At 34.9% G+C, this 72,089-nt stretch overlaps 3 protein-coding genes across 13 annotated transcripts; 1 reads left to right on the top strand and 2 right to left on the bottom strand.

Annotated features, from left to right (window-relative positions):
* Positions 1-36,298: 36,298 nt before the first annotated feature.
* LOC113708469 (subtilisin-like protease SBT5.6) lies at positions 36,299-43,824 on the bottom strand. The gene is made up of 9 exons (XM_027230925.2): positions 43,697-43,824; positions 43,410-43,602; positions 41,116-41,298; positions 40,653-40,764; positions 38,796-39,348; positions 38,353-38,450; positions 37,901-38,246; positions 37,034-37,247; positions 36,299-36,909 (listed from the first exon to the last, which is right to left on the bottom strand). Exons 1-9 carry the CDS (start codon positions 43,769-43,771, stop codon positions 36,383-36,385), a joined length of 2,301 nt encoding a protein of 766 aa, XP_027086726.2. The 5' UTR covers positions 43,772-43,824; the 3' UTR covers positions 36,299-36,382.
* Positions 43,825-48,256: 4,432 nt separating this feature from the next.
* On the bottom strand, positions 48,257-56,268 carry LOC113708500 (uncharacterized). 7 transcript variants are annotated; one of them, XM_072064924.1, is made up of 8 exons: positions 56,130-56,268; positions 55,550-55,657; positions 55,174-55,446; positions 51,109-51,288; positions 50,920-51,007; positions 50,609-50,716; positions 48,843-49,004; positions 48,257-48,738 (listed from the first exon to the last, which is right to left on the bottom strand). In XM_072064924.1, the coding sequence occupies exons 1-8, from the start codon at positions 56,133-56,135 to the stop codon at positions 48,533-48,535; spliced, it is 1,131 nt and encodes a 376-aa protein (XP_071921025.1). In that variant the 5' UTR covers positions 56,136-56,268; the 3' UTR covers positions 48,257-48,532. The 7 variants fall into 7 exon arrangements, with proteins under 7 accessions (XP_071921025.1, XP_027086756.2, XP_071921022.1 ...); XM_027230955.2 differs by having other exon boundaries at positions 50,920-51,001; XM_072064921.1 differs by lacking the exon at positions 56,130-56,268 and adding an exon at positions 55,830-55,967.
* A 15-nt stretch (positions 56,269-56,283) lies between these two features.
* Positions 56,284-62,947, top strand: LOC113708468 (uncharacterized). 5 transcript variants are annotated; one of them, XM_072064916.1, is made up of 9 exons: positions 56,284-56,413; positions 56,508-56,612; positions 56,759-57,007; positions 57,340-57,516; positions 58,188-58,227; positions 58,329-58,436; positions 59,857-60,012; positions 60,190-60,519; positions 62,697-62,947. In XM_072064916.1, the coding sequence occupies exons 1-8, from the start codon at positions 56,351-56,353 to the stop codon at positions 60,483-60,485; spliced, it is 1,194 nt and encodes a 397-aa protein (XP_071921017.1). In that variant the 5' UTR covers positions 56,284-56,350; the 3' UTR covers positions 60,486-60,519; positions 62,697-62,947. The 5 variants fall into 5 exon arrangements, with proteins under 5 accessions (XP_071921017.1, XP_071921016.1, XP_071921021.1 ...); XM_072064915.1 differs by having other exon boundaries at positions 58,146-58,227; XM_072064918.1 differs by lacking the exon at positions 56,508-56,612 and having other exon boundaries at positions 56,296-56,413; positions 58,146-58,227.
* Positions 62,948-72,089: the final 9,142 nt, after the last annotated feature.

Genomic DNA, 72,089 nt, shown 5'->3' with positions numbered 1-72,089 from the left:
GGCATCTGGATTGTGCAAGACACAATTGACAGTTGATGTTACCATACTTACGATGACGTTGGTAATTAAATTATTTGATGAGAAGGAGTAGTGTCATTGGATGTGTGTTTGCTCTTCAATGTTGTCAAGATAATTCATCTCGAGATTATTCAATTATGGAAAGGATGGGGTCAGAAATAGAATCCTTCCACACGTAGCATACGCTCGACACAACTTGTAAGGCATACTAGTGTTTAGGATAGATTTCTTGACACCAATGTAGATTACATTATTAATTCTTGCACTAATGCCAGTTGGGGGTACGATTTTATTTATTAGATCAGATGATGGTAAGTTTTGCGCTCGTGGAACTTATATTTCTATCTTTCTTCCCTTTTGTCACATAAGAAGGCGGAGCAGTATTATTCATTGCCTAAAAAATTAGAGCACTACTACCGGATTATAGGACAATGGATTGTGGGTATTTTGATAATTCTGAGCACATCATCAATCTGTGCAATTGGATATGTGGTTGTGAGGTTATTAGAAACGGTATTTAATGGACGACGAAGAGTATGTGCTACTTTTGCGGTTAGAATTGTATTTGGTAAAATATATTCTTTCATTTATGATTTGTTGGATGCAAAAGTTATTAAAAATTGTAGTACATATCTAGTCATGGTGATGATCACTATCTCTCTTTTCATTGCACCTGTGACATCGGAACTGTGCGAGACAAATTGGCAGTTGATGTTACCGCACCCACGGTGGCATTGGTAATTAAATTGCTTGATGGAAAGAAATAGTGCCATTGGATGTGTGTTTGCTCTCCAGTGCTGTCAAGGTAATTAATCTCGAGATTATTCAGTTATGGAGAGGATGGGTTTAGGAATAGGATCCCCCCACACGTAGCATACGCTCAGTGCAACCTATAAGGCATACTAGTGTCTAGAATAGATTTCTTGACACCTGTGTGGATTACTCTATTGATTTTTACACTAATGCCAGTTGGGGATACGATTTTATTTATTAGGACAGATGATGGTAAGTTTTACACTCGTGAAACTTATATTTCTATCTTTCTTCCTCCTTTGTTGCATAAGAAGGCGAAGTAGTATTACGATTCATTGTCTAAAAAATTAGAGCACCACTACCGGATTATAAGACAATGAATTATGGGTATTTTGACAATTCTGAGCACATCATCTATTTATGCAATTGGATATGGGGTTGGGAGGTTATTAGAAACGGTATTTAATGGACCACGAAGGTATGTGCTACTTTTACAGTTATAATTGTATTTTGTGTAATATATTTTTTCATTTCTGGTTTGTTGGGTGCAAAAGTTATTAAAAATTGTAGTACATATCTAGTCATGGTGATGATCACTATCTCTTTTTTTGTCGCACCCATGACATCTGGATTGTCCGAGACACAATTGGCAATTGATGTTACCGTACTTACGGCGGCGTTGGTAATTAAATTATTTGATGGGAAGAAGTAGTGCCATTGGATGTGTGTTTGTTCTCCAGTGCTGTCAAGGTAATTCATCTCGAGGTTATTCAGTTATGGAGATGATGGATTCAGGAATAGGATTCTCCTCCATGTAGCATACGCTAGGCATAGCTTGTAAGGCATACTAGTGTTTAGGATAGATTTCTTGACACAAGTGTGGATTATTCTATTGATTTTTGTACTAATGCTAGTTGGGGGTACGATTTTATTTATTAGTACAGATGATGGTAAGTCTAGCACTCATGGAGCTTATATTTCTATTTTTCTTCCCTATTTGTTGCATAAGAAAACGGAATAGTATTACGATTAATTATCTAAAAAACTAGAACACCACTACTGGATTATAGGACAATAGATTGTGGGTATTTTGACAATTTTGAGCACATCATCTTTCTGTGCAATTAGATATGAGGTTGAGAGGTTATTAGAAATGGTATTTAATGGACCACGAAGAATATGTGCTACTTTTACGGTTAGAATTGTATTTGGTGCAATATATTCTTTCATTTTTTGTTTGTTGGGTGAAAAATTTATTAAAAATTATAGTACATATCTAGTCATGGTGATGATCACTATCTCTATTTTTGTCGCACCCGTGGCATCTGGATTATCCGAGACACAATTGGCAGTTGATGTTACCACACTCACAGTGGCATTGGTAATTAAATTGCTTGATGGGAAAGAGTAGTGCCGTTGGATGTGTGTTTGCTCTCCAATGTTGTCAAGGTAATTCTTCTTGAAGCTATTTAGTTATGGAGAGGATGGAATCAAGAATAGGATTTAGTTCGGCACAGCCTGTAAGGCATATTAGTGTCTAGGATAGATTTCTTGACACAATTGTAGATTATTCTATTGATTTTTGCACTAATGCTAGTTGGGGGTACGATTTTATTTATTAGTACAGATGATGGTAAGTCTTGCACTCGTGGAGCTTATATTTCTATCTTTCTTCCCCTTTTGTTGCATAAGAAGGCGGGGCAGTATTACGATTCATTGCATAAAAAACTAGAGCACTACTACCGGATTATAGGACAATGGATTGTGGGTATTTTTATAATTCTGAGCACATCATCCATGGTAGCTGATGGATGACGAGGGACATGTGCTATTTTTATTGCTAGAATTGCGTTTGGTGAATTATATTCTACAATTTCTGATTTGTTGGGTTCAAAAGTTATTGAAAATTCTAGTTCATATCTAGTCATGGTGATGATCACTATCTCACTTTTTATCGCACTCGTGACGTTGAGACTATGCGAGACACTATTGACAGTTGATGTTATCGCACTCATGGTGGTGTTGGTAATTAAATTATTTTTTGGAAAGGAGTAGTGCAATTGGATGTGTGTTTGCTCTCTAGTACTGTCAAGGTAATTTATTTCGAATTATTCAGTTATGGAGAGAATGGATTCAGGAGTAGAATCCTCCCACACATGGCATACGTTCGGCACAGCCTGTAAGGCATACTAGTCTCTAAAATACATTTCTTGACATCGGTGTGTATTGCACTATTGATTTTTACACTAATACGAGTTGGGTTATGATTTTATTTATTAGGACAGTTGATGGTAAATCATGCGCTCGTGAAACTTATATTTTTTTCATCATTTGTTGTATAAGAAGACGGAACAGTATTACGATTCGTTGTTTAAAAAATTACAGCACCACTATCGGATTGTAGAACAATGAATTGTGCGTATTTTGATAATTCTAACCACATCATCTAATTATGCAATTGGGTATGGGGTTGAAAGACTATTAGAAACGGTAGCTGATGGTCGATGAAGGATATGTGGTACTTTTGCGGTTAGAGTTGTATTTGGTGCATTATATTTTATCATTTCTAGTTTGTTGGGTGCAAAAGTTATTGAAAATTCTAATTCATATCTAGTCATAGTAATGATTACTATCTCTCTATTTATCGCATCCCTGGCGTTGGGACTTGGCGAGGCACTATTGACTGTTGATGTTGTTACTGAATTCACAGTGGCGTTGATAATTAAATACTTGATAGAAAGGAATAGTGTCATTGGTTGTGTGTTTGCTTCCTAGTGCTCTCAAGGCCGTTCATCTCGAGATTATTCAGTTATGGAGAAGATGGGTTCAGAAGTAGGATCCTCCCACAAATGACATGCGCGTCGACACAGCCTGTAAGGCAGACTATTCTCTAGGATACATTTCTTTACAACAGTGTGGATTACACTATTGATTTTTGAACTAATGCCAGTTGGGATTATGATTTTATTTATTAGAATAGATGATGGTAAGTCTTGCGTTCGTGGAACTTATATTTCTTTCTTTTTTTGCCCTTTGTTGCTTAAAAAACTAACGCACCACTACCGATTTATAGGACAATGAATTATGGGTATTTTGACAATTCGAACCACATCATCTGTCTATGCAATTGTGTATGGGGTTGATAATCTATTAGAAACGGTAGCTGATGAATGCCGAAGGATATGTGCTACTTTTATGAATAGAATTGTATTTGATGCATTGTATACTGCTATTTCTGGTTTGTTAGGTACAAAAATTATATAAAATTCTAGTTCATATCTAGTAATGATGATGATTACTATATCTATTTTTATCGCACTCGTGGCGTCAGAATAGGATGAGATACTATTGACTGTTGATGTTGTTACTGCACTCATGATGGCGCTAGTAATTATGTTGTTTGATGAGAAGTGTAGTGCCATTGGTTGTGTGTTTGCTTTTCAGTACTGTTAAGGCAATATATCTCTAGGTTATTTAATTATGGAGAAAATGGATTCAGGAGTAGGATCTTCCCACATATTGCATACGCTTGGAACAGCTTATAAGGCAGATTAGTGTCTAAAATATATTTCTTGACATCAGTGTGGATTGCACTATTGATTTTTGTACTAATGCCAGTTGGAGTTGCGATTTTATTTGCTATGACAGATGATAGTAAGTCTTGCACTCGTGGAACTTATATTTTTTCTTTTTTCGCCTTTTGTTGCACAAGATGGTGGAACAGTATTACATTTCATTGTCTAAAAAATTACAACATTACTACAGGATTATAGGATAATGAATTATAGGTATTTTAATAATTCTGACCACATCGTCTATCTGTGCAATTGGATATGAGATTGAGAGACCTTTAGAAACGGTAGCTAATGGACGATGAAAGATATGTGCTACTTTTGCGGTTAAAATTGTATTTGGTGCATTATATCCTGCTATTTCTGGTTTGTTGGGTGCAAATATTATTAAATATTTTAGTTCATATCTAGTCATGGTGGTGATTACTATCTCTCTTTTTATCGCATCCATGGCATCGGGACTGGGCGAGACACTATTGGCAGTTGATATTGTTACTGCACTTACGGTGGCGTTGGTAATTAAATTTTTTGATAGGAAGGAGTAGTGTTTTTGGTTGTGTTTGCTTTCCAGTACTGTCACGGCAAATCATTTCGAGGTTAGTCAGTTTTGAAGAAGATGGATTTAGGAGTAGGATCCTCCTATACGTGGCATACGCTTGGTACAACCTATAAGGGAGACTAGTTTTTAAAATATATTTCTTGACACCAGTATGAATTGCACTAATGCCAGTTGGGGTTACGATTTTTTTTATTATGGCAGATGATGGTAAGTCTTGCGCTCATGGAGGTTATATTTCTTTCGTTCTTCCCCATTTGTTGCATAAGAATGCGGAGTAGTTTTACGATTCATTATTTAAAAAACTACCAGACCTCTAACAGATTATGGAACAATGGATTGTGAGTATTTTGATAATTCTGACCACATCATCTATTTATGCAATTAGATATGGGATTTAGAATCTATTAGAAACGGTAGCTGATGGATGATGAAAGATATGTGCTATTTTACGATTAAAGTTGTATTTGACGCATTATATCTTATCATTTCTGATTTGTTGGGTGCAAAAGTTATTGAAAATTCTAATTCATATCTAATATTGGTGATGATCAATATCTATTTTTAAATCACATCTCTAGCGTCGGGATTGGACGATACACTATTGACAGTTGATGTTATTATTGCACTTGCAGTGCGATTGGTAATTAAATTGCTTGATGGGAAGAAATAGTGCCATTGATTGTGTGTTTACTCTCCAGTGCTATCAAGGAAATGCATCTCTAAGTTGTTCAATTATGGAGATAATGGGCTTAGAATTAGGATCTTCCCACGCATGACATACGTTCGGCATAGCCTGTAAAGAAAATTAGTCTCTATGATATATTTCTTGACACCAGCGTGGATTGCAGTATTTATTTTTGCACTAATACCTGTTGGACTGCAATTTTATTTATTAGGATAGATGATAATAAGTCTTGTGTTCGTGGAGCTTATATTTCTATTTTTTTTCGCTCTTTGTTGCACAAGAAAGTGGAACAATATTACGATTCATTCTCTAAAAAATCTAAAGCCCCACCACCGGATTATAGGACAATGAATTGTAGATATTTTGATAATTCTGACAACTAATGCCAGTTGGGGGTATGATGGTTATTTTCACTAATTTTAGTTGGGGCTACGATTTTATTTGTTAGGACAAATGATGATAAGTTATGCGCTTGTAGAGCTTTCTTTCTTTCTTTCTTTGTTTTTTGTTGCATAAGAAGACGAAATAGTATTACGATTCATTATCTAAAAAATTACAACAACAATTCGGAATTATTGGACAATGAATTGTGAGTATTTTGATAATTCTTATCACATCATCTATCAATTCAATTGCATATGGGGTTGATATACCATTAGAAACATTAGCTGATGTACGACGAAGAATATGTGCTAGTTTTGCGGTTAAAGTTGTATTTGGTACATTATATCCCACTATTTCTGGTTTGTTGGGTGCAAAATTTATTGTAAATTCTAGTTCATATCTAGTCATGGTAATGATTACTATATTTTTTTATTGCGCCCTTTGCGTTGGGACTACCGAGACACCATTGACAGTTAATGTTGTTACTGCACTCACGGTGGCGTTGGTAATTAAATTACTTGATGGGGAAGCAGTAGTGCCATTAGTTGCGTGTTTGCTCTCCAGTAGTAACAAGACAATTTATCTCGAGATTATTTAGTTGTGAAGAGGATGGGGTCAGAAGTAGGATTCTCTCACATGTGGCATGCGCTCGGCGTAGCTGGCAAGGCAGACTAGTCTGTAAGATACATCTCATGACACCAGTGTGGATTTCACTATTAATTTTTGCACTAATGCCAGTTGGGGGTATGATTTTTTTTTTAGGACAGATGATGGTAAGTCATGCGCTAGTGGAACTTATATTTCTATCTTTCTTCCTCCTTCGTAGCATAAAAAGCGGAGCAGTATTATGATTCAATGTCTAAAAAACTACAACACTATCATCGAATTATAGGACAATGAATTTTGGATATTTTGATAATTCTTACCATATCATCTATTCATGTAATTGGGTATGGGGTTGAGAGGTTATTAGAAATAGTAGCTGATGGACGACGAAAGATATTTACTAATTTTGCAGTTAGACTTATACTCGGTGCATTATTTCTTACAATTTCTGGTTTGTCAGGTGCAAAAGTTATTAAAAATTATAGTTCATATCTAGTCATGGTGATGATCACTATCTCTCTTTTTATCGCACTCGTGGTACTATTGTCAGTTGATGTTATCACACTCATAATGGCGTTGATAATTAAATTGTTTGATGGGAAGTAATGGTGCCATTGGATGTGTGTTTGTTCTTTAATGCCGTCAAGACAATTCATTTCGAAGTTATTCGGTTATGGAGAGGATGGGTTCAGGAATAGAATCCTCCCACATATAGCATACGTTCGGTACAGCCTGTAAGGCATAGTAGTCTCTAGGATATATTTCTCGACATCAGTGTGGATTGCACTATTGATTTTTACACTAATGCCAGTTGGATTGCGATTTTATTTGTTAGGACGGTTGATGGTCAGTGATGCGCTTGTGAAAATTATATTTCTTTTTTTCTTTGCCCTTTGTTGCACAATAAAATGAAATAGTGTTATGATTCATTGTCTATAAAACTATCGCACCACTATCGAATTATAGGACAATGGATTGTGTATATTTTGCTAATTCTGACCACATCATCTATCTATGCAATTGGGTATGTGGTTAAGAGGCTATTAGAAACGGTAATTGATGGATGACGAAGGATATATACTACTTTTGCCGTTAGAGTTGTATTTGGTGCATTATACCCTACCATTTCTGGTTTGTTGGCTGCAAAAGTTATTGAAAATTATAGTTCACATCTAGTCATGGTGATGATTATTACCTCTTTTTTTATTGTGCCCGTGGCATCGGAACTGTGCGAGACACCATAGGCAGTTGATGTTACTGCACTCACGGTGGCATTGATAATTAAATTGCTTGATGGGAAGGAGTAGTGCCGTTGGATGTGTGTTTGTTCTACAGTGTTGTCAAAACAATTCATCCCAATGTTATTCAGTTGTAGAGAGGATTGGCTCAGGAATAGAATCCTCTCACACATGACATACGCTCGGCACAATTTGTAAGGCATACTAGTCATTATGATACATTTCTTTACATTAGTGTGAATTACACTATTGATTTTTGCACTAATGCCAGTTGGGGGTACGATTTTATTTATTAAAACAGATGATGGTAAGTCTTGCGCTCATGGACCTTATTTTTCTATCTTTCTTTCCCCTTTGTTGCGAAAGAAGGCGAAATAGTATTACGATTCAGAATCTAAAAAACTAGAGTACCACTACCGGATTATAGGACAATGGATTGTGAGTATTTTGATAATTCTGAGCATATCATCTATCTATACAATTGGATATGATGTTGAGAGGTTATTTGAAACGGTAGTTAATGGACGACGAATGATATGTGCTACTTTTGCGGTTAGAATGTATTTGATGCATTATATCTTACCATTTTTTAGTGTGTTGGGTGCTAAAGTTATTGAAAATCTTAGTTCATATCTAGTAATGGCAATGATTACTATATTTCTATTTATCGCGCCCGTGGAGTCGGGACTAGCGAGACACCATTGGCAGTTAATGTTGTTACCGTACTTACGGTGGTGTTGATAATTAAATTGCTTGATAAGGAAGCGGTAGGGCCATTAGTTGTGTGTTTGCTTCCTAATAGTGTCAAGACAATTCATTACGAGGTTATTCAGTTGTGGAGAGGATGGGCTCAGAAGTAGGATCCTCCCACATGTGACATGTGCTCAGCACAGCTTGAAAGGCAGACTAGTTTCCAAAATACATTTCTTGACACTAGTGTGAATTGCACTATTGATTTTTGCACTAATGCCAGTTGGGTTATGATTTTATTTGTTAGAATAGTAGATGGTAAGACATACGCTCGTGGAAGTTATATTTCTTTCTTCCTTCGCCCTTTCATTGCACAATAAAACAGAGTAGTATTACAATTCATTATCTATAAAACTACTGCTCCACTACCGGATTATGGGACAATGAATTATGAGTATTTTGATAATTCTGACCACATCATCTATCTATACAATTGGATATGGGGTTGAGAGATTATTAGAAATGATAGTTGATGGACGACGAAAAATATGTGCTACTTTTGCGATTAGAGTTGTATTTGATAAATTATATCGTACCATTTCTAATTTGTTGGGTGTTAAAGTGATTAAAAATTATAATTCATATCTAGTCATGGTGATTATCACTATTTCTTTTTTTATCGTGCACGTGGTGTCGGGACTGGACGAGACACCATTGAGGAATGCACTAGTGATTTTTCCACTAATGGTACTTTAGGTTACAATTTTATTTGTCAGGACAGATGATGATAAGTTTTGACCTCATGGAACTTTATTTCTTTTTTTTCTTCTCCTTTTGTTGCATAAAAAGACGGAGTAGTATTACGATTCATTACTTAAAAAATTACGACACAACTTCGAAATTATGGGATAATGAATTGTGAGTATTTTGATAATTCTGACCATGTCATCTCTCTATGCAATTGCAAATGGGGTTGAAAGACTATTAGAACGGTTGCTGATGGACGATGAAGGATATGTGTTTCTTTTATGGCTATAGTTATATTTAGTACATTATATCCTACTTTTTCTAGTTTGTTGAGTGCAAAATTTTTTAAAAATTCTAGTTCATATTTAGTCATGATAATAATTACTATCTTTCTTTTTATTGCGCCTGTGGCGTCGGGACTGGCGAGACACCATTGGCAGTTGATGTTTTTATTGCACTCACGGTGGCGTTGGTAATTAAGTTGCATTATAGGGAAGCAGTAGTGCCATTAGTTATGTGTTTGCTCCCCAGTAGTGTCAAGATAATTCATCCCAAAATTATTTAATTGCAGAGAGGATAGTCTGAGAAGTCGAATTCTTCCACATATGACATGCGCTCGGCACAGCTTGTAAGATAGACTAGCATCTAGGATGTATTTCTTGACATCAATGTAGATTACACTAATGATTTTTTCACTAATGCTAGATGGGGGTACAATTTTTTTTATTAGGACAGATGATGGTAAGTCTTGCGCTCGTGGAGTTTATATTTCTATCGTTCTTTTCTCTTTGTAGCATAAGAAGGCGCAGCAGTATTACGATTCATTATCTAAAAAACTACAGCACCACTACCAAATATAGGATAATGGATTGTAGGTATTTTGATAATTTTGACTATATTATCTATCTGTGAAATTGGATATGGGGTTGAAAAATAATTAGAAACGGTAGCTGATGGACGACAAAGGGTATGTACTACTTTTAAGAATAGAATTGTATTTGGCGTATTATATCCTACTATTTCTGGGGTTGAGAGGCTATTAGAAAAGGTCGCTGATGGAAGACGAAAAATATGTACAACTTTTGCGGTTAGAATTGTATTTAGAGCATTATATCCTACCATTTCTGGTTTGTTTGGTTCAAAAGTAATTGAAAATTGTAGTTTTTGTCATGGTGATAATCGTTATGTCTCTATGCGAAACGCCATTGGCAGTTGATGTTATTGCACTCACGATGGCGTTGATAATTAAATTGCTTGATTGGAAGGAATAGTGCCATTGGATGTGTTTACTCTCCAGTGCTGTCAAGGCAATTCATCTCGAGGTTATTCAGTTATGAAGAGGATAGACTCAGAAATAGGATCCTACCACACGTGGCATACGCTCGGCACATCTTGTAAGGCATATTAGTTTCTAAGATACATTTCTTGATACCAGGGTGGATTACGCTATTGATTTTTGCACTAATACCAGATGATGGTAAGTCTTGTGCTCGTAAAACTTATATTTCTATCTTTCTTCCCTTTTGTTGCGTAAGAAGGCGGAGTAGTTTTACGATTCACTACCTAAAAAACTAGAGCAACGCTATCGGATTATTGGACAATGGATTATGGGTAATTTGAGAATTCTGAGTACATCATCTATCTATGCAATTGGATATGAGGTGGAAAGGTTATTTGAAACGGTAGCTGATGGACGATGAAAGATATGTGCTACTTTTGTGGTTAGAGTTATATTCGGTGCATTATATCCTAACATTTCTGATTTGTTGGGTGTAAAAGTTATTTAAAATTGTAGTTCATATTTAGTCATAGTGATTATCATTATCTTTCTTTTTATCGCACTCGTGGTGTCGGGATTGTGCGAGACACTATTTCCAATTGATGTTATCGCATTCACGGTGGTGTTGGTAATTAAATTGTTTAATGGGAATGAGTAGTGTCATCGATTGTGTGTTTGCTCCCCAATGCTGTCAAGACAATTTATTTCGAGTTTATTTTGTTATGGAGAAAAGGGATTCAGGAGTAAGATCTTCTCATACATGGCATACGCTTGACACAACTTGTAAGGTAAATTAGTCTCTAGGATACATTTATTGATACTAGTGTGAAATGCAGTAGTGATTTTTTCATTAATGGCACTTCGGGTTACGATTTTATTTGTTAGAACAGATGATGATAAGTTGTGCACTCGTTGAGATTTATTTCTTTCTTTCTTCGCCTTTTTGTTGCACAAAAGGGCGGAGCAGTATTACAATTCATTGTCTAAAAAACTACAACACCACTTCGGGATTATCGACAATAAATTGTGAGTATTTTGCTAATTTTGACCACATCATCTCTCTATGCAATTGCATATGGGGTTGAGAGACTGTTAGAAACAGTAGCTGATGGACAACGAAGGATATGTGTTACTTTTCCGGTTAGAGTTGTATTTGGTGCATTTTATCCTAATATTGCTGGTTTGTTGGGTGTAAAATTTGTTAAAAATTCTAGTTCATATCTTGTCATGGTAATGATTACTATCTTTCTTTTTATCGCGCCTGTGGCGTCGAGACTGTGCGAGATACTATTGGCAGTTGATGTTATCGCATTCACGGTAGCGTTGATAATTAAATTGTTTGATGGGAAGGAGTAGTGCCATTGAATATGTGTTTGCTTTCTAGTGCTATCAAGGCAATTCATCTCGAGTTTATTCAGTTATAGAGAGGATGAATTCAGCAATAGGATGTTCCCACACATGACATGCTCTCGGCACAGCCTGTAAGGCATATTAGTCTCCAAGATATATTTCTTGATACCAGTGTAGATTGCACTGTTAATTTTTGTACTAATAACAGTTGGGTTGCGATTCTATTTGTTAGGACAGATGATAGCAAGTCTTGCGCTCGTGAAACTTATATTTCTTTCTTTTTTCGTCCTTTGTTGCATAAAAAGGCGGACTAGTATTACATTTCATTGCCTAAAAAATTACAGCACCACTATCGAATTATATGACAATGGATTATAGGTATTTTGATAATTTCGACTACATTATCTATCTGTGCACTTAGATATGGGGTTGAGAAACAATTTGAAACGGTAGCTGATGGACGACGAATGGTATGTGCTACTTTTGTGGTTAGAGTTGTATTTGGCGCATTATATCCTACTATTTCTGGTTTGTTGGGTGTAAAATTTATTAAAAATTGTAGTTCATATCTAGTCATGGTGATATCCACTATCTCTTTTTTATCACACCCGTGGCGTCGGGACTGTGCGAGACAATATTGGCAGTTGATGTTATCGCACTCAAGGTGGCGTTGGTAATTAAATTGCTTGATAGGAAGGAGTAGTGCCATTGGATGTGTGTTTGCTTTCCAGTGCTGTCAAGACAATTCATTTTGAGGTTATTCATTTATGGAGAGAATGGATTCAAGAATGGGATCCTTCCACACGTGGTATACACTCAGCACAGCCTGTAAGGCATACTAGTCTCTAGGATACATTTCTTGACACCAGTGTGGATTACATTGTTGATTTTTGCACTAATACCAGTTGGGGATACGATTTTATTTATTAGGACAGATGATGGTAAGTCTTGCGCTCATGGATCTTATATTTTTATTTTTCTTCCCCATTTGTTGCATAAGAAGGTGGAGTAGTATCACAATTCATTGCCTAAAAAACTAGAGCAGCAATACCAGATTATAGGACAATGGATTATGGGTATTTTGATAATTCTAAACACATAATCTATCTATGCAATTGGATATGGGGTTGAGAGACTATTAGAAACAATAATTAATGGATGACGAAGAATATGTGCTTTTTTAGCGGTTAGAATTGTATTTGGTGCATTATATCCTATCATTTTTGGCTTGTTGGGTGCAAAAATTATGAGAAATTCTAGTTTATATCTTGTCATGGTGATGATTACTATATCTCTTTTTATTGTACCCATGGCGTCGGCATTGGGAGAGACATTATTAACAGTTGATATTGTTACTGCACTCAAGGTGACGTTGGTAATTAAATTACTTGATGGGAAGGAGTAGTGTCATTGGTTGTGTGTTTGCTCGCCAACCTGTCAAGACAATTCATCTCGAGATTATTTAGTTATGGAGATGATGAGTTCAGAAGTAGGATTCTCCCACACGTGGCATAGCTCGGCATAGCCTGTCAGGCGGATTAGTTTCTAGGATACATTTCTTGACATCAGTGTGCAATGTACTATTGGTTTTTGCACTAATACTAGTTGAGATTATGATTTTATTTGTTAGGACAGATGATGATAAGTCTTGCGCTCGTGGAGCTTATATTTTTTTCTCTTCGCCCTTTGTTGCACAAGAAGACGAAGAAGTATTACGATTTATTGTCTAAAAAACTACAACACTACTTTCGGATTATAACACAATGGATTGTGAGTACTTTGATAATTCTAACCATATTATCTATCTAAACAATTGGATATGGGTTGAGAGGCTATTAAAAATGGTAGCTGATGAACGACGAAAGATGTGTGCTACTTTTACAGTTAGAGTTATATTTAGTGCATTATATCCTACAATTTCTGACTTATTGGGTGTAAAAGTTATTAAAAATTCTAATTTATATCCAGTTATAGTGATGATCACTATCTCTCTTTTTACCGCACCCGTGGCGTCGGGATTGGACGGGACACTATTGACAGTTGATGTTGTTACTGTACCCACGGTGGCATTGGTAATTAAATTGCTTGTTGGAAAGGAGTTGTGCCATTGGTTGTGTGTTTGCTCCCCAGTGCTGTTAAGACATTACATCTCGAGATTATTCAGTTATGGAGAGAATGACCTCAGAAATAGGATCTTTCCACATGTGACATACGTTCGGCACAGCCTGTAAGGGAGACTAGTCTCTAGAATACATTTCTTGACACCAGTGTGAATTGTACTATTGGCTTTTGCACTAATGTCAATTGGGATTACGATTTTATTTGTTATGACAGATGATGATAAGTCTTGTGCTTGTGGAGCTTATATTTCTTTCTTTTTTCGCCTTTTGTTGCACAAGAAGGTGAAGCAGTATTACGATTCATTATCTAAAAAACTACAATACCACTACCGGATTATAGGACAATGGATTGTGAGTATTTTGATGATACTGACTACATCATCTATCTATGCAATTGGACATGGGGTTGAGAGGCTGTTAGAAATGGTAACTGATGAATGACAAAGGATATATGCTACTTTTGTGGTTAGAGTTGTATTTGGTGCATTATATCCTACCATTTCTGGCTTGTTGGGTGTAAAATTTATTAAACATTGTAATTTATATCTTGTCATGGTGATGATTATTATCTCTCTTTTTATCGCACCCGTAGCGTCAGGACTTGGTGAGACATTATTGGCAGTTGATGTTACTGCACTCATGGTGACGTTGGTAATTAAATTGCTTGATGGAGAATGAGTAGTGCTATTGGTTGTGTGTTTGCTCCCTAGTGTTGTCAAGACAATTTATCTCGAGTGATATGTATTTATGGAGAGAATGGATTTAGGAGTAGAATCCTCCCACACATGACATATGTTCGGCACAGCCTGTAAGGGAGGGATCTCAGCCACTGCCATCGCATCTGTCATAGCTCCCGGGTGAGGGACCACCTGCACCGCCTCCACCATAGCCTCGGGTGAGGGGCCTCTGCAATCGCTATCTCGTCTGTCTCAACCTCCGCCATCGCCGCCTTCTCTACCTCTGCCACTACCACCGCCTCCACCGCCTACTCTCCACCATCACTTTCATTTGTGTCTCTCGGAGCTTCTAGGGTAAGATTATCATTAGTATTTGCGCATGTGTGGATAGTAGTATTTGAGGAACAGCTCCAAACTTTGGTTTCAGAGCTTTAACATGCAAGAGGTCAGAATGTACTACTGATGATGTGGATTGGAGGATTGGAGACATAGCTCGGAGACGCCATTCTAGATCTGGTTTCGAAACTAGCATGTGTGAGAGGCCTGATTATAGTGTTGGTACGTTTGGTGTCGGAGCTAGCATACACAAGAACAAGAATTTGGCATTGGAGGAGAGGATTGGAGCAGTGGAAGCGCAGCTCCATCCCACCAATAGAGAGATTGGAGATTTAATGGATGAAAATGAAGAATTGAAGTTGGACTTGGAAAATGCATGATCCAAAAACATTTGGATGCAGAATATAGAATTGAAATATGAGGTGGAAGAAAAGAAGAAGCAGCTGAAAACTGCGAATGAACGAATCGTTACAATGGAGTCGAAACTAAAAGAAGAGCAGGGGCATGATGTATTATTGTAGATTTTGCGATCCACCAAAAATGAGTTGGAAACTACTCGAGAGGAGTTGGAAACCCAGCGGCACAGGAATTGGAAATTGTCTGAAGAGCTCAAGCAACATCTAGTTGGGGATAGGCAGTCCAGGAGCCGCATCGTCAAAGAAAAAGTTTTTAAGTATGTTCTCTCACTTTTACAACTCTATTTTCAATTATTTTGCTCCTTGTAAAGCTAAGTGATTTCCCTAGATGTTCAAGTATGCATCATGGAAGATTAAGTTATTCTTTCATATTATTTTGAATCTAAAAAACTTCACTTGTTGGACTAGTTTATGCCTCTCCATATAGGTTTCTTTTCTACATTTGCTTTAGTTAGACAAGACGTATTTTAAGATTGAGCTGGTTTTATTTCCTAGATTGTTTTATTTGGATGCTTTATGTCTTTCTAATATTTTCTTGAAAAGTTGGACATTTTGAATAATAGAATTATGGTTTTAGATCAAATATTTAACTATTGGCTTTCTTCCCCTTTTTTTAGTAAGAAGTAGAGATTTAGAGAAGGGTGCTTTGGTGGTAATCAATTGCTAATTGTTGCTCTATCATTTATTATTTTGATTCATTTAAATTATTATTTTAGCTTCATTTTCAGTTACCAAATTCAAACTTTGCTTCATTTTAGCTCATGCTCTCTTCTTTTGGTATCAATTTGTTCTTATATCTCTCTGTAAGTTTGTATGTTGTTTTACACTACCTATATCTTTTTTTTCTTTTTCCCCTCACTTTTGAGTAAACAATAGGATTGGTTGAAATTAATGTTTTCTTGACATCTCATTACTTCCTGGCTCCTCATTTCATTTTATCCAGTTACCTCTAATAAATGAACATTATTAACTATCAATTATGTGTTTCTCATAAAAATGTGACAAATACTTTTTTTGCATTTATTTCAACTCATTCGATGGAAAAAGCAGAGAGAGCACCTTTGTGACCGTATAGGAATTTTTGTCGATAGAAGTTTTCAGTGCTTAGGGAGCCCTGATGAGGTAGTACTTATGTTGTTTGCCCCCCACATTTAAAACTTTGCAAAGTGGTTACCATAGTAGTATCTGCATAGAAAAGTTGTGTTTTGAGATATTGTAGATATTGTTATGATGTAGTATTTTAACAGAATTATCATGTATATAGCAACTAAATTACTAATGGACACTAGAAGAATTGGAAGAGGTGTGCTTGAATTTATGCATATAGCAACTGAAAAGTTGGACTTTTTGAATAATAGAATTCTGGTTTTAGATCAAATATTTAACTATTGGCTTTCCTCCCTTTTTTTACTAAGAAGTAGAGATTTCGAGAAGGGTGCTTTGTTGGTAATCAATTGCCGATTGTCGTTCTACCATTTATTATTTTGATTCATTTAAATTATTATTTTAACTTCATTTTTTTATTACAAAATTCAAACTTTGCTTCATTTTAGCTCATGCTCCCTTTTCATTCTTGGTATGGGTAATTAGTCGAATGGTGAACAATACTGAAATATAGCATGTTCTTGAGGTTATAAAAAGATAGCTGATTACATAAAGGAGGTATAAAATGGGTCCTCTGGTTGATGTTTCAACGTAATAATTACTCTTCCCGTAAAATGAAAGTTTAATATGCTACTGGCTTATCTTTCCCACCCTTTGACCTAAAGGTTTGGGTGGAAAATGGAAAGATTTTGTGTATTTTGTTCTCATTTAACCTCATGAATAAATATGTTCATGTGCCCTCTGTAATGGCGTAAACTTAGCAACTTGTTGGTTAATATAATTTCATTTGTGGCTTGATCATTTACTTCTTTTGTTTTCTTTCTTTTTTCTTTTGATTTAGGATTTTACAAGGGCTATAAGTTAGTTAATAAAAAATGTACCTTAATGATGGACTTCTAGGATATATGTGTGACCATGAAAAGAGGTACACATGAGGGATTCATTGTGATTCCAACCAGGGTTTAATCAAGTATGTCAAATTTGATCGTGTAATATGTTAAAAGTTGGAAGGTCCTCCTTGCTAGAAGTTATCCCATTTCTTTTTTTCTTTGGTTCAAATAGCAATATTGTATAAAACTCGTAATAGAGTAGCATATTACATTGGTTTGGCAACTACCTTCGTATCATCTTTGGCTGCATTTAGCAACCATAAAGGGGAAGTCAATTTCCCACATAGTTTCTTTACATAGCTTTATGGCGAACTTTGCAAAGGTATGGCTCACGTAATTTCCTATTCTCTTAATGTACACAAACAAGACTTCCTGGAAACACTGTTTAAGAGTGTGGATGTCCTCAAGCATTTTGCTCTGCAAGCTATCCAGATAGGCTCCTATGTTAATTTTATCCACTATCACTTTGCAATTAGCATGGACTTGGATCCTTCTCCATCCTTTATCTTTTGCCTTGTTCAGTGCTTTCCTGATCGCTAGAGCTTCCTTCAAGACTGGCTTCCTACTTTTGTTATTGGGGATAGGCCAAGTAACCATAATTTTTCCTGAATGATCTCTGGCAATTTTTCCACGACCAGTCATGTTTTGTCTGTGATCCAAGTTGCAGCAGTTTTCAATCTGACTACACCTGGTTTTAGAGGTTCCCAGATTGTGTTGTTAGGGTGGTAGTTTATATTAACTTTTGGTGAAAATCATCATCTATTAAATTCAAAATCTTTATGGCGATTATTAAGAAATAAACTAACAGCAAAATTGTGGAAGCGTATCTGGATTCATGTTGACAGATTTGTATTTGAATCCTTAAAGATTTTGGAATTGTTTTTTAGGTCAACACATATTTGCCAATTCTTGAGAGAGTTCTTTAATTTCTCTCTGGTATCTTTCCTGACGATGAGATATCAGGAAAGAACTATTTTTTGTGATAGTAGGAAATACGATAATAAGAATACATATGATTTGGGAACCATAACCCTATTTATAGATAACATTCATGTTACATTTTGGATTCCTATTTCAGTCTATCATAAAAATAGAAATTACTCTTAAATCTCTACATGTTAAAGACCCACATCCTATTAGATACATTAAAACTCAAATTATAATTGATTACTTTAATTGAATTTAACCTTATTTGATGGTTTGCAGCACATAATTATTCACATATAAGTCCAACGTTGGATTAAAGATCCAACAATCTCCCATTTGGACAATAGTGTAATTTTATAATTATGTTTTGCAATAATTGTATGAGTTCAACTTTACTGTCATTACCAAAATGTATCTGTAATCAATTCGATCCATCAATCACACCAACATAGGATCAAAGTGGCCTTTGTTACAATTTCATAATTCGACCTATCAATGGTCACATATGTTGATACAATTGAATGACATGAATCATAATGTGAATGTGTAGTATGAAAATTTCATGCAATGTAATCATAACATGCTTATTTCCAATTGGTTCACCTTAAATTTTGTGAGATCATACCACACGAAAAACAAAGTGTAAATAAATCCAACCTTTATTTATGCATAAAATATCTTTAAAACTTTAATAACCGAAAAATATTGCAAGAGCATTTAAAATAATAAACTCCCATTAAAACTGTACATCACTTAACAACATGACACCCATAGAGTAGTATGCTCATAAAATATTTTGGATGGTAATCTCTTAGTAAGTGGATCCGCTACCATAGAGTTTATTCCGATATGCTCTATAGACAACTGTCTAATTTGTACTTTCTCTTTAACAGCCAAGAACTTGATATCTATATGTTCAAATTTTGTCGAACTCTTATTGTTATTGGAATATAGAACTGCTGATTTATTATAACAAAATTTAAGTGATCTTTCAATACTACCTACTACACGTAATTCTGTGACAAAATTTTGCAATCAATTCCACGATTGGATGTCTCATAATTAGTTGTAAATTCTGCAGCCATAGTAGAAGATGCTATAAGAGACTGTTTAACCCTCTTTCAGAATATGGCACCTCAACTAGCAAGTAGATATAGTTTGAGGTTGATTTCATACTATCTAGGCATCTGGCATAATTGGAATTAGTATACCCAATGATCTCGAGCTTATTTGACCTCTAATACGTGAGCATGTAGTTTTTTATTTTTTGTAAATACCACAAGACTCGTTTGATTGCCTTTCAATGATCTAGTCCAAGATTACTTAAATGTCTATATAACATTCCAATAATGTACACAATATCCGAACGCGTAGATACTTGAGTATACATTAGACTCTCTACTACCGATGCATAAAAAATCTTTTACATTTTCTTTTCCTTAAAAGCATTCTTAGCATACTAGTCGAGACGAAATTTGTCTCCTTTAGCCACAAGGGTGTCATCTAATTTAGAATTTTACATGCCATTTTTTTAAAATTCTTTCGATATAATTCTTTTGTGATAGTTCAAAAATATCCTGAGAACGATCTTGGTGTATATGTATGCCTAACACAAAAGATGCATCACCAAGATCTTTCATTTCAAAGTTTTTAGTTAGAAATCTTTTGATTCATGCAACAACCCTATATTATTGTTGGCAAGAAAAATGTTATTAATATATAATATCAGGAAAATATACTTACTCTCACAGAACTTATGATATATACAATCATCTACTAAATTTATGTCAAAATCAAATGAGATGATTACTTCATAAAATTTGAAATACTATTATCGAGACGCTTGTTTGAACCTATAGATGAATTTTTAAATTTGTAAATCATATTATTTGGATCTCCGGATACAAAATTTTCTGATTACACCATATAGATCATCTCATCAGTATTACGATTGAGAAACGTTGTCTTTACATCTGTCTGGTGTAACTCAATATTAAAATGCGCTACTAATGCCATGATAATTCTAAAAGACTCATTCAAAGAGACTGGAGAGAGGTTTATTTATAGTCGATACTTTCTTTTTGTGTAAAACTCTTAGCGACAAGACGAGTTTTGTATCTTTCCATATTGCTTTTCGAATTTCTTTTGGTTTTAAATATCCATTTACAATCAATGAATTTCGTTCCTTCTGGCAATGGGACAAGATCGTAGACATTATTGTCTTTCATGGATTTAATTTCTTCATTCTTGGTATCGATCCACTTTTGATAATTTGAATTTTTTATGACTTGATGGAAGTTGATTGGGTCATCTTCCATCAATCCAGTGTCATTCTCATGTTCTTAGAAAAAAATAATGTAATCATTTGACACTGCACTTCTCCTTTTTCTAGTGAATTTTCTTAATGGCACTGGTTTCGGAGGAGGAAAATCGATTTAGTTGTAGGATCATAAAATTTGTAACCTCTAAATCTTTCAAAGTATCTACTAAAATAACAACTAACCGTCCTTGAATCCAGTTTCTTTTCATTTGGCCTCCCTAAGTATATAAATGCTTCAAACTAAGCCTTTTTCCTGTCCAAAACTCATATGAAATTTTGTTAGTTACTTTAGTTGGAATTTTGTTAAGAATATATGCTGTAGTCTTAAGTGCTTCTCTCCATGGTAATTCTAGTAAGGTAGAACGACATATCATACTCTTTACCACGTTCTTTAGCATGCTATTTCATTTTTCAGTTACACCATTCATAGGTGAACCCAGTATAGTGTATTGTGGAATGATACCGCATTCCTTTAGACATTTAGTAATTGGTTCTGGACGTTGTTCATCTGAACCGTTATATATACCATAATACTTACCACCATGGTTAGATCTGACGTTTTTAATTCTTTTGTTGAGGTAGTTTTCAACTTCAATCATAAAATTTTTGAACACGCCAGTGATTGTGATTTTTCAGAAATGAGATATATATAACAATATTTTGAAAAATCGTTTATGAACGTTATAAAATATTGTTGATCATTTCAAGTAAATGCAGGAAATGACCCACAAATATTTGTATGTATAAATTCTAAAACGTCGAAGGACCTATTGGTTTCAAATATCTTTTTATTAGTTTGTTTCCCCTTTATACAGTTAACACAATTATCAAAATCTATAAAATTTAAGAGGTTGAGAATTTCATTTGACACAAATCTTTCCATTCTCCGTTTGAAAATATGTCCCAATCTCTTGTGTCATAATGTAGCCAAATTATCACTGGTTAATTTTCTCTTTACTCCTATAGTACTCAAATGCAGAGATTCATTAAATAAGGCAATTATATCAATCAAATATAAATTATCGTAGTACATTAAAGAACTAGAATCAACCAATTTTGAATCATGATATGAAACAATTTAAACTTTTCATTTCCAAATGAACAAAAATAATCAAATTTGTCCAAAATAGAAATAGAAATCAAATTCCGTCGAAAAGACAACACAACAAATGTTTTATTAAGATCCAAATAAAATTTGATTTTTAACAATAATCTAAAAATTCCTATAGTTTCAATTTGAATTGATTTGCAATCGTCCACGTAGATATACCTTTCATTATCATTAGACTTTTGACAATTCAGGCAACTCTGCATAGATACACTGATATGAGTTATTGCACTAGAATCTAATCACCATATATGTCTAGGTACCGAAATTAAATTAATTTAAAAACAAACCAAATTAATAAGTATGCCTTTCTTAGCACACCAAACATGATAGTTTGTGCAATATTTCTTTTTATGTCCTTCAATTCTATATAAGAAACAACTACTTTTTTTTTTCTAATCAACTGATTTCTTTTGTTGTTTCTTTTGAGATGCCAAACCTGCAGCTTCTTTATCATTCTTTCTTTTAAATCCTTTATTTTTTTTATTATTAATGGTTGAGACCAGATGAACGCTCTCTGTCTGATTTTATTTTAACATTTCTTCTTCCTCTATACAGTATGAGATGAGTTCAATTAGAAACCAAGTTTTTTTGTGACGGTTGTAACTTACCTTAAACTGGCTAAACTGTGTAGGAAGGGATATTAAAATCAAATGCACTAGTAACTCTTCAGAGGGTACCAATTTAAGTGTATTTAATTTTGAAATAAAATGAGACATCTCCATGATGTATTTTTGATATTACCTTTATCACTATATTTTACTAAAATTAGGCGTGTCAAGAGCGTACTAATTTCAACTTTTTCGTTCTTGACAAATTTTTTTTCAATGCCCTGAAGGAACTTTTTAGCAGTAATTATCGTTTCTGACATTGTTCTTTTGAATGCTTCTAGAACGGCCTTTTTAATGATCATCAGACACAAGCAATTTAATCTCTCCTACTTTTCTTTATCTCTCTTTTCATTAGAGGTACTTTGATCTGTAAGAGGAGGGGGGAATCATCCTTTAACGCAAGGTCGAGATCCATTACTTCAAGTACTATCAAGAGATTTTCTTTTCAAGACTTGAAGTTTGTGCTATTCAGTATAAATATATTATTGATGTTGGTAGTAATATTCATAAGATCATTCGCAACTGAACAAAAAATATAAAATAATTAAAACAAATTCACAAAGACCAAAATAATAATAAATTCAAATAAAGGTAATCCTATCTCAAGATACCGATGTTCCATTAATATTTTGTCTTTGGACAAAATATTAACTTTTAAATAATATCTTGACGCAGTAATAAACACTGACAATAATAGCATGTCAAAAAATAAATTTTTCTTTGGGCCAATTTATAATTCACATGTAAAAATCCAAATAATTATCACGTATTTATTACCATAAGTGCATATGCAATTTTGTTAAACATTGACCTTCCTTTGGGTTGATCAATATTCGCAAAATTACAAGCACCAAATTAGTTATATTCTAAAATAAATTAATTTTCACAATAGATGTCACTTTGATGACATATTGTTTCAATTAATTTATTCCAATATATATATAATCATACCAATATTCAAATTTAAAATTACACAAATTACACAAAATTTTGATCAGAGTTAACCTTGGTTAACTCTGATCAAAACGTGGTCAAACCTGGTCAAACTAGTCAAATCTGGTCAAACCAGTCAATTGGACCAAAAGTCCATATCCATAACTTGACCCAAATTTATTATTTAAATCCAAAATTTTCTTGAAATCCATTATGCCTTATAAGATTATACATTTAATAGGCCAATCTTATGGCCTTTTTAAGGTTTAAATATCTTATTTAACTTTATTAGGGTTCACTTAAATTAGAGAAATCATAATTTTCTTAACATAATAATAAATTACATATCATGCAGGCCCTACCAAATATTATGTTAATCAAAACTCTTGATTGCATAAACTAACAAAACAAACTAGGGAAAAGGCAAACAACTTTTCGAAACCAGAAATCAAGTTAATTTATATCATGGAAAGTATATAGATCCCACATTGTGACAGCCCCACTTTCCCCTAAGGCGAACCAAAGAGGTTAGCGGACTGCCTGCCCAGCTCTCGCCAGGACTAACGGTGCAGTATAGAGCGATCTATCACGTTCCGGAACTTATAACACGCGCAAATAAGGCAAAAGGGCAAAATAACCCAAAATAAAAGAAACAAAATCCGGAGTCGGCCATGAATAGTAACCGACTCGTCCGAACCCAACCAAACATCGAATTACATATACCACATAACATTTAGCCTTTACAAACCAAAATGACATTTAAAAGTGATACAAAAGTCACTACATATATGGTTTGCCAAAACAAAAGTGAAAACGGCCCTAATGATACATTTAGGGTCCCATTTTATATACAATATAAAAGAGTCATTCATCTAGTTCATTCGGCAACCATTTATCAAAATTCATTCCAAAAGAGTCATATTCCTGTAAGGAAAACAAAAGGAACGGGGTGAGCTAATTGCCCAGTGAGAATACAACTCAAGCAACCAAGTTCATGGATACATCAAGCTTAACAGTCCAATTTACCAAAATAAATAAAGCCACACATTAATAATGAGGATAAAAGGATACGGGTGGCTCTCAAGAGCCCTTTTCCTCGTTTGAATTCTTGATCAGGTCTCATTGACTCTCCGTCAATGTCTGAAAGGTAACCAACCGTAGACTCCTCTTAACTTCCATTCCCTTCCTCCTAACATTCCTCAACCGGGCCCGAAATCCAAACACTTGCATTGTGGTATTACTCGAGTAAATCGGAATCAAGAGTCTCTCATACTACAAGATTCCATATAACGTTGCCCCAAGGTACATTAATTAACACGACCAAGCCCTCGCCGGCTCGATTCAATCAATAACCAATGGGGATTGAGCTCATGGATAATATTTGAAGTCGTGGAGACTCGTCCAAACGATATCAAGTCATGTATTTCATTTCATGTAACATTTCATATAACATTTCATAAAACATTTCATATGACATTCCAATAACTTTCCAATAACATGAGAAACAACAAGTGAGAGTGATAAAGTACACTTTCACTTCAAGTAATTAACATTCAAAGCACCAAGTTCAAGTAGCAAAGCCATATAATAGCACACAAGTGAGTAGTACACTCACCAAGCTAGCACAATGTAGTTTCAAGCACTTTAGTCAAAAGAACGTTGTGCACCACCGTCACGCCCTAAAAACATGCAAACAAATACAATGAGACTCGATAACGAGTCATAAACCAAGGCCAAACATGACCCCAATAAGGTTCCATAAACATTTACAAACAATAGAGGAAACCAGAAATTTCGGAAATGTAACTAGCATTGGCCCGGAAAAATACAGTTTTGACGTCATTTTGCGGTAATAGCACAAATTCCACTACGAGTATCGGATGAGGGTACAAGACCCACCATCTCGAAGCTAAAAGACAGGGCTACAACATCACCGAAGGTCACTCAACCCAGATTTGAGTGCAAACAGGTCAAAAATACAAGATACTTCATCAACAACGTAAAACAGATTCACCAAAACGCGTTCTAGCGGAAATATCATAACTCAGGCTCTACATGTCCAAATTCAGAAATTCCAAAACCAAATGAAAGCTAAGAAATAGGGCTAAATTTCATCAGAAGGCCTCAACACTCAATTCGGAAGCAATTCCAGTCAAAACAGCCCATTACAGTCGCAAATCCCAATTTCGGGTAAAACAGAACAGCAATAGTATTTTCGACTTATCTCACTCCACACAACTCCGATTGACCTGAAATTTTGTAGGAACCTTTAAAATGTCATTCCCTACAACTTTCATGTTTTGAGCTAAGACCAATTCGGCCTCTATCTAGTACCTAAAAATTCAGACAGAATGTACCCTTAAGAACCCTAGATTTTCCAATTTTCTTCCAAAACAGAAATTGGTTGCAATTAATCACTTTTCCCACCTCCTTAAGTCATTATAGATCATTTCCATACATCATAGATAGCCACACCCTCATGCTTGAATTAAAACAGAAAATTCCCCCAAAAATAATAAAAAGTCATCATTCAACCACAAATCAAGAATTAATCCATAAACTTGCATCTTCTACTTCCACTAAGCATGATTTGAGCATCAATTAAAGAAGGAGGGTGGTTCTTCACAACTTACCTTTAAAACAAGAGAGAGAGAGCTATGGACCACCTTAACTTTCCAAATAAGTTCACCAATCACCTCAAAATCACTAAATGGAGGAGTTTTATGGAACAATTGGAAGATTAATCGGTTGATTTGAGAGATTGAGCAAGATTGGAGACCAAAATTGTGAAGAGTTTTCTTTCCTTTGAGCTTCAAGAAAGTCGGCCACCCTTGGAGGAATTTTGATGATTTTTGGGTCATTTTTGGTTATTTAAGTCAATGGTAAGAAAGTCTTAAGGTAGCCCATTCAAATGGTGACACTTGTCACCTTTAATTAAATGCTCACCTACCTTGTCTCCCTTATATCAATCCACTTAGCACTCTCTACTTATCTCTTAACACCCGATAAATTAATTCCAGTATTCAAAACTTAATCTAGTTGGTCGAATTTTTTCGGACTTTTCGCACTAGTGGGTCCCACGTCCGGTATCTGCTCTTAATTTCTCAAAATCTATTCGATAATAGAAAAATCATCTAAAAATTATATCTGCTCCTTAAATTTATCTAGAAAAATTTTCTAATCACGAAAATGCAGAAAACAAGTCATGAAAAATAATAAAACTTAGAAAATGAAAATTACAGGTTCTCACACACATATCATGACTTGTGCCAACATATCAAGAGTTTCACAAAATTCAACAATCAAGCAAGACAAACACACGTGATCTTGGAGCCATGTGTGCTTGAATCATGTGCTAACCAATAATAACAAACAAAGCAAATATGTGTACTTGATTGTGCATCATATTTATTGATTTCGGCAAACTCATGGATTCATATGTAACCAAAACCAATGAATTGGATAGTGCAAATTTACCGAAAACATAAGCAAACAAATTATATTAAAATTACAATTCAAGATTGTCAACCACTGCCCATTCAAAATAAAAATAATTCTAGTTAAAAAAATTGAAAACTATGAATTATTTAAAACTAAATTATTTCCTAATAATCAACCATATCCTGCTCTGATACCATTTGTTAGGGTGGTAGTTTATATTAACTTTTGGTGAAAATCATCACCTATTAAATCCAAAATCTTTATAGTGATTATTAAGAAATAAATTAACAGCAAAATTGTGGAAGCGTATTTGGATTCATATTGACAATCTGGTATTTGAAACCCTAGAGATTTTGGGGTGGCCTTCCAGGTCAATACGTATTTGCCAATCATTGAAAAAGTCGTTTAATTTCTCTCTGGTTTCTTTCCTGAAGATGGGATATCAGGAAAGAACTATTTTTGTGTTACTAGAAAATATGAAAATAAGAATACGTGTGATTTGGGGACCATAACCCTATTTATAGATAGCATTCCTGTTACCTTTTGGATTTCTATTTCAACCCATTATAGAAATAAAAATTACCCTTAAGTCTCTACACATTAAAGGCCCACATCCTATTAGATACATTAAATCCTAAATCATAATTGATCACTTTAATTAGATTTAATCTTATTTGACAGTTTGCAACACATAATTATTCGCATATAAGTCTAATGTTGGATTAAGGATCCAACATGTGCTCCTTTGTTCTCTTCCCCAGCCGTATCTTTCCCCGATTCCTGACTTTCTCTTTCTTCCTTGAATCCATACCATTCTGTTGTGGCTTTTTTTTTTTCCTTCAGAACTAAGGAGTTGCTTATTCTTTCTCCATTTTATCTAGCCTCATTTCTGACTTTCCAAATATTCCAAAGGACGTTTACAGTAAGTTGTATATGCTCCCCTTCCTCCTGGTTTGTTTGCTACTTCTTTGACATTTTCTACCATTTCCAGAAGTCATGTTGGAAATCCCTCAAGCCGTTCCACTGCATTGGAGCTAACCTCCAGATCATATATGCACTTTTGCATCTGAACAGCATATGTTCAATCGTCTTAACTTCTTCACCACAGCATTTGCATATCTTTACCTTTCCTTGTTCTTCTCTCCACCACGTCTTTTACAAGTAATATTTGATGCAAGCATTTCCAAACAAAGTGTTTCAGCTTATGTTTGACATTAAGGCTTCACAGGAATTTCCAGTTGTCTATTCTACTGATCTCCTTACTGCTCTGTCCTAGATCTTATTGCTGCAATCTCTTGCTTGTTTCTTTTTTACCTTCTTTCTTAATTTTTGCTTCAACATATCCTGCTTTCACAGTATAGGTTCCTGATCCATCTTCTTTTCAGTACAGCTTATCTTTTCCCTTGAATTGACTTATGAATCCTTGTTGTGCCACAAACGTCTTCTGGTATAAACCATCTCTGTAAAAGTGTGAGATTCCAGTTGCCATCACTGATCAGTTATGAATATTTATCAAACAGTATAAATAGATTCAGCATTAAGATTCAGACATTCATATATCTCTTTTCAGTGCTTAAAATTCAGTAAATTAATTATTTCAGTATTCAGAATTCAGAATTCAGAATTCAGAATTTAGATTCAATGTTATCAAACGGGGCCTTAGTGCCTGTTTGATAACATAAAAAAGTGCTGAAACTGAATTCATTCGGACATTCAGATGTTGTGGGTGTTTGATAAATAAAAATTCACCTGCTGAACTTATTAAGTGGTGCTGAATTTGTATGTATTTTTTTCAGCACAAGAATCGTAGCTGAATGATTAATTTGATAAGAATCAAGAGATTTACTTCAACTACTTTATCTTATCTACCAAATATATCCATGTTTATTAATTACATTCAAAATCCTTATCTAATTAAACAATCTAATATTCCCTATTCAAAATCCTTATCTAATTAAACAAAACAACCTGATATTCTCTATTCAAAATTTTTTTTTAAACAATAGCATTTTTTTGCAGTAATTTTCATCCACAAACATTTATATTTTGATTTTTTTTTGTGCAGATAAATATTATTTATGTGATGCAGCTTATCCACACACACGTGGTTTTATGACACCATATCGAAATATTAGATATTGGTTGTCTGATTTTCGAAATACTTCTTGTCCAAAATCAAAAGAAGAACGTTTTAACCAAGCACATGCAAGATTGAGAAATGTAATTGAACGTGCTTTTGCAGTATTAAAAACTCGTTTTCCCATTCTCAAAATGATGAAATCATACCCTTTTCTCACACAAAGAAACATTGTCATTGAATGCATTGCTCTTCACAATCATTGTCATTTTCATACCTAATAATTTTAAGTTAATTAAATTATAGGTTCTATTTCCTTTTTGAATTAAAAGATAGAAGGGCAAAATTGTACAATTTAGCTTATTAAGCATTAAGTTATGAATATTTATCAAACAGTATAAATAGATTCAGCATTAAGATTCAGACATTCATATATCTCTTTTCAGTGTTTAAAATTCAGCAAATTAATTATTTCAGTATTCAGAATTCAGATTCAGTGTTATCAAACGGAGCCTTAACCTATGAATAATTAAGGCATGCGAGATGCAAAGATTCTAGATTAGACTAGTAAACATGAGGCAGAGCTTAGGCTTGGCTCATAATCACGAGCTGCGACCTTTTGTCAACAGACTCCAAACTTGGATCATGTAGTAATGAAGAAAATAGGAAGACTACAGAGACTCCAATTTTTCAGAATTCTGGACTCTTACTAATACTAACCAATAATTTCTTCAACTTATTGCTGGCATATCACTTTATTCCTAACTTTTTAAGTATTTCTACCCCTTGAATTTTAGACACTCATGCAAATATTTAAAATCTTAGGTAAATATGGGGAGTTTTAGACATGTCTGTAACTCTCAATGATACTATTTTATAGTCCTAATAATAATTTACCGAATTGCTTTTGTACCAAAATTAGCCATACAAACACAAAATAAATAAAAGAAATAAAATACTGCTCTACCTGACCCAAGGTTGCTTTTGATTTAGGATATATACATAACAATCTATTTTCTTTTACACGATCAACTGAAGTTGTTCGCATGGAATTCCTCCTTTGAATCACCAAACGTACGTGGAAGGTAATATCTGAGAGCGAAGAAATGCAACTGACTTTACAACTAAAAGGATGAATTCTTTTTGTATGAATTTCGTGCTTATGGGTAGTTCAAAAATTCGGACCATTCCTCAGTTTGTTCTATTCAAAAGCTTGGGTGGATGAATGACATAGCTTGAAGGCTTTCACCATTCTGCTATATGAAAAGCATCCTAAAATGTTTTCACCGTGTAAAATGTTCTGATCAATTTAAAATAGGTCTTTGTAACAAGTATGGATAAGTGACTGATTAACAACAGGAAACTTATATAGAATAGCGGATCATTTTAATGTCATCATTATAAAAGTATGGTTAATTACAGTTTGTCCCCCTAAACTTAACCCTTTGTGACACTTTACCCCATAAACTTCAAATATATACACTTTGATCCCTTCATTGACTAATCAAACGCTAAAGATGAATTATCCATCCAAAATTTTGGCACAATGACATTAATACCCAGACATAATGGTTATAAAATAATGCTATACTTTTAATCGGAATATGGAACATGTAATTAAAAAACATAGAGTCACATGACATAAATTTTGTTTTTTTTTAAAAAGATGCCTAAATACCAAAATGTTAAATAATTGAAAAAGTATGTTGTGAAGTAAAAAGGAATTTAAAATTTTCAAAACTTCCACATTAGTTTTTCACCTCTTCTTTTTCTGCCTTAAAATTATAAATGGATTTGTCCTAATAATTTTCACTTACCTTATGTCTTTCACAAGATTTTCATGAGTCAATAGGGTGCCAATTGGTATTTTTATACTGCAATCATATCTTGCTTTATATTTTGTTTGGATATTACATCATTTTGGAAAAAGTTCAAGATTCTCTAAACACATTTACGTGTTTATTTTTTCAATCACAATTTTATATTGTATAAAACAATTTTTAAAAATGCTACAGTAAATAACATTATCAAATAATCTTCATTCACACTAAAAGATTGAATGTATCGTGTAAATGTGTTTAAATGGCTTTAGCAACTATTAAAAAAATAGATATTTGTTATGTTACAATTATTATATGTGTTCAATAATAAGCTAGGGATATTTTGGTCATAGAAAATAAAATTCCTTCTTAACTCCATCAACAAATTAACCACAAGGCGTAAAGTGTACATATTTGGAGTTCAAGGGTGTAAAGTGTTACTAAAGGTCAAGTTCCCCCAGGGGGGGCAAGTGTTACTAATGATCAAGTTCAAGGGGCAAAGTATAATTAACACTATAAAGTAATACCAAAAAATAAAAAAGTACCGACCGGGCCTGGTAGAGCCGCAACTGGCTTAAACACGCAACGGTCACAAAATGAATCAATTCTCTTGCGTAGCATTACAACTATGTTTTTCTCTAGCATTTCTAGTTCATCTAGATAGAGAGTTCAGGAGAAAATTTTTCTAATAAAAGAAGATGAAGAAAATATTGCACGGAGAGAAAGAATAATTAAGACGGTTATGGTGAACCTATCTAGTCAGAAACGGGACAATGGAAAGAATGGTTTCCGGGTGGAAGATCAAAATTTGATGAGGTTATTTGTCCATATAATCACTAATAAGTCATTTATTTCCCATTCTACCCAAGCATGTTGCAAAATTTTTAGAACCTGTAAAAAGTGAACTATTCGGTTTATATTAATGTCAACATTACAAAGTAATCACTTGGGATCCTCGGTTATATCTTCCGTGTGCCAACCCAATGTCACTTCTAGAATTGCGCCAAGTGTCATGTTATTATTTGTATTTTAATTTTTTAATAATTCAACTTGATTTGATTTAACACAAGTTTTCTCTACTCTCTGAAACTTTGAACCAAAATTAACCGATCGGTCTAAAATTTTGGTTGTTATAGGGATTCTTCATTAAAGATCAAGATTACAATTGCCGCGCCCTTAAACTTGACTTGTAGAGATGGAACAACAATCTCAACAATTTAATCAAGAACAGCTCTTGGCGCAAGCATTCCAAACTCTCCACCGAGTGTAAATCCGTTATCGAACATCTTACCTCACCCAATCAAAGCCCTGCCACTCCTACTCCCTCCGCAGCCCAATCCAATGGCGGCGGTGATGCCACGGCACCTACTTCCTCAGCTGGAGTCCTCCTAGACCTCTCTTTGTCCGATTCCCGGCTCATTCTGAGTCCTCTCATCAATGCCGCCATCTCCGACCACCTTAAGATCGCCGAGCCCGCCGTTGATGCTGTTCAGAAGCTCGTCGCGCATGGCTACCTCCACGGCGAGTCCGACCCACTGGAGGACCCGATGCCAAGTTGTTATCGAGATTGATTGAATCCGTATGCAAATGCCATAATTTGGACCCGACCCCACTGGAGAACGACGTCGTTAAAGCGTGGACCTCATCGGAAATAGCCAACAATATAGCTGAAAGAATTTCCAGTGGTGCGAATCACCATTTGATCAAACAGCCAGCAATATGACGCAACTTTCAAGGCCTTTCTTCAACTTTTAGCTTATTAGGCAATGGTGCACGCTACTTCAGGGACACTTCTCTTTTTGGCTTTTTCAAAGCAATCAACGGTGAAAGAGTTTGAAGGCAATTTTGTTTGAAAGCAATCAATGATGAAAGTATTGGTATATGAATTAGACGAGTCGGTTAATTTTGGTTCAAAGTTTTAGAGGATAGAGAAAATTTGTGTTAAATCAAATCAAGTTGAATTATTAGAAAATTAAAGGGCAAATAATAACAGGATACTTTGCGCAATTCTAGAGGTGGTATTGGGTTGACACAGGAAAGATGTAACCGAGAATCCCAAGTGCAAAGTAATGCCAAAAAAAAATTTTAAAATTAAAAAAAGTAATGCCAAAACTGAATTTGATTACAAATTCATGTTTATCTCCGATAAACTAGTAATTAACATTTATTGTCCTTAAATTTACACATAGACAGGCATTCACTCTTTGACATATATAAGGTGATTAACTAGACATATATTAATTAATATATCTCTATACTTCAACTTTACTTGTCTTTTTGCACACAATTACATCAACCTACTTATGTATTGTGACATATTTAACTCTTGAATGCAATCCTTTATATTTGTCAAGTTTTGATTTCTTTCTATTGATAAATGAAAATTTGATGTACATTTTGTATAGTTTGGCATGAACTTTTGGTATGTTTTGAGAGCATTAAAGCCATATTGGAACTTTTTTTGGTACAAATTGCTTAAGTGTTGTTTGAATAATGGAAACTTACAAATGAATGGATTAATGCATAAACTTGTGAGATTTTGAAGGTTATCGATGCATGAACCTCACGCATATGACTAAGAAGAGGAAAGTATTAGTGATGAAAAAAATGAGCAAAGGAATGAGGTACAAAGATGGAGAAAAAAGAGAAGATGGAAGACATTTAAAGAGGATCCGAGCTCCGATCCATGCACACCCATGAGGATCCGAGCCCTCGTCTGTACTTCTGGAGCTGTGGATCCAAGATCAATCGATCCGAGCTCGGATCCATTTGAGAAAGTCCTCGGATCAGCCATGATCCGAGTTCGGATCCAACTGTATCCCTCGAATCCAAGGCCTCGGATTTGCCTCTCTCCTCTGCAAGTGGCTCAGCCATTTTTCTTTCATTTCACACTACTTTCCAGCTATATTTGGTCGGTGGCACATGCTTCTGATGCAAAAAGGAGGATAATATGATTTATTGACAAGTCAAAAACCATTGCTTTTGACTTTCTTAACAAGATTGAGAATTGAGAATCATGAGAAGGGGGAAAAGGAACCTTTCCACCAGCTTTTAGGAGAGCAACAAAGGAGAGGTGGGTGACAGACGGAAGCTAGCATTTTCTTGTAGACAATTCTCTCTAGCTAAAAAATCTTGTAAAAACACTTGGAGACTTCATAGTGTAATCATCTAGTACAAGTCATAGCAGATTTTGGGGGCTTCACCATTGACTTGGCTAAGCTTTCTTTCTCCTTCTTGTACTTGTAACTTGTGATGTTTTCCATTAATAAAATTATGAGTTTGATTGTTATATCATTTATGAGTGGCTAAATTTATATATCTAGGGAGTAGATGAAACTTATGGCCAAGTGATGTGAATTGAATATGATGATTTCCACTTGTTGCATCTTGTATTAACTTGTCTTCTTGTGTATGTTGATTACTTGTTGTTGTTTGATCACCAATAGTAGGTTTATAATTGTTATTACTCAATGAGAATTAGAAATAATAATGGAATAACATGAGTAGAGCTTGAGTTGTAGTTTTATGAAAATAGAAATACACTCAAGTGAATTAAAATTACATTTTATGAATGAAGTAAGAGCAGAGTTAGTTATTCACCAAGAGATTAGGGAGAATTAGGCTGTTCTAGACCATTTTTATCATGAGAATGAAATTTTGGCATTAATGGAAATGAATCCCTAGTTAAACAAGAGTAGTAACAAGTGTTAAATTCATTCATTTGGATCTTTTGAGCCATAAGTGAAATCTACATCCCTAGATTCAAGTCTTTAGTGAATTTTCTCCATTTGTAACTTGCATTGATCTAATCAGATTGTAGGAAGTAGCATTTATAATATTTCTACTCCAATTTATTTTTAATCTAAATAATTGAGTAAATAAAGACCTAGTAATTGTTTAACTTGCTCCTTGTGGGATCGACCCGATACATGCCCTATACTACTTGATTGACCTGTATACTTGCAGACAAACGAGTATAAAATCGGAATTAAACTTGCACTTATATCAAAAAACCCGTCATCTATAAATTAAATCTCTAAAATGCATAACGTACTTGACCAAAATTTCTAAAATAACACTCCTTGTATTTACAGCTTTGAAAATAATCCATCCTCATCTTAATCCATAGAACTTTTGGTTAAATTTCAAATGATATCAATTAGAACTTTTCTCCATTAATATACTTAAATTATCATATGAATATACACAATCACAACTATTGCAACTCTATTTAATTGGACAATTTTCCAAATTGACTACACTTTTTTTAAAAAACTAACATGTAAGACGACGTCTTTTAGCAATTGTTCATTGGTCATACGTTAGCCAAAACCGTATCAATTATAAAAGTGGAATGAAAAGTCATATTATTACTTAAACAAGTGGAAATTTCTATAACTAAGCCATAATTTGTATGTGCAATATCTTCAACATAATACTTTAATGTATATATGACGTCACGGGTCAAATTACAGACTAGCTACTTGCGGTTGACCCAATAATTGAACCAATGATCCTTGTCTTAATCATTTTTTGAGTTAATGAATGGGTTCAGTTATAGAAGAAGGACATCACGAATTTTATACTGCATACATTGGGAATGAAAGAAAGAAAAGAAAAGGAATGGCATCAGTTTTTTTGTCTTAGCTATTCACAGTTACTGATATTCATTATCATTCAATTAATTATTTCTCTTTTTAAAATTGAACCAATTGTAGCCAGTTAGCCGATTCGACGGAACAAGAGAACTGTCAAGTAGGCTTCATAGCTCAATCAAACATGACTAGAAAAACGGTCAAATATGTATAGTAAAAGCCTCAGTATCCAGTCAACTCGGACTAGACCAGTTCGAGCAGTTTTTGGTTTCTTTATACATGGCCGATTTGTCAATGTAATATAATGGCTTGAAGATGGATGAGATGCAAATGGCTTGTCTATAAGCTAACTGATACATAGGGTCGATAACTATGACGGCAAGTAGCATTAGATTTCAATTCAATATGATGGATGCTGAGATAGGTAAACATCTATAGTCGATAATACTAGGGCAAATTTCACTTTACCATCTGTGATTTAGCGTTGTTTCACATAACTCCTCTTTGGTTTCAAAAGTTATACATAACCCCCTTATGGTTTGAATTAAAGTGTCAATGTGACGGGAATGATCAATCATAACGGTGTCACCTAAAATGTCAAAAATACCCTTATGTAAAGTTGAAATTTATGTATTAACCAAGGGGGGTTATGTGTATATTTTGAAAATCATAAGGGGGTTATATGGTAAAGTATTAAACCATAAGGGAGTTATATGGTAAAATATAAAAATCATACGGGGTTAATGCATTATGTATTTATAAGGGTAATTTTGACATTTTTAGAAGTTCCGTTACAAGTGACAATTTCCGTTACTTTGACACTTTAATCCAAACCATGAGGGGGTTATGTATAGCTTTTGAAATCATAGGAGGGTTATGTAAAAAAAAAAAAGGGTAAACCACAGGGGGTAAAATATAATTTACCCATAATACTATATATGTTGCAAATGAGATGCAAGCAACATTTCTCAAAAGGGATGACCATTTCAAACTATAATTCCCTTCTCATTTTATTATGCAAGAAGAAATTACAATACCTGAATACTCAGAACAAGAGAAACATTAACGACATCTTATATTGGTCAAGTAACACAAGTACTGAAGAAAGTTATGCTTTTCAAGAAAGTTATGCTGCTGATACTACAATAGGACTGCTAACAACATGACCAACTCCATCACTCCATGCATACCATCCAAATTCAAACTTTGTCTCCTTTATACTTGCAGCAACTTTTACTGTAATACTGAAGCTTTGTTTTTCCCCTATTTTACTAAAGTAGAGTTTTGTTGGAAGGATTTCAACGGTATAGCCCGGGGGTGGTACAATGCTTACTGTGTAAGTACTATTACCTGTACCAACATTTGTGACAGTTCTACTCACAGTCATGTTGCCATTGAGTTTTGCAATTGCAAGTGAAGGGTAATTAAGATCACTGGGAGGAGGTACATGCTTTGGACATTTGAATGATGGATCGAGAAAAGCTGTGCCACTACTACAGAGGAAGAGAAGGTAATCAGCGTAACTTGCATCATAAACAAGTCCAGGATCTGCAGCTTTTGATGGTTGAAAATGCCCAGCCCCGTAGTGAAAAGGAGTTGCTATATTTCCAACTGCATCTGTTATTGGTATCTGTACATTGTTGACCCTTCTTGCTGTGTAAAGAAAGTAAAAAAAAAAAAATTGTACAGATGAGGCGAAGAAGAAAATAACATACTAACCTATATGTCAATTAGAGATTATATTGAACAGGTGTAAAAAGTAATAAAAATGTACAACCTGTGGTCATTAGAGAAGATCTTATTGCAGCACTACTCCAATCAGGATGTATAGCTTTTAGCAATGCAGCTACGGCAGAAGCATGTGGGCAAGACATAGAAGTTCCTGATGCAATGTTATACTTAACAACTCGATGATCTTGATGAAGCTGAGTTGGAGGCGATGCCTCAGTCCACGCGGCCAATATGTTTAGTCCTGGAGCAGTAATATCTGGCTGGTAGAATGAAAGAATTCAACCAACTACTGTTAATAATATGAATATTTTGTGGAAAAAAAAAACTAATCAATTTAAATATTTGAATTTTAAAATCCATGAGAGAACTGTGCAAAACTAGATTGGAAAAAAATAAAATGAAATGGGTATTCTCTATCATAAGCTTAAATGGCTAATCTCGTGGATGTTTGACAAAAGTGTAAGTATTTTGGTTAAGAAGCATAACTATTCTTATTTTGCTGGACGAGTTAAACTTGTTGAGTTATAAGTTTTGAGGAATTGAGTAAAAGAGAACAGCTACAATTCTTTCTATTATGAATCTGGAGATGAAAAAAAAAACAGGATACTAAATTTGGATGAGAAAAACTTTTTTAGAGCACGGTATGTTAGCTTATTCCAAATGATAATATATCATTTTCTATGTAATAGACATGAAACTGTTAACGACACAAAGATTACTCATACCCTTCTCAAAATAGGGTGGAAGGAAGAAACACTAATATTTCTATGCAGATAACACTTGTATTGTTTTGAATCTTTTGAATTCCTTCCCCCTAGTGTAATAATATTGTTCCGTTACCAAATTATGGATCGCATTAATTTACTTCAACAATAATTACCTAGAGAATTTTCATGTTAAACAATAATATTACCTTGAGAATATTTGGTTCAATTCCATTTGGACCTAGTGATGTGAAAGGAGCCATAAATGGTGCTGGTCCAGTACCAATAATAGTTCTTCCTGGGAAAAGTGTTGCTGTTGGATTTTCATTATTCAATATATAACTCACTATTGTTGCTCTATCATTCTGAAGCACAGTTGTTCCAGGGAGTAGGAAAGGGATTTCATATACTCCTTTTCCGACGTAAGGGTTGCCAAAAATGGCAGCCACTCCCCCTGCTCTTCTTACTTCCAATGCCTGAGAAATGAATCCTACCCTGCAGAAAACAACTTTGCCTTTGACATGCTTTTTGGAAAGCGTACCAGGAAAGCACCACCTGTAAGGTTTGTTCATAAATGAGTAGAAATGGTGTATATTATCCAAGGCGAAATCTTAAAAAAAAAAAAGAGTAAAGAAACAGAAGAAAGGGTGAAAATGCAAACCCTGTAGTCAGATTGGTGGTTTTGCCCGGGATTTCCACATGAACTGCATACACCAAAGGATACTTCTTCGTCTTTCTCAATGGCGTTACTGTACGCCCCTGTTGTGAAGATTAAAATGCAACTTTTGGTATGATATAAACAAAAGTAACTTGCCATGCTGCCACTAAAATTTTTTTTATTTGTGCATGTTGCAATTGATGGACAGTGACTCTTCTGATTAAAGAAAAGTTTTTTGGCAAAAATAATGAATGGCAAGTACTATATAGCAAATGATATAGTACACTTTTAACCATTTCTTTTGCAGTTAGTGATCTTTTTGTTAACATATACAGTAAGTGTCCTCTGAGTGTAGCAAAATCATATTTTGAGAAAAGTTAAAGATCTAAGTGTCCATTTGCAATCTTAATGTTTAATCTTAAGATTGCTGGATTATCTTTTAGTACCTGAACAATCAGGCCATTTCCCAGCACAATTGTTGATTGAAATATTCGATCAATGCTACTAGCACCAACTGAGATGAGCCATGGAGCTACATTTGCCACAGATGATGGAGTTGGCCCTGAGTTACCAGCAGCGCATACCACGATGATATCTCTCTTCAGGGCATGCAATGATCCAATTGCAGTGCCATCTTCAGCATACGGAAAGCTAGTGTTGCCACCAATAGAGAGGCTAATAACATGAACACCATCCTTGATGGCATCGTCGAAGGCAGCAAGCGTATCACCGTCCGGGCATACTACAACATTTAGAGGATCAGGTTGCCAACAGACTTTATAGATGGCTAGGCGAACAAAAGGAGCGCCACCAGAGGCAGTACCATTGGCGAATCCACCCAAGGAAGAAGCATTTGGAACTCTTCGTCCTCCGATAGTTGATGCTGTATGAGTTCCATGACCATTTTTATCTCTAGGTGAACGGAATTCCATTTTTTCCTTAACAGGGCCAAGTTCAGCCTCATAATGCTTTAGATAGTATCGAGCCCCAATTATTTTCCTATAACAAGTAATTGGCAATGATCACATCTCAATTAAAATTTCAAGTCACCAGAAAATCAAGCAAAAACTCATCTGTGCAAAAGGAAAAAAAAACGAAGTCCCTACAAATTAACTGATGTGATTAGCCAATGCACTGAAGGTATTCATTTTTAATTAATATTCTTTCATGTTTCTCTCAATGAATTGTAGTGAGGAAACACAAATTGTGAAGAGTAAATTAATGCCCTATGGATCCTTTTGCTCAAAAAAAGAATGTTAAAGGAGCCTAGATATCTTCTTTTACAAGATACTTCACACAAGTGTTCATGAATATGAATGAATTTCTGTAAGAGTTAAAGACACTAAGCCTCCTAACATTTGATGTCGCTTGTACTTTCTCAATTATTTTTGCTACACTTTACGCCTTCTGTTTAGCCATATCAGCTTTTACCGTGTTTCAAATTTACCCTCATCTCCATTTTTCTTCTTTCTTCTTTTTCTTGTCCGAGCTTCTCATATCACCATATTTAGCAATGCAATTATTTCTTTTGAGAAAATCAAGAACTAAGTTCCAAATACATTCCACTTTTATTGGAAAACAAAAAAAATCACCATCTTAATTAAATTCAAACCATTGTTATTGTTAAAAGTATGCTTCTTCAAAGTGGTTTGTTTGGATAGAGGATTATTTGCCAAAATTTATTTGCTTACATTATCGTTACATTTTCCAACACACTTTTTTATCTTTCCAATTATCTTTTTATTTCATATACATCACATCACAAAAAGTGCTACAGTAAAAATATCTCAAACAATTTACAATCCAAGGTGAGATACCAATGTTATAAAATATCTCTCATATGCATGTCATGAACATTTGAAAATTTTGATAGAATATTTTTGTATTGTTAAAATTACATGGTATTATTTTAATAATAATTTTTATTATTTTTTGTACATGAAATGATTTTATTTTAAACTTTAAAATAGTTTCGAAAGGCACGTGGCTTTTTTAATAGGTTAGAATTTATTTTTAAGGACATTCTCCGAAAACAAAAAATGAGATCTTATTTTAAAGTGTTGTTTCTACTAATTATTATTTTAAAATTGTTATTTTTTTTTTTTGCGAAACTGTTTGTCAAAGGGGGGAGGGGGAATGTAACAAAAAAAATGTTACAGGTGAAAGTGCAAATGGCACCAAACTTTAGGGGGTTTAGTGCTTTTAACCCTTCTAATAATGTATTAACTCTTAGCCTGCCTTCTTTCGCATGATTTAATCATGTAAAGGAACCGTTGAATTGAATGAAGAAAAGGGGATCTCACCTATTGCAATGGGAAGAGTTAAAGGCAATCCCTTGTTGACAAGTACCTTTCCAAGATTTTGGAACAGGTTCCATCCCTTCATCGTTAAAACTTCGAGACTCTGGCCATATACCTGGCAAAATAAAGTATAGATAGATAAAACAATCCTATTTTATGCACAACCAATTCCAAAAATGTGATGTGCTAAGTCAAATCTGTTCCACAAGCAACCATTCCTATTAAATTAGCATGCACGCTATTACCTTTTTTTTCTCTTGCTTTCTCTTTCTCTTGTAATGTTGACCCCGTCAACACACATCTTTGTCAAAAAACATTTTTTTATTATTCAGGTTAGACAAAATCATTTGTGTTTGCGCGTAAGTTGAAAATAGAGCCTTTTGTGTCAGACTTGAAAATTGAATTGGTTCATATGTATGCATACAGACACTAGAAGTCAGTCACCAAAATTATTAGGTAAAGTTACCGCTGTCAAAGACTCCAACGATAACATCTTTGCCATAGCTAGCTCTCTGAAGTAATTTTTCTCCGTTCACACGACTTAAGTCACCATTTGCTTCAAGTAAATTGGTGAAATCCCACGATCTTGTAGTTTGTAGCCGCAATCTTCTTGTTTGGCTACGGAAAACCGAAATCACTCTATCCATTTCTGCCAAGACAAGAGTAGGTTGTTTTCCATAAGCACGGTACAAGACCAGTTAGATGTCTAGGTAGGTTGGCATTAAAATTCTCCCAAACATTAGATGTCTAGGATATAGTACCATACTTTTTGTTTTATGAATGGTAGAATCAGTGGCGGAGCCAAAAATAACTTGTGATGGCCATCAACTATATATGGTGACAACTTGTGACGGCCACCGAACTATCCACATAATTAACTTCTTCACAACTAAATTTTACTCATTTAGGGTAATTGCTAGAAACTCCGCTGTGATTTCACCGAATATCATATTTCAAAATATCCACATGATTCTTGTGATTTTATGTAAAGTGGAATTCTAATGGATAGAACTTTATAATTTTGTTAATTTAAGTACCAATAATACTCTTACTTAACTACTAAATGGAAAGAGGATCTAATTAACCACTTAGTATAAAATCATGGAAGATTACATTGATAAATGCAAAATTATAGAAAATTTAAGTGGATATTATAATTTCATCAAATGTGTTTTGGAGCATAATTGAGCCCATCTTCATAATTGAACGTGTTTTCAATCGGTTTTTCACTTTATAAAAACTTCGGATAAATTATGAATCTATTTTGAAATGTTAAGAGAGTGATGCAATAACATGCAAAACCTGAGGGGATTATTAGTTTGTTTCCCTGTACATATATTCTCAAATCACACCATCAAAATTTAGAATAATGTGTTTGGTCATTCGCTCTATTTGGCGGTTAAAATCAATAGGAGGTTAACCAACATTTCACTAGCAAGGGTTTGGTGTTAATAAAGAGTGTTAACATTTGCAAAAATACCTTTCTAACATTTACCATTATCTATAGGGATAATTTCAGAAACCTCCCTTGAGATTCCTAACAATTTCATTGAGCTCTCCTAAGGTTTAAAAAATTACACATACCTCCCTTGTCATTTAAAATAACAATTTTACCCTTAAATATTTTAATGAAATTTTCTTATTTGATATGTTTATACTTAGAATGAGTTTTAAAATTATTTTTTCATTCTTTTTCCTTCTTATTCCTTTTTTAAAATTTTTCGCCAATACAACCATAGAACTACTACTATTGCCTCTAAGTTTCTATTAGAATCAAATGTCGAACAAGTGATTTTTTTAACAAGTTAATTTTATATACAATCCAATGTTTTTATTGATCGTTGTTTTCTATTTTTTGGTATTAAAATTAACAATAAATCAAAAAGAAATTGCCCAAAAGCACTACTAAATTATGATAATCACACTACTCCAAAAATTTATAAACTCTAAATGAATTATTTCAACATTTTCTTTTCTATCTTATAAATCTAAATCCATAATAAAATACCATAAAAAATATCATATCATAGTAATAAAATTATTATTATAATTGTTTATCAAATAGTAGATATGGACATGAAAAATTTGGCACCTTTTCCTTATAATTATACTAAATAATCTTATAATTGTATAGGAAAATAAATTAAAACTCATTCCACAAGGGCATTTTTGGGTATTCATTTAAAAAATTTTCCAAGTCAATATTATTTTAAAATTTTGTTACTAAAACTATCAAATCAAGGCAAGTAAGTATAATTTTTCAAATCTCAGAGGAGCTCACTAAAATTGTCAGAAACCTAGGGGAGGTTTCTGAAATTATCCCTTATCTAAACACATCTTATTTGGAAAACCTCCCACTCATACATAACTATGACTACACTCCATGATTAAATGATTAACTAATCCACTAATGAACGTTGCATCACCTCCCAAAAATCTCTTTATTCTATATCTTTTTTATTATTTGTTTTTTCTAAAATATGCGCACAACCCACTAGTGATTCTTAAATGCGTGCTGGTGGGAGTCTGCTGAAATTAAAAGAAATGATTATTACTATATTGCTGGAAAAGTTGAGCATGGGACAGAGGAAAAAAATAGTTCAATCGCCCATGGTGAGTTATGTGAAGAGTTATGGCCCTTTAGGCAGCTTTCCCTGATAATTGTGGCTAACAGTTTTCCTTTTTCTCCCAGATTAGGTTTTGGACACCCTTTTCTTCTTTTTTTTCCCTTTTTTTTTTTTTTTTAATTTCCCTACTAACCTGATACCGTGGAGGCTTCTTCTGGTGTAAGGAATGCCGAGAAGCCATTGATTATGTGTTTGTAGCTATGAATAAGACATGTCTCAGCTTCTTGTTTTGAACCCTTAACAGAATGTAGAAATGAGTGGTGGTGTTCCTCTATTTCTTCAAAGTTTCTGTTCCCACTGTGCTCTCCAAGGTACACTATATACACCTGCAAGAATTGCAATAATGGAGTGATTAGTTAAACTACAGAGAGAGCCAATCAATAAGTTGATAATTCAGGAGATATGAAGTGAAGACTTCACCTGCCGTTCTTCACATACGGCTTTCATATGAAGACTAATGAGAAGAAAGCATAAAACAGCCAAATATTTCTCCATGAATCTTTTGCTGAAATTGTAACTCGTGATGATGAACTTTGCCTATTCCATCATTATATTTAAAGGGTAAGAATCAGTACGCTATCGATTTACTATTTTTATTCTCGTATGGAACTTCATTTTTCCATAACACACGTGCATGGAATTGGCCAATTCAAAGTTCACCAAGAGATAAAAACTTGTGCTGAAAGTCTTCTCCCAAATTGACAAAAACATGTATGTTAATGGTTGGCCATGTCTGAGTAAGAAGCATGCTTATGTCAATGTCAAGAATTTTCAACCAGTGTTTAATTTTACGTAAACTTCAGTGACTGCCTAATAGTTCTGCGGTGATTGGGACGTTCAAATTTTGAAAGGAACGGTACATTTCTTTTCTTTTCCTCGTAATTTCATGACTGTTCTGCTTCGCCACCCTTGCGTAGCAAAAAAGGTTAATCATACTTTGTCCCCCTGAGTTTTGAAGGTAGTCACCTTTTACCACATCAACTTTAAAAATATGCATTTCACTCCCTACATGTGAACTGGTCAGACATTAGAATGGTTAACACTTTTTGAATTTTACTTACAAACATTAATATTTTTATCATAAATTAAATGTTTGAAAGTAAAATACTCATAAAGAGCCGATACTTTAAATAGGTAATGCGTACTGCATATAGTTTAACATGCAAATAGTTTGTTAATTAGTTAATTAGTTAAGCAGTTAATTAGTTAATTAGTTTAACATGCAAATAGTTTGTTAGTTTCGGACAGACAATAGCTTTAGTTAATTAGTTAATTAGATAAATAGAAATTAGTTAATTAGTTAATAATTAATCAAATAATTAGTTAATAGTTAATTAGTTTAACTATTAACTAATTAGATAATTAGTTAAGCAATTGTCAAGCAAATAATAATTGTCAAGCAAGAAGAGGGCAAAATTGGAAGAAATTTCTTATCTCACTTCTACAAAAGCTGTCAGGGAGGTTTCTGCAACAAATTGTTACTGTTCAGGGGAAGTGAATGCAATTTCTAAACCTAGAGGGGACATCAGTGCAAATGTCAGAAATCTCAGGGGAGGTTTCTGCAATTATCCCAATAATCCATAACCTTGCTACTGTTGATAATTTAACTTTCATTATTTCTCAAAAGATAAATCTTAGTTTAGCGCTTAATGTCTTCTGGTCAAGTTCAATGCTTAAGATATATACTATGTTGAAGCATTCAAGGATCATACAAGTTGATATATAGTAAATTATTCTTAGAGAATATACTATTGTTTCAGGTGCAAGTTGAACATTTTCTATTCCGGCAGATGGTGAAAAGTTTAGAAACTTTTGAATAGAAAATGAGGATTAGATTTTCGTTCTTGACCATGGTTCAAAGTCGCGGTCGCGGCCTGGAACGTTCCATATCGGTTTCGGAATATCGGTCGCGGTCTCGGTGAGACGCCAATTTTAAAGTATTTAATATTCTAAAAATTGTTAATAATATAAAAAGTATGCTAAATAAAAATAATTAAAAAATAGCAAAAGAAATAGCCAAGTCAATCCGTCGCGATGTGACTCGGCTGATTTCTCGTCTTGACTCGGGATAACTCGGAGTGACTCGGTGTGACTTGGCCGAGTCAATCCGTCGCGGTGACGACTCGGCCAATTTGTCGGCGAGTCAAGTATTTCGGTATCGTTTCGTCACGGTATCGTATCGGTAGGGGCCGAGACGGTGACGACTCGGCCGAGTCGATCGAACCATGTTCTTGACTAATTCAAATCCGAACCACATGCGATATCAACTTGAAATTACTTTAGTCTAGCAGTGTGAAATCGTGGGGGCTGGCGCTGTTCTTGCCTTTACGATTCAAAAGCTGCAAAATGAACTCAACATGGGCATGTTTTGAGGACTTTGATGCAGTCAGAGATGATTTCTTTGCAGAGCTCAATATTGATACGTCCATTAATAATGCATTAGCTCTCGACCATAATGCAGTGTGAAATCGTGGGGGCTGGCGCTGTTCTTGCCTTTACAATTCAAAAGCTGTAAACTGAACTCAACATGGGCATGTTTTGAGGACTTTGATGCAGTTAGAGATGATTTCTTTGCAGAGCCAAATATTGATACGTCCATTAATAATGCATTAGCTCTCGACCATAACCATGTCAGTAAGAGGATTTTATTGAACATACAAGTTAAATATTTGAGTAGGAATTGACCCCGCTAGTTCATTTGTTGTGTTTATTATTCCATGGATGGATGGTTTTCTGTACTCTGTTTAATAGTTTTTTTTTTTTTTTTTTGGGTTCTCAATTCGTTCTATGCCTTTAAAAACAAGTATATTTGAATACCATTTTATCGATATAAGCTAACTCTTCTAACTCGATTGTTTGCTGTGCCATGGTTCAGAGGTTTCAATCAATTTCTTAATAGATTTTCAATGCTTTCGTGTCCCTTTGTGTGTTGTGCTCCTCTTTCAACCTTTTTCATGGGTGTTTTAATCCCTCATGGATATTCCTTTTTGTGAGAGCATTCCCTTTCCGTTGTTCAAATTTTGCATGATATTTTCTCTAATGATTTTGTTCTATTGTACAAAGTCTTTTAAGGAATTTTTAATTACGTTTTACGATATTTTCACTCAACTAGCACATTTCCCATGCATAGTTAGTTACTAGGACTAACTCCACCTTACATCCCCGAACTTCTCAAGTTTCGGGAGATGCTAAGGTGCAAGTTTCGGATATAGTTAAGTTCTATTTAGTATTTACACTTGAGAAGGGATCACTGGAAGCGTGAATGAGGAAATCTTATATGTTGTGCACTAAATAACTTCGTATTCTATTTTAAATTTCGTTAAAAATTTGTGATGAATGTTGATTTAAAAATAAGCATGTCAATCGAGCCTAATGAGTCGAGTTCTCATAAGTTCAAACTCAACTTATTTAATTTGGAACATTTTCAGGCTTCGGATTATGAGTTTCGAGTTCATAAATATGAAACCCATACTCAACTCACATAATATTCGGGTTGTGAGTCTTAATCAGGCTTAGCCCAAGCTCACTTAGTACTCCTTAATTTTCTTAATATAATTACTATAACTATTAAGTTGTAAAACTAATTTAACATTTACAAGACTATAATATTAAAAGTAAACATGAACAAATAATAGTTCTTAAAAAGTATATAAACCAAAACTTTTTCAACAATATTTATATTTAATTCGTTCAAAATTCATGAAAAATAGTAATAAAACATGCGATCATAAGCTAATACATCTTTAAAAGTTAAAACTTTTTTTATAATCTTGTGATTTGAATCCAAACATGCTTGATGATTTGTGTTTATAGATCAAAAAGAAATCAAACAATATTATGTCAGCACAAAAATTTATTCAACCAATAAGAAAAGTTAGAGATTCAGTTATGCACAACTAATATTGGCTCTCAAAAAAGATCATGGAAGAGTCTTTAGATGTATTTTTATATTTTGTAATATATATAAATTTAGTATTTAATAATAATATATTTGGACATATAATTATACCAGTGGCGGAGCCAGAAAAAAATATTAGTTGGGGGCAAAAATAACACTAACATTTTTTATCTACTCTTTTTCTAGTTTTTTAAGCAAATAAATAAATAAATTCACCAACAAGTACAAATGATACGTATATTCCATGAAAAACATAAAAAGATAAACTTAAAATTATTAATGTAATACTAATTTTATTTTAAAAACAAACTAAACTATTTATAATTGCTCACGACGAGTTTTCATATTTTGATAATGGTTTACAACTTTTTCATTTTGAATTTCACGAAGTATATTTTTCTCAATATAAGTAATTAAACTAAATTTTGTGACCCATTCTTTCACATCTTTTCTAAAAAAAACTTTGGAGACATATTTAAAATTATGTCAAAATAAGTATTATAGAAATTTAAGGGGCCCCCAGTACCCCCACCTTAAATCCGCCCTTAAATTATACATAATATCAAAATATAAATATTATGTATATATATAGATAATTAAAGGGCCGAGCCTATATCGAATTTGAACCTAATAAGACCCAAACTCTACTCATATTTAATTCAAGCTTAATTTTTAAGCTCAAGCTTAGACCGGCTCACTAAAATATCGGATCATCGGACTTTTTATCGGACCGAACGAGCCGAGCTCAAGCTGACCCAGCCCCATTGACAGTCCTATTTAAAAATTGTTGCCAAATTAATCCTACATCTACATATTTGATTATGTTGTCTGTTAATTGATTGTTTAAATCAATTTATTTTATTTTTTGATAGTTTTTTGTAAAAAAAATTTAGCGTAGAAATATAATGAATGTAAAATAAAAAAGTAATTAGAAAATGTATCAAAGAAATATCCCCATAAATTTCCATCAAAACTTACAATCCAAATGGGACATATATGTATTGTATTATGATGTTTTTCAAATGCAATGCATCTCAATCATTTGTAAAAATTTATCCAAATAAAGCATGTAGCACCTAGCAAATAAAAATAAGTTTCTCATATTTTGTGAAACAAGTTTCCTTTGTTGGACATATATACTACTTTAGCCTATCAAATACATCTACCAATATTGACATTCATCTTTTCACTAAAATAAAAAGTAAGAAGAATTAAAAGAAAGAAAACTATGACGGACTTAGCTTCGAAAAGTAAATATGCAGTTCTCAGACTATTGAATGGAGGCTCTAATCAAACATAAACTACAAAAGCCACCACAATTCACCATCAATATGGGATCTTCACAAATAGAATGAAAACTAGGTGTTATCAGGAATTAGCAGGATCTTTCCTAGATTGCCATGTTTTTCGATCAGCCTAAGTGCATCAACAGCTTTGTCGAATGTGTAAGCCCTGCCAATTATCGGTTTGATTGAACCTACTTCAACTAATGGCCATATGTTCTTCTTGACTAGCAGAAGTAGCCTTGCTTTTTCAACCAAATGTAAAGTATTCAAGTCTGCACCTGCCAACAGTAAATCAAAGTCATTTTAACATGTATGTAGACAATCTAAATGTAAGTGAGAGGGCCCATTTGTTTCTTGCAAGAAAATTCCATAATAACATTACCCATAATTTCAAGTTCCATATCCTCAAGCGCCTTGCTGTTGAAATTTACGAATCCCCATGGATCTTCAAATCCAATTATTATCAACTTGCCACGGTACGCGAGGCTTTTGACATTCTGGTTCAAAAAGTTCACTCCAACACAATCAAGTATGTAGTTGACCCCTTATAAAGGACATATGCCAAAAGAACCAACATTAAGTTAGACTCAAATGCAACACGAAGAAGGCATACATAATGGCTCAGGGAAGCAAAACAAGATTCACATGTTTAATGGTCAAAAAAGAACTGCAAAAAGAGAGTGGAACAGAAATAAAACATGGCAGCTTCATTTGACATTTTCTAGTTGTATTGTGCAGCGGTTCTCCATTAATTACGAGTTAGAGCACTTCTAACACAGATTACTATAATTCAATATCGACCTCGACATGAACAGGGAATGTAACACTTCAAATTCCTCAATTATTATTTTTCCTATAATTTTGTCCACAGAAAGCAAGGTCATATACTTCATTGACACCTCCAATTTTAAGTTAAGGTCTGTTTGATAACATATAAGAGGGCTAAAACTAAACTTTTTCAAATATTCAGATGTTTTGGGTGTTTGATAAATAAAAATCCATCCACTGAACTTGTTAAGCGGTGCTGAACTTCTGTGTGTCTTTTTCAGCACAAGAATCGTAACTGAATGCTAAATTCTGATAAGAATCAACAAAATTACTTCAACTACCTTATTTTATCTACTAAATCTACCATTGTTTGTTAATTATGTTCACAATTCTTATCTAATTAAACAATCTGATATTCTCTATTCAAAATTCTTATCTAATTAAGTAACCGGATATTCTCTATCTAATGGTTTTCTACTTCTCTTTTCCCCCTTTTTAATGACTTTCACATCTTCTCCATACTTCTCATATAGTATATTTCATCTAACAATTTAAGCTAATTAAATCATAGGTTCTATTTTTTTTTGGATGAAAAGATATAAGGGCAAAATCATATATTTCAACTTATTAAGCATTCAGTTATAAATGTTTATCCAACAGTATAAATAGGTTCAGTATTAAAATTCAGACATTCATATATTTCTTTTCAGTGCTTAAAATTTAGCAAATTAATTATTTAAGTTTTCAGATTTCAGATTCAATTTTATCAAACGGAGCCTTACAATCTAAATGTTTCAATTTAAAAAAAGCAAACTTGTTCCCCAATTGATGTTATCCTACCCAAAAAGAAGCAAGTTGAATCATACCATGATTTCTGGAGCTAATTGAAAATAACACGCAATCCTTTTGACTCAATTATCAAAGCAATAATCAAGACTAGTGCGCAAGGCATGCCCAAATGCATGCAAAATAATACACAAAAGAAAGTTACAAGAAAAGAATTGAGGAAGTTGTCATAAATTTTCATAGTTCGTAACTTATCCTCGATTATTTAAAAAAAAAATATTTGCATGAGGGCAAAAAGGAAAGGCAAAAGTGGCACAAAGTGGCAACACCGATGCCCTTGCTCCCACGGTTGACATGTTAAAATGGATAGCCAAATGAAATAGAAGAAATTGAAACGCTATAAGCTCCATTGACAATTGTTCAAGTTCCGTTTCTTGACTCGTTAGTAAAGTTGACATCAACAGCCATCCTTGGACCAAAAAAAATTATAGATGAAAGTCTGCCAAAAATCACAGTAAAACTAGGAATGCAAAGATTTTAAAGTCCAAAGAAGACACGGTTTAGATGAAAAAACTATAAGCATATAGAAAGTACCAGCCCCATTAGTCTCAGCTTTTACACGTTGAGAGAAATCCTCCTCCTTGTGGTTAATGCAAACATCAGCTCCTAATGCTGCACAAAGTTCAACCCTTTCCTTGCTTCCTGGTAGCCAATAAAAGAGATAAATTACTCAAAAACTAAAATTTTGGCAATTTTGCACTCGAATAAATGAATTCTTCTTCAATTTTAACAATTAGAAATCTATAAAATGGTATAATGGTATCAGTAAATAATCATATTAGATTCCTTTACATGCAGCTGATTCAAGACAATCTTATTAACAAGTCAAACAAGAGCAACAATACCTGCGGTTGCAAATACTTGACAGCCATAGTGCTTCGCAATCTGAATTGCCAATGTTCCGACTCCCCCTGCTCCTCCATGTATCTGCAACTTATGGAACTCAAACTTCTCATTTTGCTTCAAAAAAAGGAACGAGGAAAAGCCAAGCTACACAGACCAAGGTTTTGAATTTTGATGACATAACAAATTACCAAAACTTTTTGACCATTGGTAAGCTTGTTCATGAGGAAAAAACAATGCCAAATGAGACATGCTGCCCGCGGCAAGGCAGCAGCAGAAGCTAAATCCAACTTTTTTGGAGGTGAAATGATATGATATGCAGGTACAGCCACTAAATCAGCACATCCTCCTCCCTGAAGGAGAGCACAAACCTACAAATAAAATAAAGTTATGATACAGACATGTAAAGATGATCTACCATCACAAATGCATTTTAAATTAAAACAAAATTGGCTTAGAAAAAGACGTTGAGCTGCATTTGGAGAGAGCCAAGGTAAAGCTAAGCTACTTGAAATCAAGTGACCTTAATTCATTGGATCATTTCCTTTTTTTTTAACCTTTTTACACAAGCTAAGCAGCATTTTGAAGAAATAACTACTTATCCATATCCAACACTTTTTGTTATTCAAGATCATGATGTAGCACATTAGCAACGTAAAACCAACACCCTTCTTGATAGAGATAAGTGCAAAAATCCACTAAGGTTTATAGGAGGCGTGGAAAGGATGTGTCACATGCCCAAGCATTGATTTGGCATGTTTTTGATGACAAGGAACCACCTTGGAAGTTGGTTCGAATCACATTGAGTTTGTTTTCTAATTTTCACCAGCAGGGGTATTTTAGTAATTTAATTAGCTGCAGGGATTTTATGTTTATGGTAATTTTTTGTTTAGTAATTATTATTGATAATTAGTATTTTAGTTATTATGGGAATAAGAAAATTTCGCTTTATAGCTTTTTACTCGAATTTCATTCTAGTTAGGAGCTCTAATTAGGATTGGAGTTGGCTTTGTTCTAGTACCTATAAATAACGACTTCTCCAGAAAGAGAAGTCAAATTTTATCGTTAATAAAATTTTCCTGCAGACTTGATGTCTTTCTTAGGATTGTGTGATACATCCTAACTTCAAGTGTGATACCTAAAGATTCCTAGAATTACTAATCAAATTTTCATCTTCTTAAGCATATTGTCTCATCCTATTCCTAGTTGCTATTTTAAATTCCAGTGAGATTCAATATCTGAGCTTTTCTACAAAGATGTTGTTCCTACCAAGTCTTCATGCTGCGTCAATTTTGGTAATCAGAGCCAGGATTTCCCATGACAACAAGAAGTGGGTTGAATTTTAGGAGTTGAATACAGACAAGGAACGGGATAACATCATTAACCTTCTCTTGAAGAGGGTTGCTGTGTTAGAAGACAAAAGTTTTTGATGTAAATTCTAATACTGAACAACAGCAAATTCCTGAATCTAGAGGCAACAGTGGGTCCGGATCTGGGGTCAAAATCAATGGAAAGGAACCAGAGCATCCCGAATAGCCTGAAGATACAACCAAGACTGAATCTAGTAGGAGTGAAAATAGATTAAATCAATCTTTTGGAAGACCACGAGCTTCTCTTCTTGACATGGCTGATGAGATTGTTCAATCGGCAAGGCAAGGGAGCCACTTATGATTTGGCAGGAGACATCACAAATAAGGTAAGAGTTGATATTCCTGATTTCGATAGAAGAATTGATCCTAAGGTTTTTTCTGATTGGCTTGCTACTTTGGAATGCTATTTTGATTGGTATGATATAACTGATGAGAGAAAGGTTAAGTTCGCTATCATGGAACTTCTTGGACGAGCCCAATTGTGGTGGACAAGAGTCGAGCATGATCTTCGACTTGCTGGACAACTAGCCTTGATGTGGGAAGAGATGAAGCTGCATTTGAAGAGAAAGTACATGCCTCTATATTATGAAGCTGATCTTTTGATGATATGAATAGCTTAAGGCAGGAGGGAATGACAGTTGCTGAGTATATGAACAAGTTTGAAGAGCTGAAAATTCGCTGCAGAAGAACAGAAAATTCAACACAAGCTTTATCCCAATATAAGTTGCGCTTGAGGCTTGAAATTCGCAAAGAATTGATGGGACATAATATCTACATAGTTGATAATGCATTTCAAGCAGCTCTTACATTTGAAAAGAGCCTGCGACAGACACTAATTAAGAGATTCAATACTCAAGGCGGGGAGGTAGTTCCTAAAAGATTTGCTGCAAATAGCAAGCAATATATATCAGTAGCAACTCAAGCAACTTCCAAGCCTGCAAAGACAAAAAAACTAAGGCTTTCAAAATCGATGAACGAAACAAGAACAAGCATGCACGTTTCAAGTGTGGTTTGAAAGGACACATAGCATGGGAGTGCCCGAACAAGAGAAACTTGCACATTGATGCCGATTTCGGAGATAAAGAAAATCTAAAGGTCAAGGAGGATGAAGGTGCTGATTATTTGAACGAGATGGCACGACTTAATGTTGGTGATTTGGAAGAGGAAGAAGAAGACACTCGTATCTCTCAGTTGTGAGGCATATACTCAGTGCACCGAAGTCACAAAAGAAAGACTGACAAAGAACTTCAATCTTTCAGAACTTAGTTTGCTATGGACAAGAAACTAGAAAACTCATTATTGATGGTGACAGTAGCATGAACGTGGTTTCAGAGTCTATTGTACAACGGCTAAAAGTTGCCTACAGAGCCACATCTTGAATCATACAAGGTTGCTTGGATCAACAGTAGCTCTTTTCCAGCAATGAGACATTCCTTGGTGTTTATTAAACATGGACCTTACAGTGATTCTATATGATGTGATGTTATTCCAATGACTGTTTTCCACATACTTCTTGGTCGACCTTGGCTATATGACCAAGATGTGGATCATAATGGGAAGTCGAACACTTATGCATTCAAGTTTAATAACCAGCAAATTGCCTTAAAGTCTATGAGTGCTGAAACTATAAAGAAGTTTCACAAGAAGAAACCAACCAAACAAGAGAATTCAAGGGTTAATGAAGTGATAGAGATGAGGGAGAAGCCTCTTCACATTTTGAGCAACAAGCAATTTGAAAGGAAGAGCAAGGAGCAAAGAGTTATCATGGTATTAGTCTTCTAAGAGGTGAAAATTTAAGTAGTTGTCAACTCTGAAGAAGTGCCTCCAGAAATTGTCAAGCCGCTGTCCGATTTTTCTGATGTAGCTCCAGAAGATTTGGCACATGGACTACCACCCATGCGTGATATCTAGCATTAAACAGATTTCATACCAGGTTCTCAACTCCCTAACTTGTTTGCCTATTGCATGAACTCAAGTGAATCTGTTGACCTAAGAGACAAGTGGATGAGCTCTTGGACAAAGGATCGGACATATTCAAGTCAAACTAAGTCCTTGTGCCATGCCAGCTTTATTGATTCCAAAGAAAGACAGAACCTAGAGAATGTGTGTAGATAGCCGCACAATTAACAAGATAACAATCAAGTATAGGTTTCCCATACCTAGACTTAATGATATGCTTGATATGCTGGCTGGTTCAATTTAAAACACCAATATGTGAGATAACTCATTAGCATGCATTCTATTGCATCTTTAACATCCTTTACTGCTTCCAAAAGCATAACTATATGTGCCCCCATTTAGATTTTTATTCAAAACCGAAATGAAGAATAATGGTTTTACGTCAACCATATTCAAAACATACATAGGATAAAACAGATAGTTACTGAATTCCCGTATGTGCAAATACAGACTTCAAACTACTTTATTGATCATTACATAGAATTTAATCAAGATACTGCATCTTTTCTTCCGTTCGCTTCTGAGAATCAGGAGATTGTAGATTAGGCGGGTTCTAAAAAATAATTGTTTGTCTACCTTACTCTCTCAGTCAAGATGCAATTATATGCAAGACCAACAAGTCTTCTTTCTTTGGAAGACTGCCGAGGCCTTCCCATGTTTGAATCCGAGAGTGAATGCCCCGCCCGACATTCTTGTCAAAGCATCAAAATTAGAAATATGAAATGATCAATAAACCATCCAATCCTATGCCTTAAAATTTCCTAATTCTATTGAGTAATGAGCAAAATATCATAATCCTTAATATTATGACTAAGCCTTCTTAGAAAAACAAATTTCACGGCGCTCTTCTTAGGCATTCTTTTTAAATTTCTGATTTTGGGTACAATAAGAATAAAAAAGTAACTAGATAATGGAAAGGGGACTAACCTCATCACCCTGCTTCCATCCGGCCACAAATTTCCCGGTTCTCAATATTTTCCCAGAGCATTCCATGCCGATAGGATATTTCTTTGAGGCATCAATTTCATCATTTTCGTCTAATCGTGGCCAAAGATCCATCCTGTTGAAGGTGGTGGCAGCAACCTGGATCAATACTTCATAATCCCCCACCACGGGGGCATCCACCTCTCTAAGGGTTATTACTTCAGGACCTCCACACTTGTCATAAAACACAGCCTTCATTTTGTTACTTACACCAACCTAAAACCCCCCCAAAAAACAAACAGAGAGAGATTTAACCAATTTTCATTCAAATCAAATCAAGATAATCCACTAAATACATCAGCATAAAACCGATCAATACTTCATTATCCTTCACAACGGACTCATCCACCATTCTGGCGGTCAAAGCCTCAGGACATCCCCGCACGGGGTAAACTATGGACTTGTCCATTTTGTTAGTTATGGCAACCTAAAACCCAAACAAAAAGAGATGTTTCAACCAAAACACCAAATCCAAAAAATCAAATCAGCATAATCCACCGAATACATGCGCAAGAAACCGATATACATTAACCTAAAGCCCTCAAAAAAGAGATTTAACCGATTTCAACCAAATCAAATCAAGAAAATCCAGTGAATACACAAGGGTACAAGTCCATGGCTCAAAGGCTCGGCGGCCAGTCCGAGTCGACCCAGCCGAGTCGTCACCAGAACTTCAGCTTACACTCCACAACCGGTCCGCCATATCCTGGAGACGGTAGACCCGGTGGAAACTCGTTCAGACTCTGAAGATTCGAGCTGATTCGACTTCAGGAATCAAAAGACCGGCCGAGTCAACGCGTATTGACTCATCAGATATCCATGAACGAAGAGTTTCGCCACGATTTTCAGAGGCTTTTAGGGTATAAACAAATAAAATAAAAAGGAAAAATAAAACTTACCCGCATCCAATTTATGAGAAATTGCACAGAAAGACAGAAATAACGAATCAATCTTTAACCCAAAATTCTCTCTTTGAAGACTCTCCACCGAATAGCAACTGCACGGCAGAGATTCAAGAGAAGGAGAACGAAAAATAAAAGGGCCAAGAAGACGGGGAGGCTTTCATATCACATGCACGGGTGGGGGTGAAATTTGGAGAGGAGGAGAGGGAGGAGAGAGAATGAAACTTGGAAGGCAGACTCGAGGGAGGAGATCTTGGCTTCCTATTTGCCCCTGTACCGTTGTACGTACTGCCCGGGTGATAAAACCCCTATTCTTAGCTCTCTGAATCTTTTGTCTTTTACCTTAATAATAATTTTCTTTTTCTGGCGGAGAAGGAGAAAGAAAGTCTAAAAATCAAGAGCGAAAACCACACGGGTGGTGCGGGATTGGCTTCGCTCCTCGTTGAGGCGGTGGAATGCATGTCTTTTGTCTCGAAAAGGGTTTCTGAAATTTTGTTGTAAATTTACATTTGGGTTTTGGAATTTCCTTCCCCAGTGAAAACCAATATTTTTAACGATACCCTTTTCTACTCCCTGCTAATTTAGTTCCTTCTGATTTTAAGTTGTTCTGACATCGATCTATGAAGGGAATAGTTATTGAAAAAGCGGGAGGGCCAGATGTGTTGAAGCTGGTGGAATTAGATGACCCGCCACTTGGAGATGACGAAGTCTTAATCAGGATTGCAGCCACGGCGGTGAATAGAATTGATTTGCAATGTAGATTATTCGGCTCCAGAAATTCGTTTAATGGTGGTTTGTACATCCCAGGGTTGGAGTGTTCTGGAATTATCATAGCTGTTGGCCAAGGGGTTACTGAGTGGAAAGTTGGTGACAAAGTAAGTTCTTTCTGCCCAAATTCAGTTTGCTGTTGGCCAAGGGGTTACTGAGTGGGTTGTTGATTCAATACATTTCAATTTCTGCCCAAATTCTTTATGCTGATAGTTTTCTTTCTGCTGTTATTATTAGACCATGACTATTAGGTCCAAGCCCAATTTTTTTAGTTGATTTAGGGTACATAGATTGCTTGTTAAGTCCTCAGAATGCAGAATGGAGAAAAAAATGGATTCTTGTTTGTATTTCTTGATTAGAAAATGTTGGAAATAAGTACCATCTAATAATTAACTTAATGTTGATTGAAGAAACACTGACGATAAATGGTCCTTTGCAGGTGTGTGCCCTTCTCAATGGAGCGGGGTATGCTGAGCAAGTAGCAGTATCTGCTAAGATGGTTCTTCCTGTTCCTTCAAATGTTCCACTTACACATGCTGCAAGCTTGCCGGAGGCTGCTCATAATGCTTGGAAAGTTATATCTGAAGCTCAACTAGTACGAGGAAGAAAGTTATTGGTAATCCTCGATAGTCCTTATCACGTTATGAGTTAACACTACTAAATTCGAATTCCTAAACATGCTTGATACTTGGAAAAGTTTTGTGCTTTGTAAGTAGCTACCTATGAAAGGATGAGGAGATGCATCGTTTTTAATGTCTTGGAATTGTTATTATGCTCATTTCACTGTCTTTTGTTATAAGAAGACAACCACTATGGTCCTTCAGTTTTTATTTCTTAATACACTTGTTATAAAGCATGACGTGCTTGACACTGTCCTGTCCATAATGAGTATTTTAGGATTATCAGATTTCTTTTGTAAAAATTGAAATTTACACTCGTGAGGAGGATCTAGGAACACCTACTTGCCCTAGTAAAGTTTTCTGACCAGTGAACCAATTTATCTGGATTACGTCAAAACATCAAACCGAAATCAACTGGGACATTATTTAAAGATTTAAACTTGTTCTAAAATTTGAATAAAAAAAAGACATAAATTTCTAACAGTTAGCTTAATCTATCCTTTTGCTAGAGAAGGTACACTTAATTGATCTAGAAGTATGTCTTTGTTGAGGTTTTGATTTCGAGTGTGGTGCTGTAAATTGGATGTTGATGGTGCACATTTTGTGCTTTCCTGTTGTACTTCAGTTGCATGAGTGCTGTGGTTATGTTGGGTTATTTGTCCTTCAGATGGCAAAATGCAAAGGCGCAGTGGTGTATGTCACTGCAGGTTTGCTTCAGTCTTCCCTTGTTAAATATTGTAGCATTCTAATTTACATGGACTGTCTTATTCATGCTATTTTGCTTGGTTGAATGTATGTTTTCTTTCAGAGACTGATGAAAAGCTGGATTTCTACAAGCGTCATGGTGCTGATATTTGCATTAACTGCAAGAATGAAGATCTTGTCACTCGAGTGATGGAGGAAACCAGACAGAAAGGTAATACTTGTATCATTGTAGCGTTCCCACTTTTTAAAATTTTTTTTTATACCCTTGGATTTTGCATTTGCTGATGAGGATGTGAGCTTGTTGAAGTATGTATGAGTTTTTTTTTTGTTAGAGAGGTGGACACTTTAGAATTTACTCTCGGCTAGTTTTAGTGAATAGTGGTATGATTATCTTTAGTGTCTCTTGAGACATTCATTAGCTCTGTGATAACCATTGGATTAAAACTGCAGTTGGATCATGGCATTATAACTAGTAAAACCACTGTTATATTTTGTATTGTTGAGGGCTTAGGTGCTTTTGTACCTGTACCAGTTGGACGGGGGACGAGCGTGAGGTGTGTGGGAAATCTTTTTTTTTTTTTTTTTTGTCGACACAGGGGTGTCCGGATCAATCCTTACGGGGCCCGACTAATCCCCTGCGGTCCGGGCCCGGTGCTCCAACCCGGCCCGAACACGTTAAGTGCGCGGAGGAATCCAGCGGAGCGGAGACTCGAACTTGTGACCTCAAGATTCACTGGTGAAAAGCACTGTCACTGGACTATTCACGCGGGAGCATGGGAAATCAATTTTAGTCAATTTGATGTTGTAGGAACATTTCAAATTTGAAGTGGCAATCTCATGTGGGGCCATCTTCTTGAAACCCTGCTTTACTGCTATTTTGCCGCCCTTCACTATTATTTTAATGATATGCCATCCTTTTTTACACCAGAAACAGTTATTCTTGTTAACTGGCGTAACAAAATGAAATGCTAGTTGAGGGAATATCTTGTAACAAAAATGCATGTAAAACTTTTCAGAGACTATAATGGCTGCTTAAGATGAAATCAGTTTCTTTTTGGAGTGCTGCAACTTTATATAAATAACTTAAGATTGTAATGTGATGCAATAATGTAGGATGTTTGACTGTAAATTGAAATTGTGAACTTTACATACCAAGAAGAAGAATAAGATCAAAAGGAACTGAAGATTCAAAAATTATATACTTTTGATCCCAAGATTCAACAACTGTATATTGATCCTTTATGGGGCCTCTCCTTAGGACCCAAAGTCAAAGTAGCAGGTCAACTTTTACAAACTTAATTATGAAGTAGACTTAGCTTACTTGTTCTATCTCCTTTTGGGTTCTGGATTTCCTCAATTGATTTTCCACTGTGACAATTTGGAAAAGGAAGAGAAGAAGTGAAGTCCTCAAGAGACTTTGTCAAGAAAATGCGTATTTTCATTAGATGTCCATTGAGGGAGAGTTGTGCTGGCTGGCTAAATAAAAGGATAGGGACGATAAAAGTAGTTTGCTTTGCATAGTGAACTTAACAGACATGAAAAATCAAGGGGAATGTGTTGCTTTGGTTGGCATATGTGCTATATCTGTTCTTTTCTGTGCAACAATCTTATGAGAAATTCTTCAATATCAGGTATCGATGTTGTTGTAGACAGTTGGGCTGTCAACTTGGAAAAAGATCTAAAAATCTTAAGCGATTGGGGAAAACTGCTTTTCGTTGACTTACATGGTCCCAAGGGTGGAAACTTGTATTTAACAGCAGTAATGACTAAGCAGGCAAGAGTTCAAGGTAAATCTATATTGGTCATTGAATTTGTGCACTTTGACTTTTTCAGTTGAAGAAGTTTATGGGGCTTTTATAACGTTGACATTATTTAATGTATTTTTTTTCCTTCTATCAGTGACTTGTTTTTTACATTTCAACTACTTAGTTGATGAGCTGCATGGCTTTTGGCTTGTGTTACAGTGCTGAACAGATGGTGGAAAACTTTAGATAGAGCAGCGTGTATTGTTGATCATCTGAAGAAAGAAGTATGGCCAGAGATTGAAAACGGATCTGTGAAACCTGTGGTGTACGAAACACTTCCACTGTCTGAAGCAGCAGCTGCACACAAGCTCATGGAGCTTACAGACTATGGGCAGGATATGTGGTCTGTTATTGGATATTTTGTGCCATGGCTGGGACACTATGCCTGTACTGGCAAGGTAGCTGGACATGTTATGGGAAAGATTTTGCTTACTCCTGACTTTGAAGAGTCCTGAACAGCCAGCACGGCATGGATGCCATGGGAAAGATGTGAGTACCCTCTTCCTAAGATCTAGTTTGTTCTGGTTCATTTGCTACTACATCTTGAACTTGTGTTTGAGCTTTAAATTTTTTATTGCTGGAAATTATTCTTTTGTTCAATTTTGAATGGGAATTTTGTTTCAATGGGAAATTTTTGTTTGCCAAAACTTTTTATATGGTTGTGCAAGATCAAGTTTGTGGTTCAGCTATGTTTATCTCATTTAGAGAGATTGTAATATCTGCGAGAAATGTTCAACTCTGTAGTTTTGTTGTTCTCTAGATATACAGGCAGCCACAGGTTGGAGCTATTTGGGTAAGTGGGCAATGTGTTGTCAGAGGAAAGTTAAATGCTCATGTTTATCTTAGAGCACCCTTCACTTGCAAAAAAAAAAAAAAAAAAAAGATAAAGGGAAACCTTGCTGCTGCCAGAGTGACAAATTATTTTGCAATAGTTGTTGCCGGACTGATAGTATGTGGCATGGAACATCCGTTGGTTTATTTTGATGTTCCTTGGAGAATTTCAGGAATGTGTTGCTATTTAGGCATTATGCTTGGTATTTTTGGTGCATCTATACATCCAAGGAGGTGCATTTCTAAAGCCTATTAATCGTCCTTGTTGGCTGGAAAATCTTTTATACTTGAAAAGTTGAATTTGTTTGTTTAAGAAATGGATTTTTTAAAATTAAAGTACTACATAGAATACGTTCCCTTTGTTTTAAGTTTGGGCAATGAACCCTGCTTTCTTTTCATCTTATGCTATATACTGGGAGGAGTGCTCGGACATTGCGCGGGTATTTGGTGCTTGTGATCAAAGAGGATTAAATAAATAATAATACATTCTGAAAAAAAATAGTCAATGCTTTTACAATTTTACCATTTCCAAAAGGTCCCTGTAAATGTCAGTCAAAAATTGCCTAAGGGTACGGATAAAGGAATATCCTCCAAGGGCTAGTTATAGCAGTGTTAATTGCATAACATGTTAATATGTTTTTGTGTTAATTGCACGACAAAAGTCATATTTTAATTTAATTTATCTATAACATCATTTTAGTAATTACACCAACATATAAGCTTATATGAGTTATACTCAATGCAAAAACAATTGCAAAATAATTCCATATTCTAGAAAATATCCAAATGTCTCCATAAATCAAGGGATAATTTCATAAACCTCCCCTGAGGTTTTTTAGAGTATCACTCAGCTCTTCTCAGATTTTTGAAAGCTCACTTGCCTCCCTTGAATTAACATTTCTTGCAACATTTTAACCCTTTTTGGAGGAAATACAAGAAAAATAAAACTTTTGTTTCAATATTGCCCTTATATTATCCTACTTATAAAATTTATAAAAATAATAAAAAATAAAAATAAGATTAAATTTTTATAAGGTGTAAATTTCTTGACGTAAACTATTTATTTTAGTTGTATTGGAATAAAAGCCAAATTTACACCTTGAAAAGTTCATATGCATGGTGAGATTATTTTAGTTTTCAATACGAGTTAAAAAATAACACCATGAATTAAAACATATTTTTCCAAAAAATATCTTGACTTCCTTAATTGTAACTGTGCGCGAAATTTTTTAAGGTGTTAATTACTTTCTAAAATCCTCCAAAATGGTTGATCTTGATAAGATTAATTTATTCATATCCTTTGCTATTCTACCATGACTCCAATGTAAAGAAATATGAATCATTATTAGTTAGTAATTTGTTTTTTTAATATACATTTTTTTATTTTAAAATTTTATTTTGTTCTGGATTTTTGGTTAAATAATTAGTAAGAATAAAGGTAATATTGTTAATTTGTGATCTTTGATAGGAATATTTAGTCTTGTCAAGTTGATAAGGGAAGTAATAAAAATTTGAGGGAAGTTAAGTGATATTATGACAAATCTTAGTGGATGTTTTTGAAATTGTTCCATAAATCACAGCTTCAAATGTACCAAAATGAGGACATTTCGGTAAATATATCTAAACAAATGCTGTTCTCAATTGTACCAAAAATTTTAAAAAAACTACAAACCATTCCACATTTTTAAAAAGTCCCTATTCATGCGGTTGAGATTCAAACCTCCTTTTAACCACAACTCATTCTTATACAGTACAAGGATTTTATGGCCACTTTCTATTGCTTCTTGCCTTGTTACCTATTACTGTTATGCTTAACTTACCTGCTGCTGTTCCAGGTTGGGAATGTTCAGATTGATTAACAAATTACTTGATCTCCATTCTTGTGGTGAAACTTCAAGAGGGAACTTTCTCAGAGCTAAATTAGCTTAGTGGAATTTTATCTACCCTTCTTGGGTTGTTTGGTTGAAGCATGTGTTTCAGTGTTCACTGGTAAAAGGTATCTGTGGCTGCGTTTTGTAAAGAGGGTGCAACAGTTATACTACTTGAGACATGGATGAATATTATCTTTGTCGATCTGTACCTTTTTTTTTTTTTTTTTTTCTGGTGATACACTATTTGCTTACTATAAAAGCTACGTGTAGTATCGTCATCACTCAATTTAGCTAATATCTTAACAAAAAAATGTTGGTTGGTTAACCATTGGGTCTGCTGTTCGAGTAGGGGTGGATCCACCTTCCCCCGCCCCCGCCTCGTCCCCTGCCTCCATTTCCCTCACGCCCCACCCTGCTTTTTCTGCGGATGATAATTTAGTTTTTTTTTTTAAAGTTTTTATTCAATGGATTAAAGTTAAATTTAAAAAATAAAATAAAATATGGAGTTGAAAAAAAGTGAAAAAAGAAAAATTAAATAAGAAAAGTGTTGAAATAAAACACCAAGAAAATTAAGAAACTCAATTGGATTGTATAGATAACATTTGGAAATACTCATAGAATGCATAACATGCTTGTGCCAAATATCAATTAGGAATTTGGATAGAAATGAAATGAAGGTTATGTTTAGTTGCCAAATATTCTAATTTTATTATTAGGGAAATTTGCTAAATTGGTCCCTAACATTTTCCAAAAAAACTTTTTTAATCTCTAATATTTAAAATCAAGCCGAATTGCCCCTTACATTTAAATTATGAACCATTTTTGTCATAATGCTCGTATTTGCTCATTTCTCTGAACGAAAATAGCACATTTCTCTCACGTAGGCATATTTTCAAGGGCAAAGTCCAAAAACACACTTCATTAACAGCTCATTAAAATATTAGACCCACCAACAACTATCTTCCAATTTTAGTTCAACTCCAGCTCATTAACAGAAGCAAAGTGCACATCCAAGAGGCAACCAAACCAGTCCAAAGCAATTTCTCTCTTCAGATTCTCCGTTCTTGATCAGCTTTCAGCCGGTTGATTGTTCTTAATAGATCAGGTGTTATTGACACCGATCTACCACATATTGGCAGGTCATACCACTTAAAGTAGCCACAAGCACGAGTTACCTAAAATGCACAAAGAACATCACATATCAAGACCAAATTTTAACCCCACACCCCACACCCAAACTGACCTGAAATGTTTAGAAAGCTTATTTCATAATTTGGACAACCATAGAATCTTCTCCCCGGATTTCAGGTTTCCAAGAAGTCACAATGATTGGTTCCTTTCCACAAAGATATCGCTCGTTATTCGGATCCATTTTACTCTTCAATATGTCAGCTTATTCTTCATATTTTCTTACTATTCTTCCTCCATTACACAGCCATCGAGTTGCAACTACGTTTTTCCTCTTCAATTTCGTTCTTTCAATGAGGCAATTAGGACACAAATGGGGAAATATGAAGGAATGATGGCATTACTCAATTGAAAATAAAGTGTGTTTTTCGGTTTTGCACTTGGAAATATGCTCACATAAGAGAGGCGTGCTATTTTCAGTTGAAAAAATGAGCAAATACGAGCATTAGGACCAAATGGATCATAATTTAAATGTTAGGGACAATTTTGGCTCATTTTAAATGTTAAGAATTAAAAAAGTTTTTTTGGCAAATGTTAGGGAGCAATTTGGCAAATTTCTCTTATTATTATTAGATTATATAATATATTACATCTATTTATATTAATAAATTGAAACCTTTAAAAGTGGGGGAGAAAAATTCCGCCCATCCCCGCCCCTGCCCCGCCCCATTACTCCTCCCGTGGAGCGGGCACCTGTCCGCGTTGCTATCCCTACGTTCGAGTCCTATGCCTTCCTTCTCCCATCTCCTATTTTATGGTTTAAAATTACTTTTAAACCAGTGTTGTTAGAGATTGACTAGTTCAATCGTGAATCGGTTTCTTCTCGAATTGGTAACACAAAATCATTTTGGTAAAAAAATTAGTCAAACTCATCAAAAATCGATCAAACCAGTCATTCGGTTCAATTTCTTGATTCGATTTTCAAACTTTGCTTTCTTATTTTCTCAAAATATAATTTGAGTTACCTAAATTATAAAATTTTCATTTATTAATAAGAATAAAGAAATGCCATGCACTTAGTGTCCGTTTGTTTCGTGGGATAGCACATGATTGAATTAATTATCCAGTGTTATCTCATATTTAGTTCCATTTTACACATGGGATGATACATCCCAATTAACTGAATAATCCCTATTCATGGGATAAAATAGTTCTATGGGGAGGTGGTATTAGTCATCCGAAAATGACTAAGAGATAGGATGATAAAATTTTAGCCTAATTTATTCTTACAAATAATTTAAATTTATACTCTTATAATTATATAACCTTACCCTCACACGATAATACAACATGAATGGACTAATTTTCCTCTACTAATTAATTTCAAGTTTTTTTTACTAATTTGCCCCTACTACCAACATAACAATATTTGGACTAATTTACGCTTACGAATGATACAAATTCATACTGAATGTTGTATAACCATACTCTCACATAATAATATGATAATAATTGGAATACTTTATCCCTAGTGATTATATTAATTTTTTGGGCTAATTTGCCTTTATTCATTATTTTAAATTTTTAGACAAATTTACCCCTATTAATTAATTAAAAATTTTTTGGCAAATTTGCCCTTACTTACATCATAATAAAAGGATTATTGCCCATGGACTAAATTGCCCCTACTATGTGATGCCCCCACTTCTCCCAAGAGTGAACCAAAGGGTATCGGTGGGACGCCTGCCCAACTCTCGTCAGGAGTCAGTACAATTCCAGTTCAAGTTTAAAGTATAATAACTAATAACCATAGACAAAATAAGGAAAATAAGTCGCTTCCATACATAAGTGTTCAATCTTATATCACGAGTTTCAAAATACATCCACTTTCTCCAAAATATACAACTGCCAAAAGATGTCTAGCCAAATACATTCGAAAATCCTAATCAAAGTGCCTTAAGTCGGCTTCTCCATAACTCTTTCCATTCCGGCTCCTGTTAAGGAAAACAAATCTAATGGGATGAGTTAACGTTCAGTGAGGCCAAGAAAACATGCAAGCACGTAGTTCAAGTAGCAATAGCAATTAAATGAGAAATAAAGCTGTGATATTCAATCAATTCACAGTTTTAAAATAAACACACACAATGAGGATACAGGAGTTAGGTTTCGCCAAGCCTCATTCAATTACCTCCCCGCGATTACACTCCGTCAATCGGGTCGATATTTAAATCCGTAGAACTCCACTTACTTTACAGTTCTATCCACCATACACCGCACCCCGCCCGAGCTTCTATGAAAGGCACTACTACGCGAGTAGACCAAGCAAGATCTCTCATTAGATCAAGTTTTACAGTTATCTCATGGTTCACCAAGCTTCTCGACCAAGCCCTTACTAGCTCGAGTCGCAAGGTTTGCCAATTGAGATTTGGGCATCCCCCAGTTCAATTATAGGTCGAGGAGATTCACTCCAATGACATGCAGACAGTTCAGTTATAAGTTGAGGAGATTCACTCCAACAACATGCAAACAGTTCAAAGGGCAAAGCCAAGGATATCGGCGGGATGCCTGTCCAACTCTCTCCAGGATTCAGTACAATTCCAGTTCAAACTTAAAGTATAATAACTAATAACCGTAGACAAAGTAAAGAAAATAAGTCGCTTCCATACATAAGTGTTCAATTTTACATCACGAGTTTAAAAATACATCCACTTTCCCCAAAATAAACAACTGCTAAAAGATGTCTAGTCAAATACATTCGAAAACCCTAATCAAAGTGCCTCAAGACGGCTTCTCCATAACTCTTTCCATTTCGGCTCCTGTTAAGGAAATAAAAATCTAATGAGATGAGCTAACGCTCAGTGAGACCAAGAAAACATGCAAGCACGTAGTTCAAATAGCAATAGCAATTAAACGAGAAATAAAGCTGTGACATTCAATCAATTCACAGTTTTAAAATAAACACACACAATGAGGATACAGAAACTCTCAGCAATTAGATTCCACTTGTTTCGCCAAGCCTCGTTCAATTACTTCCCCGCGATGACACTCAATCAATCGGGTCGGTATTTAAGTCCGTAGAACTCCACTTACTTCACAGTTCCATCCACCATACACCGCACTGGTCCTGAACTTCTATAAAAGGCACTACTACGTGAGTAGGCCAAGCAAGATCTCTCATTAGATCAAGCTTACAGTTGTCTCATGGTTCACCGAACTTTTCGACCAAGCTCTTGCTAGCTCGAGTCGCAAGGTCGGCCAATTGAGATTTGGGCATCCCCCAGTTCAGTTATAGATTGAGGAGATTCACTCCAACGACATGCAGATAGTTCAGTTATAAGTCGAGAAGATTCACTCCAATGACATGCAAACAGTTCAAATACAGTTCAGTTGTTCAATCAGTTAAAAGAAAATGAGTGCGATAAAGTACACACTCGACTCAACAGTCATAAACCATTCAATCCATAAGAAACAATTCACATAATTGCAACAAATCATGCACTTGATATTCACCAAATCGCAATGAGGGAGTAAGTGCAAAAGTTCTTTAATGTTCGGCTCCGGGATTCTCTTCAAAATTCTCTTGAGTGCCTGAACAAATAATAATTGACTATCACTTACTATTACTTACAAATCCCTTGCTAACAAGGAAGAATGTACACTTGTGCGATACTAAGAAAATGTCATGAAAGAGAACCTTAATTACTCGAGAATCGAGGCTCAAAAGTGGACTTTAATAACACAAGAAAAACTGATTTTCTCCATGAAATCGAGTTTAAAATGGTCAATGAATATCAAAGGATAGGGAAGAGTTTCCAAAAACTCATTTCCCCACAAGTCGGAAAAATTCAGTTTTAAGTGAAAATTTTTGAAAAATCAGATCTTACACTCAATAGGTCCAAAATTGGAAAAATTTGCACCGTTAGAAACTAGGTTCAAAGTACTAAAGTTCCTAGAAGACACTTTTCCAAGATTCTAAACGGAAGACAATCATTTTTCAGTACAAAGTGGCCGGTTTGAACCAGCAAGACAGTTTCAGTCATATTTTTTGGCAATCTTTGAAAATTCGAAAAAATTCACAGAAAGTGAACTAGCCTTTTAAATTTGTAAAAGAAATGTGAGTTCTGAACAAGGTTTCAAATACAACAAAAGGAACTAAATTCATAGTTTTGAACACCAAGATATAGTAGCTCAAAGTCGGCTGAAATTTACTCACTGCTCAAGGATTTTCATATTTGAAAGGCCAACTTTGGGAATTCAGTTGGGTATTGAAATGATCTTAGAATAAGACTAATTTTGGTACACTAAGAATTCCATATGAGGGCTACTTGCCTATCAAATTTCATGTAAAAAATCATAAGGGAAAGTAGTTAACAAAACTACTAAAGTTTAGGAAATTTTCAAGACAAATCTGTCTTCTTGCTTTCTTCTCCTTTTTCAAACATTTTGTACAATGAAATCAGTCCCAATTCAGTTCATTTGTGAAAATAAGGTCCTATAAACATCTAATAAATATTTGGTAGATGATTGACACCAAAATTTTTGAAACAAAATGTCCCAAATCAAAATAGGCCAGTCGGCTAGCAAGAAGGATGGGTTTTCCCGATTTCCGGCTTTGGCTCAGTTCAAGAATTGGACCATATCTCACTCAATACAGCTTGAAATTGAGAATGGTTGGTGGAATTTAAAACTAGATTCAAAATTCCTTAATTCATCAGAACAAGTTGTTTTCAAAATCAGTTCACAAGTAGATCAAATTCAAGCCACAAGTTGCAGCTTCACACTGCCATTCGAGCAGAATAGCAGAACATAACAGGAGATTTTGGTGAACCACTACGGTTCACTCAGTTCGAAATAGAAGGTGCATTTTATACCTATAGAAAGCTACAAATGTTTAGTTTCAAATGCCACAAACGGCACTCGATTTCGACGTCTGTACAAAGAGATATGTTTGATCAAAGGGACACTGTTCAGATTGCCTAAACAAGTTTTCCAGATTTCTTTAAATTTCGAAAATTCAAGTTTTGCTCAACCAATTCAAATGATTTTTGGTAGAAACTTTCTACACACAATATACAACATATATACATCAGTTTCACAGTCGTTTGAGTATCAAAAATTCGAAATATTGGTAAGGCAAAAATAGGACAGATTCGGCCATCCTCCAAGTGCAATCTTCCTTCGATTTTTCCATCGTTTCTCACCATAATCTTTTCATCTACACACATAACAATCATTATCAAACATTTACACCTCAAGCCCGCTACCTAGAAGTCACCTCAAGACCTCTACCTAAGATCAAAGCAATAAAAAAAATGGATTCCTCAAGTCCTCTACCTAGTTTCATGCATAGGGTTTCAAACCCTTGCAATTGAAGCTCCAACTTTGAAGAAAAATGGAAGGATTCAAGGTGGATGAAAGCTACCTCTTAGCTTTGAAGAAACCAGAAATTTTTTATCGCAAAAGCTCCAAGAAAACCGCCAATATGAAGTCTTCCTCCAAGCTTAAGCTAATCTCTAAGTGATATGGAAGTTGAGTGAAGATTTTGGAGTGAAATTGTGCAAGAATTGAGCAAGAATGATGAAGAGCTTTCTCTTCTTCTTTCTTGGTTCGTTTGGCTGACACTAAGAGAGAGAAAAGAGAGGTTGGTGTGTTGTGAAGCTTCCCTTGGAAGCTTCATGAATTTGTGGCCAAAATCCTACAAAAGTCAACTACGAATAGTGCTCGCGCGAGCGCGCGTTTCGTATCCATTTTCTCTTGAGTTTGTTTCACTTGTGCACTAAACCTCCAATGTAATTCCTTTAACACTATAATTATTCACTCTTAGTAGTCTAGTATAACTTGCTTAAATCTCCATTTAGCCGTTCCGACTCGATTTACGTGAACTTTCAATTCGCGTGCGATAAAGCGAGATTTAAAAGTAATTCATATAACGATAATATACTTAACTAATATTAGGGTAAATAATTATAAAAATAACTATTTTAAAAATAAAATATGAGTCCTCACATAATCTATTATAGATCATTCTCAATTCTCCAAGATTATTGCACTCTTGGATCGAATATCGCCTCGAAAACATATACTCGTTATTCCTTGCGAACGAGCCTTCGAAAAATTAAATTTAATAACGGGACTTTTTTTAAATTACAAGTCCTTTTTCCATGCAAATGAATTTAAAATGGTTGAAATAAGTTATTCGGGTCGCACCCGAATCAATTAAAACCTTAGTTAAACGGTGGAAAATAGGGATCGTACCTTCAACCACTTCAGCAGCATCGAAAATCTGCTGATAGTCCAATGCGTAAACCCTAGCAGGTACCTTTAGTCGACTCCCTCTAGCACTAGTCTGCTTAGAGGTTGACCTTTTTGGCCTTTGAGTGTTACCTCCTATCTTCAGCTTACTTGGATAATTCGCGAATTGGTGCTCGGCACTACCACAGTACAAACACTTTCCCGACTTTCTCCAACGATAATTCTCCGAGTGATTTGATTTGCCACAATAATCACAATTAACTTGAGAAGTTACGGCCGGGCCACTAGAAAGTACTCCTCTCAATTGACTCCGTCCATTGTGACATTCTCTATTTTGAGTCCCCTTTTATGTATTAGGTATCTCCACTCCTTCCATTCCTTTTTCCTTTTTAGAAGGTAGGACAACCTTATTTGTCTGTCAAGAAGTATAACTAGAAATATTCCTTTTCTTATTGTGGAAGTCCCTAACTTGCAATCTTGCGCTTACCACTCTCTGCGCTTTCTCCAAAGTTTCAGTAAACGTAGAGATTTGGGCCGCTATCAATCCCTCTTGAATCTCTATATTAAGTCCTTGTATAAAGCGTCTTATTCTTCTCCGCTCGTTAGTCACCAATTCTGGAGCGTACTTAGAAAATTTAGTAAACTTCCCTTCATACTCGGTTACACTAAGAATTCCTTGTCTTAACTTAATAAATTTATCCTCCCGCTTCTCTTGGATCAGAGGCGGAAGAAACTTCTCGTTGAACTCCCTCGTGAACCTTTTCCAAGTCCAAGGGGTTTGGGCTCTCTCCCACTTTCCCCTTATCATGTCCCACCAAGCACGTGCAATGCCTTCGAATTGGAAAGCAGCAAAGTTCACTCACCTATTTTCGGTATAGTCTTAAGCGGCGAATATGTTGGTCATTCTCTCCAACCAGTTCTCCGCTACCTCGAGATCAGGTTCCCCAATAAATTTAGGCCGGTTAAATTTCAAAAACCTCTTCAAAGCCCTATCATCACCTCTATCCTGGGCCCCGGGTTGGTTAAATAGCCCTGGGCTCTGTCTCTCAACTAACCGTTCAAGGATATCAGTCATCCTATTATTGGCAGTAGCCATTTGGTTACCCTTTACATTCTCTTGTCGCTGGGTCGGCCTAGTTGTCGATCCCTGGTCATCCCCTTGAAGTTGGGCTTGCCTAGTCCCTCGCCCACGATTTCGACCACTCCTTCGTCCGTCAATAATCCTAGTTATGCCCGGTGCAAGAAATAAAATAATTACGCAAGGAAATCCTTAAAATAGAAGCCAACATGAAAACATTCGAAATAACATTAACTAGCGTATATTAACACTTCAAAATTCATACAATTAGCAAGTCACGGGGCGTTTACAAAAAATATTGCACACAGGTGCCATAAAAGTATTTTTAGTCACATACGACCAAAGTAAATCCAAGTGTCTAAAAAGTAGGCCACACAGTCGAATAAAAATACAATGGCATTGGCACTAGTATCACCCCAGCTATTTCTAACTACAAAAGTCAAAAGTGTCATCGCCCCTAGTCTAATCCTCAGTAGGGCTATCAGGTGGGACCTCCTCCTCAGGATCCTCCTCCACCACGAGTTCGATAGTAAATAGGCTTAGGAGACTTTACGTGGCCATTAGCATGACCATTACCATTAGCAGCAGGTTTTCCATTTCCATTCTCCATCCCTGCAAAACAACCACAATTTTCGAGTTAGAAATTTAAAGTCACTAACTCGCTCAAACATCATTAAGGTATAACTAAATTATCTAGTCACTATGCTCGAGAGTAAAGTCTCTAATATATCTTTCCAATAAATCTTTAAACCTAGGCCCTGATTTTTATCCCTACAAGCAGTCACTTAATTTTCAAACCAATTCCACAGTCCGGCATCCTAAACTTTTAGTCTAAGATACACTACAAAGATCTAAAAGCTAGGCTCTGATACCAACTGTGACGCTCCCACTTCTCCCAA

The sequence above is a fragment of the Coffea arabica genome, chromosome 9c (assembly GCF_036785885.1).
Source record: "Coffea arabica cultivar ET-39 chromosome 9c, Coffea Arabica ET-39 HiFi, whole genome shotgun sequence".
Taxonomy (NCBI): Eukaryota; Viridiplantae; Streptophyta; class Magnoliopsida; order Gentianales; family Rubiaceae; genus Coffea; species Coffea arabica.
Note: the sequence above shows the minus strand (reverse complement) of the source record. Positions and strands in the feature narration are given on the sequence as shown.

Coding starts and splice junctions, on each gene's coding strand:
- LOC113708469 (XM_027230925.2), bottom strand. CDS start 43,771: ATGGAGAAATATTTGGCTGTTTTATGCTTTCTTCTCATTAGTCTTCAT. Junction 41,299..43,409: donor AGAAGCCTCCACGGTATCAG/GTTAGTAGGGAA, acceptor TTGTCTTGGCAG/AAATGGATAGAGTGATTTCG. Junction 38,451..38,795: donor GAAATGGCCTGATTGTTCAG/GTACTAAAAGAT, acceptor TCTTCACAACAG/GGGCGTACAGTAACGCCATT.
- LOC113708500 (XM_072064921.1), bottom strand. Junction 55,447..55,549: donor CCGTTGTGAAGGATAATGAA/GTATTGATCGGT, acceptor GGGGGGTTTTAG/GTTGGTGTAAGTAACAAAAT. Junction 50,717..50,919: donor TCAAGTATTTGCAACCGCAG/GTATTGTTGCTC, acceptor ATTGGCTACCAG/GAAGCAAGGAAAGGGTTGAA.
- LOC113708468 (XM_072064915.1), top strand. CDS start 56,351: ATGAAACTTGGAAGGCAGACTCGAGGGAGGAGATCTTGGCTTCCTATT. Junction 57,008..57,339: donor AGTGGAAAGTTGGTGACAAA/GTAAGTTCTTTC, acceptor GGTCCTTTGCAG/GTGTGTGCCCTTCTCAATGG. Junction 58,437..59,856: donor GGAGGAAACCAGACAGAAAG/GTAATACTTGTA, acceptor CTTCAATATCAG/GTATCGATGTTGTTGTAGAC.